We start from the raw sequence: 72,089 nt of genomic DNA on the forward strand, positions 1-72,089 counted from the left end.
GGGAAGGGGAATTCACCGTGTTGGGGAAAAGAGGGGGAAAAAAAATAAGTAAGACGCTATGCTACTCCAAGACCGGTTTCACCGATATGGTCGATGACGAACAATCGATGCCAGCGTGTCGATAAGATATCGCGCCACGAGTATCTTCCGCAATGTCAACCACCAGCTTCCGCCTGCAAGCTATCAGCACTTCTCGCTTCTTCAGTCTTGCACTCGACTGCCCCATTACATGCGCTTGGTTACATTTCTCACTTTCTAGAGCCGGAACTTTCCTCCTCACCCACCTCTTCTCCATAACACGTTTTGGGGTTTACCGCATTTGCCGGAAGAGATGCATTTTGGCAAGGCACAAGAAAATTGAACCTCGAGCCTCAGCTCGATGCCTCGGGAGAGCATAAAATGCATCAATGCCTGCAGATCGAAGCAAATGCACTTAACATGCTTACATCATCGTTTGGAGCCGATGTATTCAGATCGAGTCCGGAAGCACTCGTCTCGGGCTCGTCAGGAACTGGCGGCTACCGGACAGCACAATGACCTCCCCGGGTGCAACACACACACAAGCTTCCTTACAGATTTACGTAACACTGAAATTACTGAAATTTAATGTACCTAGTTGAATTTCCCGACATTCAAATAACATTTATGACACATTTAATGGTAGAATTTAGCTTTTTTGCTGGTGATTTTTTTCTGATCGATTTTAGAATAAACCGGGGTCGACTGAAGGAACCAATCAACCTCCAATTTTGCAAAACCTGAAGTAAAAGGATCTCGGTATAGATTCAGCCGGTTTGGAGATAGTTCACAGCCGGGGACGGTAAATGGATTTCTTACAAAACCCGTCCCAAACCCAACCAACCAATCCCAAAACCTCTGCCATCAGTCTGGTGTGCATTGGTGGAAAAAAGGCCAACCAAGCCTACAAGAATCTCACCTCAAAATCGAACCCGTGCGTCAGACTAAAAACCCGTTCGTGAGTTCGTGGGCCTGGCGCACGATTAGGTAATTGTGAACCTTTCTTTGGTTGGCTTTTGCCGTTTTGCTTTGAAGACCCCACCAGATGTTTGGGAGCGAAGCGCGGAGGGGTAAGGTGACTGTTTTCCCAACCCCCGCAATCGGTTGTCTCGTGAGTTGACGCCTTCCGTGGGCTTGTGGACTTAATGCTGCCCAAAAGGTCGTTCAACTTGTTCAAAGTTCAACTTTACAGTATCGAATATTTCCTTGTTCGAAGAAATCATATTTAAAAAATCCAATGTTTTGTGTTCAGTAAAGTTAGATTTTTGGTAAAATTCGTTTTGAGTAAATCAGCATTACTCCGAGTTTAGGTGACAGTTTTTGAATGTCCACGAATTAATCAATATTTTCATTTAAAAAATCAGTTCCAGAATATGATTCTTATTGAAAATAAATGAAATCATGTTAAGTTCTTATTGATGATTGAATCCAGTTCCACACAACATCATTACATTACATTACATCATTTTTCCAATTATTAACTTATTAATAGTTTGCAGTTACGAATCGTGGAGACAAAATTTTCTTCTGCAACAGAGCAAAATGTGGCTCTGCACCACTTCATTACTTTGTGATAGTTCTATCGTAGGAAGCCATGTAAATTGTTGAAATAAATGTTCATCCACTCACAAAACAAAAAGAAAACTGACACAAAAAAAATTACATAGCGGGTGATTAGTGATTCTTCTATTAAAAAAATATTGGAAAATATTTGTAAAATAACGGTCCGACAACTCTATATGCATACAGACGTCTATCTGCATACAGATCAGCTCAGTATACTGAGCCGACTTGGTGAATTTAATAAACTAACCAAAAAATTTGAAGCAAACTTTTCTGTTTAGCGTTAGTAATGGCCTGCTTTGCGAGCACTTTTCTGGTTTCATCCCCGAGGGTTTAAAATGCTATTATTCTAGAGTGCTGAAGATGGCAAGCGAATGTTGAATGATAAATATTTGATTTGTACAAGGGTTTATTAAAAATATAAAATTTAGGATGTGCTAGGGTTTTTCTGCAAGAATGCCCATTCGGCCCATTTCGTAAGAAACGGAGGGTGGTAAAAGTCAAGACTGATTTCAAAATCTGTGTGGCTGCCGTTTTACATCAGGTGGAACACTGTATTGTCCACTGCTTGGCCCCAAAGTCACCGTCGAAAGGCTGCTTGGTCGCATTGGTCCCTCTTCCCTTCCTACCGTGGCGTGTCGCTTCTGACGGCACGCAAGGAGCCTTTCGCAATCACGTCGAAACCGACCACACGAGACTACAGAAGACATCGTGGTTCAAGTGGTTTCCGCCTGCCTGCCAAGACGTTCTAAATTGGTTCCACATGATCGCGCTTGCCGATCACGGTTGGCGGTGGAAATCTCTTGGTCCCTCTATGCCACTGCCACCCACTAATGCGGGTGGAGGGTGGTGTTGCTGATCCCGAGTTCGAGTGCGACTTCACTTTTATTGCTTCTTATTGCAGGGTGATTTTCTTCGGTCCCTTCCCTTTCAACTTACTGGAAGGAAAAGGAGTTAGCAAAAACTTGAGTAGGCCAGATTTGAGTCGTTAACCACGGTGCACTTTGTTGCAGAATAGTCGAAAGAGTAAAATGGTCGAGGGCGTGGAATAGGGAAACAATACACCCCTTATCTCATAAATTTTTTTTCCATCCATATTTTGTAATGACAACTTAATCTGTGATTTACAAATTGTGTTAAAATCTTTTAAAAGCATACCTACGACAACGAAAATGAAATATTATTTCATTGGATTAAAACAAGTTTAAATTAATTTTACTTCCGTCTGGGAACTAATATAACCTAACCTTAAAAAGTTAGGTGGTATAAAAATTATCCCCAATACTTCAGAAAGAGAAAGGTTGTAAAATACTATTTGGTTTGAGGAAATGTGAAAATGAATAATATTCCTTGTTTATAGATAAACTTTTTCAGGGAACAAAATCGGATGATTTTGGAACTATCGCTTAAAATAGACCCGGGTATTTTGAGAAAATATTTAAAAAATCTAACATTATCGAAATTTCGAAAATTTTAACAGACAGAAACAGGAAATATGTAGAAAATGTATATTTGCAAAATGAAAGGTGAAGAGATTAATTTTTAATAGTCCAATCAAATCAAAAAGGCATTTTAGTCAATTGTACTGTTGAGAAAATCGCACGCATCGTACTTTGTTGCGAATTATGATAGCTATTTGTCGATCGCAAATCCTGTACACTATGAGTTATTGTTAAACCCCTATTATCGCACTTAAAATGGTGCACTTGACAATAAAGATAAACAGACTTTGAAGATATAGGAACAAAAATAGGAATCCCACAACAATTTAGCAGCCAGCAGGGTTTATCAGCAAACGGCCGATTGATAGGGGTGTTATTCTGCTGGCGTATGATCCTCACGTGAAAAAAGGCCAAGTTGAGCCATTGGACCGTGGCAAGGCGGACGAATTCAACGAGCCGTGGAAGCAATTCAAATGTTAGCCACTCCATCGGAGCCCCGCACAATCCGCGGAATAGTGGACCGGGTAGTGGTTGTCGTCGTCGGATCCGTTGGATTTTTATGATTCCATCCGTGTTTGGGTACCGCCGCGAGTGTGCGCCCGTGTTGGTGTTTGCAAGCAGGAAGGGAAAGGAGGAAAAAAAAATGTCAAGGCCAGCGAGATAAAAGTGAAAAGTTGTGCCCTGGGCGCGACTATGGCAGCGAATACGGCGACCACAATCACAATCGGATCGGATCGAACGCTTTGCCAACCTCGGTGTCCTCGAAGTCCTCGACTCGCCCCGAACGAAAGCCGTCACTTACCGGGAGCGGGGTTGGGGTTGGCCAGTGAAGGATGGGGATGGTCGCACATACGTGTGGAAATTTTAGTGTCACGATCTTCCAGCCAGACGACCACATCCCAACGAAATCGAAACTGAAAACCTGTCCTCGACGGTTTCGACAAGCGGAACGGGTTTCACGTGGAGGTTCACGTCTGAGCTTCTGATACACTACTTCTTCTTCGTGGTCGTGTTGCTTCCTGAACCAAGCACAGCCCTGAGTAGAACAGGTTCCTCTTTGTCCCGTAGGGGCTCCTTCGAGACGGTTTTAAAGGTCAGCAGGAAGATCCTGGAAGGAGGATTACTTTCGATTGCCAACGGTAGACGCCACGTCAGCTCCTGGACAACGTGGAACGGACTGGCGGTGCGTTGTCCGATCTTCCGACATTTAATTAGATGCAAATAGCTTGATTATGTGACAGAAATAGAAGATGTTTGGTTTGAAATTTGTCACCTAAAAAAACTCAAAATTACCATGTTCAAATTTTAAATTAGCATAAATTCATTTCATAAAAGAAGCATGAAGCTGACATATGTATGTTTTTAGTTTTTCTCATTTTTGTTTTCTTCAATCTCACTTAAAATTGTTATAGATGTAAGAATTTTGTAAAAAAAAGACATCATTGTTATCTGTTTTTCTGTCTGCATTTTCCACACTATCTCCTAATGCCACCCAAACGTGTGTTTCTTGTAAAACCGTAAAACATATCGGCCCGTTTGTTGTTTTTCGTTTCAGCAGGTCAAGGTGTCTTTGGCACATTTCGATGCACTCAAACCTCCCCCCTCCCGTCGTTGTTTACTAACAAAAGGAAGGTTCATACGCACACGAAACGGAGAGCTGGCTGTTCAAACAAAGCGACGAACCGACAAACAACACAGAGCTTCTATTGGTTTTTCACCAAGCTCAATTTTGGCGCAACTTGGGAGGTTTCTTTAAACTAACGCAAAGATGAACATTTAACATATTTTTGTTTAAAAAAAAAATCATATTTATGACACAGTGATCAAAAGTGAATAAAAAAAAAATAGCAGATAAAAAAATTTATAATAAAATTAAAAAATAACTTTCACTTGATTGATCTCAGTACTATGTTTTTTCATATGCACTGGGTTTATTCTTTTTGTGTTTTTATTAATTTTAATTTCTTTTTTAAGTTTTAAATATATTTGACAAACCAAGATAGTGACTTTTCAGCTAAAATTGGTGCCGTTCGGTTGATGTAAAAATAGTAATTGATAAAAAAAATCTATCAGGAAACTTCTCAGAAATGACTCCCAACTCAATTTAGTAGAATAGTAACAATTAACGAGATGACTCCAATAAAATCGACACATCTCCAAAGGAATCTCACAGACCGAACGTATCGGAAAACGTTATTCAAAACCCCGTAATTGAAATTGCTCAAATTTCCATTAGAATGGAGAATGAATATATTATCCTCTAACTGCGTACCACCCGCTAATGTGCTGTTGGTTGTTGTTTAGTCATAAGTACTCGACAGAAATTACCGTGCCACGATCGTCCAATTTCTAAACACGCACACCTTTTCACCGGAGCGCTTCTACGTGACCGAAACTCGCCGTAGTTTCAACGGGCCGATAGAGTACCCAATACGTCACACACGCTGAACGCCATCGGCATGGGGCCAACAACACGCGCACGTGGAAAGTGCGGCGCGAAACCGCGCGGTTATGTGGAAAGCATGAAACGCTGCCTCGGTGGGACGAGGAAATGGAAGACACGCTGCTGGTGACGGGGCCCTGAGCAGCAGAAGAAGAAAAAAAAACCCGGTAGTGGGTGAAACCGGAGGAAGGCGGCCATTAAAGTTACCGTTAGTTTACAGTTGAGGAACCAGAAGCGCGCGGATGCAGGGAGCCAAAGACGGCGGTAGAAAGCATCGCCGTGGAGGTGTGTAATGCACTCGGATGCATTGCACATCCACCATTAAATGGGAGACGTTGTCGCGATCCATCGAGGGACCATTTTTGGTTCTGGAATGTTGTTTCGCTTTTTGGTCATTCGGGTTTAATAATCTTACCTTACGACGCAGTCAAATTGGAATTCAAAATCATTTTTAACCTTAAAACCTTTTTTGCTATTATGTATGAGTCTTACCATATTAGTGCCTCTTGTTTGTTCCATTTTAATATTCGTTAGAAATGCCTTTTTTTAAATTCAAATTAAAAAGTCGATTTAACAGTGCCACAAAATATGGTATAACATTTAAAAAACTATGATGAAATATCGGGATGCACCATGTTATTTTTCACCTATTCATACCACAGAGATTATTCAACCCAATGAGATGTGGTTGCATCGGAAGAGTTTTATTAATAACGACCTTGAAAAGCGAAACAAAAAGCGAAACACTGGCCACATCCGTGCAGTCCGAATTCACGCGGTTAGGTAACAATTTTCACCTGCTTTCATGCCGGAAGAAAAACCTGCTCCAACAACCCATTACCCGGGTTGCCTAACCGAATCGTAATGCAGTTCGATGAAGTAGGCGGCTGAAGTGAAAACCAAATAAAGGGGTAGAAGAAACCAAAACTGAAAACACGAACCACATCCAGGAGAAAGTTCAACCCAATAGTTCCAAAATATGTGCGAAAGTGAACCACAATCAACGACGACGACGTCATCCAATAATTCCGTTTGCACAGCTTCGACGTAAACTCGCTGCATCCATTTCGAAGGCCATTCCGTTGCCGATGAGGTAATAGAAAACGATGTTCAAAAGATTGCGAGGAACTCCATCTCAGCATAATCCAATGGTGCGAGGAAAGCTGCCGGTGAATATTATCCATGTGAGGGATCTAAAAAATTACACTAAAGAAAACGTGTTTATACATGTGTTTTTTTTATCAATAAAAAGAAAGCACTAATACTTTATTCACATACACATTCGCTCCTGATTTTACAGGTTTTTTTAATGTTACTGCTTGTTTCTCCGTCTCTGCGATTTACAACTACGAAGTGTGGCTCCGTACCGAGTACAAGGGATAAAGGACTTGCCCACCTTAAGTCCGTTTACTATCTAGTCTAAAAGGTTTCCTAAACTGAACATCTTGAGACGTCCTTCGACGAGGAATAAAGCCGAAACTCAAACAATTTTTAAGACGAGAGTGTAAACTCGCTTGATTACAAATTTTACAGTTTATTTTTGGCTTAAATTTAGAGATAGTAATAACTACGCCGAATCGAATCGAAACGTCTAACGTAACCGAAATGGTGCGCGTTCTGCAGAGAACCTGCCCCTTGGCAGCTGTGTAAATCAACCTGCTACTAACACCTGCGTTTGGCGTTATAATTAATAAGTGTTCTCCCGTTAAAAAACAAAAACGACACAAAATGCCACCAACTCCAGTGGTACACAAAATTACCTAATACTCCCGCGGCGGCGGGAGCGCACCGCTTCAAACCTGGTCACGTTCGGACCGGCTGTTTCGCCAATCGGAGCCCACATTTATTTAACAGCATTCTAATCACTCGCCTTGTCAACCGTCCGCTAATGCCGGGTGTCGGTGTCGGCGGCCCGTGCACTATCTGTCCACCGCGCGGGTCAGAGACTCAGAAACAATGGCCTTTCTATCTTCGTCGGCGTCGTGCGTCTAAATCGACGCGCACGACCCGCACAATACACGGCAAAATCGAATCGAATCGAATGTATCGAATGTCAGATCTTCGAGATACTGAATTTATTGCACACTACAAAGATGGTCACCAAGAGGCTGGCTGGCTGGCTCGCGGGCCGGCGCGTGGAGAGCGAGGCGTGTGGGAGAAAAATTAGGCCAAACGGCGATAAACGATTTTGCACAAACAAAAAAACAAGTGTCCAATTCGCCGATAAGCCGGCGAAGCAACACTTCCTAGTGTTGCAAAATATAGTCCAAACGACCGATAGGTAGGCCGTAGGTAGCTAAAATTGAAAATGTAAAATGCGATTATGTCAAAGCGTTCCCAGTCTCGCTCGGGTGGCTGCTGCTGCTGATGATGATGTTGATCACAGGCGGGTGTGCTTATCATCGGCAAGAAACAGAGAGATACAGCCCGGGCCAGCGCACACACGCCCAAGGTGCCTGGAACAAACAAAACCCGTGTGTAATCGTATGCCGCAATATGCCTGGGGTAGCCTCCTGTACGTACACACTTCAATCAAGCGGCCGCGAAGAGCGGCAGAACAGAGCACCGAATGGGTTGTTGTTGCTGACGCTATTTTTGCGGACGTGGACGCTGACAGCCCAGCTGTGCTCGAAGGAAAATGTCATAAGTAGTGATTAATCGTAGTGCGATCGATGCGATTTGCAACCGCACCGTCCCATCGACTACTATGATGTTTCGTGTGTGATGCTTTGCTAGTGGTTCGATGCCATGCCGTTGCCCACGCAACCAGCGTGCCATCTTTGTTTTAGTTTCGGGATCTCCAAAAAGCAGGGGCCTACTGCATCCAGTAGTATAGTGTTCCTTCGCGCTTACGCTGACTTATTCTACTCACGCATTGCGTTTAAATTGATACGCGTGATAAAGTTGCATACAAATTAATATTTAAAAAGAAGACAGCAACGTGCCATGGACCGTAACGCCGGGTACACGATCGGGCGCGTTCGAATGGATATAAAAAGGGTAGCGGGGGATTGGGGAAAACATAAAATGTAGATATAGTTCTTCCTCCTCTAGTGACACACGATAACGGACACGCACAATCACATGACACTGGACTGGACAACACCCTTTCGGCAGGTAGTGCACATTCCTACTCGACCGTAACCGATTTGGCGAGATTTCGCGGACAGTCCACGTTGCAGCCGCGCAGGACGGCAATGTGGTAGGAGAGCAGCTGCATCGGGATGACGGTGAGGACGCCCTGCAGGCAGTCGACGGTGCGCGGGATCTCGAGCGCCTTCGACGCGAACGCCATCGTCTCGCTGTCGCCCTCCTCGCAGATGATGATCGGGCGACCCTCGCGGGCCGTCACCTGCTGCAGCGCGTTCATGCACTTCATGTGGACCGGGTCGCGCATGATGATCATCACGATCGGCATGGTGTCGTCGACCAGCGCGAGCGGGCCGTGCTTCAGCTCACCCGCCATGATGCCCTCGCTGTGCATGTACGTCAGCTCCTTCACCTTCAGCGCACCCTCCATGCAGGTGGCAAAGTTGAACCCGCGGCCCATGATCAGCAGCGACTTCTGCTGGTACAGGTCCTGCGCGATCTCCAGCACCTTCTGGTCGAGCTGCAGAACCTGCTTGATGTGCGCGTCCAGATTGCGCAGGCCCTCGATGATCTCCAGCCGGCGGGACTGAAGCGACAGCCGGTCCTCACTCATCACCAGCGCGAACATGACCAGCGAGATGAACTGCGAGGTGTACGCCTTGGTGGACGCGACGCCAATCTCGGGCCCGGCGTTCACGTGCACACCGCAGTGCGACTCGCGACAGATCGAACTACCGACCGTGTTGGTGATTCCGACGATCAGGGCGCCTCGTTGCTTGCAGTACCGCAGCGCCATCAGCGTGTCGGCCGTTTCGCCCGACTGCGAGATGAAGAAGCACACGTCGTCCCGGTAAATGGGTGTGTTGCGATCGAGAAAGTCGGACGCCAGCTCCACCATCACCGGCAGCTCGGTCAGCTCCTCGAGCAGCTGGCGGGTGGCCACCGCACTGTGGTAGGAGGTACCGCACGCGATCAGCATCAGCCGCCGGCAGCGCTTGATCTCCGGGATGTAGTCCTTGATGCCACCCAGCGTCACCTTCATGCTGTCGAAGTTCACGCGCCCCCGCATGGTGTTGACCACCGACTCGGGTTGCTCGAAGATTTCCTTCTGCATGAAGTACCGATAGTTGCCCTTCATGATCTGCTGGATCTCCATCTTGAGCGTGGTGATTTCACGCGCGTGCGGATCGTCCAGGCTCTTCTTCAGCCGATGGATGCCGAGTGCGCCATCCTTCACGGCGGCCACATCGTCATCCTCCAGGTAGATGACGCGGTTCGTGTGCTCGATCACGGCCGACGCGTCCGACGCGAAGAAGTACTCCACCTCCTCGCCCGGGTTGATGAAGTCGGCCGTGTTGTCCGGGGTCGGTTCGACCTGCACATTGCCGAGCGAGCCGTGGCGCGGCCCCTTCCCGTACAGGATCGGCACATGGTTCGTGGCCAGGCTGGTCTTCGCCTTGATGCCGACTAGAAGCGGAGAACCGCGACGGGTCACCACGCACTCGCCCGGGAAGTGCTTCGACTTGAAGGCGAGCGCAAACGCACCCTCCAGCTGCTGGATCACCTGCTCGACCAGCTCGCGGAACGAGTAGTTCGGATGCTGCTTCCACAGGTGGTGGACGAGCTTCGCGATCGTCTCCGTGTCGGTGTCCGACTCGAACGAGTAGCCACGCAGCTCGAGGAACTTCTTGATGTCCTTATAGTTGGTCACGATGCCGTTGTGCACCACGACGAACGCGTTCGCGTCGTCCGACCGCTGCGGGTGCGAGTTCAGCTCACTCGGCGCACCGTGCGTGGCCCAACGGGTGTGCGCAATGCCGACGTGCGTGTCGCACGACTCGCTGAAGTCGATCTCTTTGGCCGCCTCGCGGATCGCGTCCTCCAGCACCTTCACCTTGCCGGTGCGCTTGAACAGCAGGATGCCGGCGTCGGCCGCAATCCCGTCCACGGCGACACCGGCCGAATCGTAGCCACGGTACTCGAGCCGCTTCAGTCCGTTGAGCAGCAGCTCCAGCACCTCGCGGCGCGACTTCGGCGTGAGGAAGTTGAGGTACGCGAAAATTCCACACATTTTCACAAAACTCTAGACAAACAGTCCAACAAAACACACGCAACCTTGCACCACCAACTAACAATTTACCCCCCAACTACAGTGTACAGTCCCTTTGTGGAGAGGAATTAGACTGTGGCGCGTCTTGCTCCCTGGAGGCAGTGTCCTCGTTTTCTTTCTTTCTTTCCCAACAGGCAACAGGTAAGCGCACCAGCGATGATGGCGTTGAATCCGCAAGTGGTTGTTGAGTGGGGTCCGACCGACCGGATTGCGCTATCTGTGTGTACTTTCCTTTCCTCGCGACACGTTCGCGAACGGTAGATCTTTCCGCGGGCGCGATACACTGAAGACTGAACCGTCCGCTCGCTGGTCGGCACTAGTTTATTGTTGGCGGCGGCGGCGTCGTCGCACGTAACCGCGAGCTGCGCGCACACGTACACCTATGTGTGGCCTGTTTGACTGGTTCTTCGGCGAGTGAGCGGGCGCGGGCCCGGGGGAGCGGATTCCAACTGTATCTGTTGCGCTCCACCTCCACCCAAAATCAAACGGTGCAACGTGGGGGACGACTCCGGCCGAAGGATGCCAATGCCTGGCTGCACGTATTCACCCTTCGTTCTCAACTGTCACTCTCTAGCAGCAGGACCGATGGAGGACTGGGTGGGCGCTTTGGAAAAAATAACAACTCGGTAATTATTGTGTGCTGCTCCACCACCCCTCGGGTTTGGTACGAAATAATGCAGAGAATCAAGGCAGGCAAAAGGGTTGTGCGCGAAACCAGACTGCTCCTCCTAGAAGCAACTTTCACTCCACGGTGGGGCGCCGATCCGATTCAAATGACTTCCTCGATCAATTGTTGCGCGCCGTCGAATCGAAACTCCTTCTGAAGTTTAGTGTTCCACGGCGAACGGTGTTCGGTGGATGACGTCGACGCGCAACGTGATTATCTTCTATGTACACTGAATTCGGGGAAATTTCTTTTTTAATCTGAGGGATGAAAAACACTTCCCCGTATTTGTTGATGTTTTACGTTGCTGATTTGGTGGAGTCTGGATGATGTTTATTTTGGAAACGTTAACACCACGGGGAACACGTTGAGTATTTGCACAAGCTATCAGTGATTTTATGCGCCACTTATTGCCAGCGGAAATAGTGAGTAATGTTACTCCAAATCAGACCGGATATAGCAACGTCGCTTACTGACCGGGCACCACTTCCAAACAAGCACACGCCTACTACCGTTCGGCATCAATTGTGGCGAGAAACACCCGAAAACACAACACACCCCACATGCACCTGCCAAACGCAAACCGAGCGCAATCCCACTACTGTTGATGGCTCGTTAGCCGGACAATTTGATGTAAGCAATTTGTGCCCGATGTTACCACACTGGTCGTTACTTTTGGTTCTGCAAACGGTGCCAGTGGTGCATCCGCTTCGTGCGCCACAATCACAAACCGATTGTTTTTTTTGTTTCCTCACGTTTCGTGACGATAAATGTGCCTACTACCGCTCGCAACGCCACTCAACAAACTCCACATCTAGTTTGCCAACTCTTGTCAGCTGACTGTCAAAGTGGGAGCTTTCTTGAGGTGGCGTTTGTCCCATATTCACCACTAGAGAAATCATCTTCGAGCCGTCAAAAGCATTTATAGTGCAGGATTCAATTTACGATTTCAAATTTTTCCTCGCTTGCCCAAAAATATGTTTGTACATACCAATTCAATAAAGGAAAACATACAGCAATATATGAAATATTCAACACGTGCGTTCACCACACCATATTAAAAAGACTTGCACTTTATATAACCCAAGAAATTTAAAAAGTCCTGTTTAAGAAACCCCTGCTTTTGTGCATATGTTTACGTTATTTTAATGTCTTTGGTAAAACAAAAATGTCGGTATCAATTTTCTCGGCACAAAGCAAATACACATTCTGTTTTCTTGCTTAACGGCAATGGATGATTTTATTTTCGTGTTTATTGAAGTTTTACATTTCATGCTCACGAAGACATATGTACGTCGAGTGCGTGCTTGACTACACTCAATCTAATTTCCCATCTATCACTAAACAGATCTACCGGACGATTGACTAATATCAAGTTGGGGTGTCTAGCACACGTCACTGGAGGTTACGGGTTAGATTGTTCTTCAGTGATTTGTTGGAGGGCTGAACTGAAATATACACTGGACGAATAAACGGAACGGCTACGATTCCATCCTGTCTTAAATTATACACTTCTGGCCATTCAACCGAACAACATGCGGAATAATCTTATGGAAAGTTGCATTATACACGGTCTTCTATGTGAGTTGTTTTATTCCTGCTACCGCACCTAACATTAGATCTGAGATTCATCGTTCGTATCGCCTTTCGAAACCATCCGGCACAGCACCGCACTTACTAATTTTCGATGAGAAACATTGATTGTTTTGGCACAGTTTATCAACCGATGACTATTGTTTCACTTACGCCAATGAACTCTCACTACCCACGCGCCTTTACTGCAGAAGAGTTCAGATTGTATTTAACAAGCAAAACATAATCCATTATTTTTCTTTAAAACAATTTACAAAAGTTAATTCTCACGAATGAATGTATAAAACACAACTAGGATATCAAACAACCTGCAAGCTCTGTTGGCAACATATAACGCAACGAAAACTGATAACATAAATCAACAACCAAAACCGGAGTTTTCCCGCATATATCATTTTGTCGCATGCGATGGTGCACTTTCCCCCGTCCGCATTTCCATGCTGGATTCTTACACCGAGTACACGCGCTCTATTCCCCGAATCGTATATTCTTTGGCCACAGTTTCTGAATTAGGATCGAGTAATGGTTTGTTTTAGCAGATATTCGCCCCTTTCGGTTCAGTCTATACGGATACTAAAGTAAAAAAAAACTGGTAAAACTATTTACGATGAGTGTTATCCACAGTGAGTAAAAAAATATTAACCACCTTACATATTATAAGCAGCTCTTGGAAGATAGATGGTTCTGTCGAACTGAACTAAAGCCATGGGAATTATTACTCAGTGGAGTTATTTATCACGACGTACAATCAACTAATGTAATGATGAGGTTAATAATAGCGTTCCATTGAGGAGAGCATTACAAGTTTATGAGAAGGAATTCACACCTTATTATAAATCGATCATCGACTTGCGGGCGTTCTCGCCTTTGCCTTTCCCTTGAACACCAAAAGTATATTCTACGTATTTCAAAGAGTTTCATACGTCTTCTTTTTCAAGCTTTTCTTCTGTTTCACTGAGCCGGCAGTTCAGAGTGTTTTTCGATCACTTTAGGAAAATAGACAATTAGATGGAATATTTATAACGAAAAAACCCATACCATCCCCGAAAATCTTTACGAAAGAAACCTTAAAACAAAATGAATATGATCGACAGAATCGATTGGATGATCTCCGGAACGCGACGAAAAGTGTGTCACTAAAGTATTGTGATTTGAGTGCCATGGGAGTGCACCGAATAGGGTTTAAAAAAAGACTTATCCCTGTTGTCTTGCGTCGGTCACCGTTCGAAATCGAAAATAGACCCTATCCAGCCACTTAACAGTGTGATCCGATTCCTTGCGTGATCGAATTTTCGAGCACGATGTGAAACTCGTCCAGCGGTTCCAGGATTTGGCGCAAGAACGTCAGCAGCCCTTTCTTGCGCATGAAGCTCTGCTCCTCGTACATCTCCGCCGTTACGCGGGTAAACGCCATCGGCACCAACATCCGGTGAAGCAGATGTTCCCTGTGTGGGGGATAGAACAAATGGTATTTGGTTTTAATGCTATCAACTCTAGTGAAGATCGAATATTCACACTGCACACTGCAAACAAAAGCCCATTTTTCCCTTTCGTACCTCAAGCTCAAACAGATAAACAACTGGAAGCGACCGTCCTTGCCCAACGTTTGCTTCACGTTATTAATTTCGTCCATCAGATGGCAGTAGCAGTGCCACACGGCGGACAGCTCTTGGCGAGCGACGGGAGACAGGGCGCCGGCCCCACCACCAGCAAGATAATGTTGCCCACCGCTCGTTGTGCCTTGCGGGGGCGACTCCGGACTCGATCCACTAGTCGGCGGTGAACTCGACGACCCGCCACCACTACCACCACCACCACCACCGCGCACCGTTTCAACCGACTCCTCGACCAGACAGATCTCGAACTGCTCCTTCACCCGCACGAAGTAATCCCAGAGGTACAGGTTGCGGCCGAACAGGCGGGACGAACGGAAACCGCACAGGAAGGCCTGCTCGAGGCACTTCACCAGCCCGTTCTCACCGCACAGCAGGTTCGTTAGCGAGCTGGCGTCCCGGTCCCTGCTCGGCCGGTAGTGCCACTTCACGATCGCGTTCACACAATCGCCCAGCATGTGCTGGATATCGGACGGGCGTACCTCGGGCCGCTGGATGCTGGGGCTGCGGGTGCGCGGGGGCGTCCGGCATGCTTCCACCAGCTCCTCGCTGTCGACCGTCCGCGGCACCAGCTGCCCGATCAGCAGTCGCTCGATCGAACCGTCATCGATACCCCTTCCGAGCCATCGTCCACAGGGGAATCTGTTGGAAACGATTTGGAATTAGGTCACCTTGTTACAAACATAACCGGACGCACTCCACTTACTTGTAGGTATGGCCAGTAACTTCATTCCTGACAACGACATGCTCCACCAGCCACTTGGACGACATTCCCGTGTCATCGTGTCCGACACGCAGCGATGTTAGAATACCGAGAGTTTTGTGCTGCGTAACAACAACGTATAAGAAGTGTAAAAACACTGTTCTACATTGGAGAACAATAAAAACAAGAGCATAAAACATACGTGAAAGACAAACTCCAGCGAATGGCGTGGCACGTTGATGATCTGCGTCTCGCCCAGACTGCCCGAAATCGCTATCCATACGTTGGCCGACGTCGTGGCGGCACTGGACTTTTTCGACGGGAAGATCACCACCCGGTAGGGCAGCTTCGTCGTCGGGTAGGTGTTGGTGAAGCAAAAGTAGTCAACGGCATTCAGCGTCAGTAGATGGTAGAGAAATTGTTCCACCTCATCGTCGCAGCGCACGAACGCGGACCGCTTGTAGAGTTGGCGGAGCAGGGCAGCATCGGACAGCAGGGTACGCAAGTGACGCGACAGGACCTTCTTCTCGAGCGCCAGTCGAACCCAGGCACGCGCATATCCGATGTGAGTTTTAATGTCCGTCATGGCCAAAATGTTGCTGAAATATATACAGAAAGAATCGATGTTACAAGAGTGAAAAACTGAGCCAAACAGTTTTCTATACATACCGTATATCAAATTCGAGCGACTCAGGTAAGGGTCGTAGCTGCTCTGGACCCAAACTTTTACGTTCCCGAGACTTGGACCGTCCTCGGGTCGGTGACGGTGGTGGAAGCTGTGGTTCGATGGCTAACGATGACAAATCTGAAACAATATATCATAGTATAATTGAAACAAAACGAATGTACGACCAAAAGTAAAAAGAAAATCAAACAAATCGAGCACACTAAAAACAAAAGTAAAGTAAAACTACGATAAATAAGTTTATTAATACTGTACACAAACAGACATATGCAGACTAAATCATTCCTCAACTAAAGTGTTAGAAAATAGCGTAAATACAAGTTTGTTGAAGTTAAAGATTAACGGAGGGCGGTATAAAATTTGTAGATGTAAGCAAACAAAAAAGGTCCGAACCCATAGTTAACAATAATTCATCAGTCAAGAAGTGTCTCAAACAATAGAAAAGTTGCTATACTCTATAAAAGCCCGTAGGTATATTTTCACAAACACATTTGTTTATACACAACTGTGTTTTTACTATTTGTACATGAAATATTTAGCCATTAAATTAATGCATAGTAGCTCTCCCCCGGGCAAACACACGCACTCACACGAAACCCGTAAATTACACTCTGGCCTATTCTACGCTGGCAACCGGAAAAGGGATCAGCCTCTTGATCGGACGCGGCCCGCCCGCCAGCAGCACACATTACTCACCGCCCTGGCTGTGGTGTGCGGAAAACAGGTTAGCTACCGACCCGTGGCGCATCCCGACAAAGGAAGCAACGACATCGGACAACATAAAGTTAGTAAAGCGCCCCGGCGAAGTCGTTGGCATCGTTTCCGCCGATGCTGCCGGGCGGACGATGTCGGCGATGCTGCCACCGTTATTGCCCTGGAGGCGGCGTATTTTGTGCGCAATGGTTGTGTGATACTTGAAGCCACCGACCAACGGCCCACCACCCCCTTTCGGGAGTTTCAGTGTGTGACACAGGCGCGTCTCGGAGTTGCTACGTGCTTTCCCTGGACGAGGTTATCGTGGGCCGTGTTAAATATTGTAACCCAAAGAGCGTAACAGAGTGGATGATTGCGAGAGCAGACAACACGGAACCACACGGAACCACGTGGCGGCAAACAAAAGAAACGAAAAGGAAACAACGGAAAATTAACTTGAACAAAGAGACAAACAAGGACGTTAAAGTGCAGCGAAAAAACGAAGGACAAGTAAAACGAATTGAGCGGAAAAAAGGAACACTGTCATTCCATCACACTACGGATGCATGCAAAAGTGTATTAACCGGTAACGTACAATCCATCCGTTTCCTCATGACTGTCCACGCTAAGGCTGTATCGGAAGAAAATTGTATGTCAATGAAGATAAAGACGCATCGGGTACGGTTTCACAGGAAATGAGCAACGTTAGGGGACAATGTATGGGACAACGTGTATTGTCCTCTAGTAACCTTTCAACGGAGGTTTCGAAACCAAATCCTTACCTGGTGTAAGGTAGCTGTTCTCCATCTGATGCTTGCCCGGATTCTGACAATCCTTGATCTCCAGGTACGCGGCCAGGTGCGTCCAGAGGGCCGATTTGCCCTGCTTGTTGATCAGCCCGTGGGACCACACTTTCTCCAGCAGGTCGCACAACGAAGCGATCATTGTGTTCTCCTCCACGCCGGTAACGGACGCTTCCCCGCTGAGTCCGAGCTCAATCGCTTCGGTGCCCATCTTCTCGAGCAGCATCCGTTTGGTTTTACTTTTGATGTCCTAATATCGAAGAAAAAAGATCAGACAGATTCCACTTTTTCCAAATTGTAGTCACTCACTTTTAACAGCTTTTCTACGAACGTCCAGTTTGCTTGGGCCAGCAAAGCGGGACTGATTTCGGTGCCGGTCAGATTGGCCGAGTTACGGTTAGATTTGTTACCGTCGGTGTCTTTTGATAGAGCGGAGGTGGTGTTAGCTGTCGGTTGGCCTCCACCGTCTAGCGAAATTTCTTTCAGCTTCCATTTGGTACTGCCATTTTTCACGCGCCGTAAACTATTTCCCCTGTGATGGAGATAAGGGAGAGAAAAACAGTGAATGTCGAATTAGAGATGGCATGTTCGTAAAAGTCCCAGATATGATTGTACAAATGAGTAAAGCCCCTTTGATTAGTATTTCCACAAGCCAAAAGACAAACCGGTTAGTGAGAGAGAACAACATGTAGCAGGAAAGCGGATAGAGGAAAATCACATTCACCAAAGTCCAAAGTAAAAGTGTATGATACAAACCGAGTAGAACAGTAGAACATAACATAAAAATCCTTACCTGAACATAACAAACACTTGGTCTATGGTTTTACTATTTCCTAAATAAACATAACAAAGTAATAACTCCAAGAAGCAAAAGTAAAGGAAAGAAAAAAAAACATACTCAAACAACACTTCTTTTAAAGGAAACAAAACAACGAAAAACTCACAAAATAAAATCGATGCAATAGGTGTTCATTAATTAGACAAAAATAAGGATTTTTATTCTGTTAACTTTCTTTTCTTCTCCTATGTGACACGATGGCTGTCTCTCCGATCTGCCGCCTATTTGTGATCTTACCTCCGTTCACGGCCGGCTTATATCTACATACTAAGCATCACTACAAACAAAAACAACGGTTCATGCAGGACGTCACATTATCATGCAGATATCACTGAACACTGTCTCTTCTCCGATAGGAAGAGCTGAAATTGCCTGTCATTATAGCTTAAAAACTACGAGGAAGAGTTGCAGTACTGAGGAATTTGCGACAGTGAACGAACGTAGTAGAGGCTTGAAGTTGTCTAAAAAAGTGCACTGAAAAGGATAGCATCGGAGCAACAAATCGTGTGTATGCCTTGAAACATTTCAGTGAAGGAGTTAGATTAAAAATTTATGGTTTCGTAAAGGGGGTGTCTCGATTAACAGTGATTTCAAAACAGTAATATACCAAACTAAACTATCGAAATTATCATAAGCATTGGATTCGAGGTTCATCCAAATGGTATCCATATTTGATGACCGTTAAACGTTAAAACAACAATTAAAATGCTCTAATAGCGAGCTAAACAACCACAGGTCGTACTGTTACGTGAGAACAGAAATTCGTTGGCTATAATAGTGGAACACAGGATCACATAAAATCGTTTGCACGAGGAGTGTACAATATGCCTTATGAGGAGCCTTGATACTGCAATGATACTGCTCTAAATCTACTGTATGTTTTTACCAAGGAAAACTAAAACAATACATTAACATTAACAAGAGATGATGAATTTTCTTCTTACGCGTACATTACACAAGCGAAAACTTACTAAACGGTATGGTAAAATAACTGTTACAAAAGAAAGGAAAAATTTAATGTTATCATAAAACAAATGTACACCAGTTGTATATAGCATTCAAAATCTTATCTATCTAAACAACTGTAGCAATATCACAAGAATTTACACTCGATAACAAAGCTGAGCTCTAGGTTATCCCCAATCGTTCGTTCTTGAGCCGCTCCGCATCGGGACTATGCGGAAGTATAGTTCCCTGTAGATTTCGTATAGCGTCGTGTCTCGGAGCAAACCATAGAAAATTCAGTAAAAGTAAACAAAAAGCATCACACCCTCATTTTAGAACCGGAACCGAAAAGCTTAACCACACTAGCTAACCATCGACAGAGCACCATCGTTTCGGGTATTCGCTGTTTGTGTATTCTTTTACCAGTGACCTCCCGCAATTAACCTGCGTGGTATGTTGCTCTTCATTGTTGTTGCTCTCTTGGCATTCTGTTGACCCATCTCCGATCCGCCACAAACTTCACACCAACCACTACACACATGTATCCCTTTCGAATGGCAAATGCAACTCGAGCAGAGCTAAAAAAAGGAACATCAACTCAAAACCACCTCCTCCTCATGCCACCCGCACACATCCAGCATAAGAATCGGGCACAACTGATGCCAGCTCAAAGAAAGGGCCCAAACGCAAATTGGCCAAACGCTAGACGAAAGCATGTGTATGCGTGTTTTATGTGTATGTGTGTGCTATTCGTACCTCGAGACGCATTCGTGATTGAGGGCGGACTTTTCCAGTAGCGGGAAGCTCCGATAGTACGGTGGCCGTTTGTCCAGTATCTCGCTCGGTGGGGCCACCTCCATGTCCACCGCTTGCAGGCGTTTGTCGAGCAGCTTCTGCGTTTCCCGGGCCAGTATGCACGGCTCGTAGTTGGCGGTCCGGATCATGCTCTCTCCGCCGTACCGTTTACTGGTGGGTAGATCGAACGGGAATGGAAAAGTAAGTTCATGTGACCCACACAACGCGTTGGCCATACACCATCCGTTGGCTTACCGTAGAATTTTGATCCGCGAGTCGAACAACTTTAAGCAATACTCCATATCTCCGTTTAGGCTATCGATCAGCTGGCAACCGTTCACCTCGTCGCCCCACGATAGCATGATCTTGTTGTCGATGAGCGTGGCGAACATTTGACTCTCCAGAAAGCGGGACAGGAACGGACGATGGTGCTGCGGTTGATCGGAAAGAAACGACGCCTTGTCGAAGTTGTGCAGCGACTCGCGGTTGGTCAGCCATTCGTCTTTGCTCTGTAAGGAAAAACAAGAGATGATGTAAGCATGCCAGTTGCCTAGTATCGATATTCTTTATTTGGACAAGAACGGTGTCAGGTAAATAGAGAATAGGGGGGTAAATACTATTTGCTGTCTGCTTTATTTATTGGTAAAAAAATGGAGTACGTTAGCCAACACCCACCAGGAAGCGAAGACTGGTTGAAAACTTTCTTCTAAATAAATATAATAAATATTGCTATATACAACATGAACTAAATACATGGCCTAATATTTTCAATATAAGAATGTTTTAAAAATCCGAAAACAAACCAAACTGAAACAAAATCAAGAGCTAGTAATTGTGTTTATATGAAATTTCCACGTTCAAAATAGTTTTTCATTTATGCACCGGTTTTTCATCTACCACCGAACGAATCGAACGAAGAGTTCACATTTTCTATATTTAACTTCAATTACTTTACAATTAACAGATTCAGAAGATAGGGCAAATTAACATTAAATTTCTACAATCTTGGTTAGATCTTTCCTACTCTTTTTCAGACATTTCTAGTTGTGTCACTTTGTTTATTTGCAATTCTATTCCATCGCACTTCTGGTGAAGTAGAGACTGTCTGTTTGTCTTTTTAGCATATTTAGGAATTGCTTATCGCCATTCGGAATTACATTTGAGTTGATTATCTATTGAATTTCATGAGGACAACGTTTACTGATGATCAGCTGGGAGAGATCCACAGTAAACGATCGAACTGTGCGGTGTTTGCTGTCACTTACCTGATTTGGTAGTATAACAAAGTGTTCGTAGGCGGCAAACATCTGCACGAAGCGGTTGAGGAAGATTTCGCGCAGCGCGTTGTTCAGTCTCAGGTCTTCGTAGTACTGCTCGAGCGTGGACAGTGGCTGCTTCTGCTTGGCGCTGGGCATGACCTCGTTCGGTCCGCCACTGTCGACCTCGTCGCCTCCGCTGCGACGCACAATGTCCACGATCCGTTGCCGCACGTCCGGGCGTGCCGGCACGGCCGTCGGCGGCAGTGGAAGATCGGGTGAGTTCGGCCGGTCCCAGTCGAGCATGTCGTGCAGCGAGTGCTTCCGGCGGACGTGCATCCCCGACGGTAGCGTGCAGCTGGCCGTCATCATGTCATGGTCCTTGAGGAGATTCTTTGGGCTGAGTATGCTGGGCGGATCGAACGAGCGGTCGCGCGGCACCGCGTACTTGTCGAGCACGGCCGTAATCTCCGAGATGAAGTCGTGCCGGTGCGGAAACGAGGGCAGCTCCTCCGGCAGCTGCACCGACTTCTTGTCGATGTCGACGTAGCACAGGTTGGCCTCACTGCCGATGCGCACGGTGCTGTCGCAGTCTGCGTGCAGCCCCATTACGAACGGTACCGGCGCGTCGAGAAAGTGGTGCAACGAGGCGGGCAGAATCGGGGCGTACACGTGCGGCCACTGGAAGGGAAACAGCAGCGAGGTGATGCACTCGGCCACGATCGTCAGCTTCTGGTAGTCGGTCGACCGCAGCAGCACCTGGCTCTCGAGCAGCACGCAGGTGAACAGCTGGATGACGCACTCGACGCCGAGGAACGTAAACAGCAACCGGAGCGGGAAGTCCATGAATGGCAGCTCATCCTTTGGGGCCGGCCGCTGCAGGATGGTCGCTATCGGAGGTAGGTGCGGCTCTTCCGGCGGAATGTATATCCGGATCGATTTGCCCGGCGGTGGTGTCGACACTTCGTAGAGGATGTTGTACACGTAGCTTTCCAGGCTGAGTCGCGACCCGGGATGCCGAGGAAGACAACTAAAACGGAAAAATGTAAGTTTGGATTTCGTGGTATCAGTATCTAACAGTAACTCAGAACTCGTTTGTTTGTGAATTGACGGGTCCCTATCGCGGTTGTAAACGTCCACAAGTTCTGTTGTTTACTTTTTGTTCGGGACTTTGACGTCGAGGAAGCCTTCGTTATCTTGAAATGACCTCAACGATCAGTTTAAAATATAAATAACAAGCAATAAAAATATATAGTAAGCAATAAAAGTGGTTCCTCGTTTTTTAAAAGGGGGTTTTTGTATTAATGCATTGTTAATGCGATACGCCTCACAGGGAAGGCTATTAGGGAAGTTAATAAAAGTTATTTTCGTGAAACCCCGTTAACAACCTAAGAATCCCCTTACTAGCACCAAGCTCCAAGGTGGCCGACAATAAAATAAACCACAGGTTATGTCACACAAGATCGTAAATAGAGCTCTCTGTTATGTGCTTGTGTATGCAGTTCGGTTATAATTAACAGGACTGAAGGAGGACCAAGTGCTTCAAAACAGACACTTCTTACCGGTAGAGATTCTGCAGAAATAGCTCAGCCACGTGCGCATACGGCACCTGGCACACGAGCGACAGGCTCTTGGCGACGTACAGCTTGTCCTTCGTGATGTCATAGTAGCTCAGGGCGGAGGCCGGCGCTTGGGCGGCAATTTTAAAGTGCCTCGGTAGCGACCGACTGACCGGGCTGTCTTTCACGCGCCGCAGCGTCCCCGGCGGCGGCTGCTGGGAGCTGGAGATCTCCGTGATGAACATCGACTGGAGCGTGTGCATGGCGCTGCAGATCTGACGGTTGCGCACCTCCTCGTAGAACACCAGGCTGAAGCCGTAGCACCGCTTGCCGTCCTCGCGCGTCGTAGCGAACGCGTGGAACCGGGGCTCGATGTTGTGCTTCTGGGTGCGAAAGCGCAACCCTTGCGGCAGGGACAGCATGCAGATGCCGTGCGCGTCGAACGGATTCCACGCGACATGCTCCGGATAGTGGGCCAGCGGTTTGCTTTTGTAGGCGCTATCCAGCGGCGAGCAGTGTAGGCTGTCACCTGAAACGGTGGAAGAGAAAAGAAAGTGATTAGATTAAATACAAATTAATGGGCAAAAGCTCACAACACATGTTAGATATAAGGAATTGCGGAATTTGTTATGTATGACTTTTGTGATCAAAACCTACATTGGAGTCATTTTTCCACCTCCCCGAGTTCAGTTTACTGTCTAAAACCTAGCTAGGCAATGAAGAAAAAGGAACAAACGCAGCATTCCATGACCTATGAGTTTATGCATGACCTACTGCGCACCGAACAGTAGTCAACAGAAGCCCAAGTGTGCGATTAAAACGGTATTTTGCAGTTGCTGTTTCAGCCGCCTTACACACAAGACTTTGCTCCAAATAAGCTACTGAACAATTCCGCTTGTTTTGTGTTGCGTAAATTCTGTTCATTGACCAAGAAAACCAAAACATCCCCAAGCGTCTCAAAACTTGCTCGGACTCAAGAGGTTGTAATTGAAACACTGGGTCGGGGTGTGGAATATCGGCAGTAGATAGCGCCAGTCCGCTTCAAACCTACGCTCTAAAAATAGATACAATTGCACAAAGTGTAAAGAATGTTGATGGTTTGTCTAGCCGGACAGTGTTGCAGCGGGAGGGTGGAAAATTATTTTAAATAACCGAGCAGCTTAAACATCCAGTTAAGAGGAGGAGTTTGCTGTTCCGTCGACAATGTGCGTAGTTTAAATTGGAAAATTTTGCAAACTTAGTCTTGATGATGAGATTACTTTTTTGTTTATTTTTTTAATTTTTATTTTTTGCTACTTTAGTACAGTCTCAATTTTGCAAACTTAGTCTTGATGAGGACATGACTTGTTTGTTTATTTCCATTTTTATTTTTTACCTTTTTAGTACAGCCTCAACACGTGTTGTTTTACAATGTCGTATTTTCAACGCAAGCAAAGTCAAAGGGCAATAAATTTAATAGTTATGCATGACCCAACGTAGCAATGAACGAACAGTCGGTCTACGTGCCCCGACTTCTACAGGAAGCGCACGCAAAACTTGTTAAACGAAGTTTTATAAATGAAAACATGATGAAATACACGTAGGTGGAATGGTTCGATGATTTGGATGTTTGCTTATTAAACTGATACGTAAGCTATGGGAAAATAAAATAAAATATTCCTCAGAGGTTTAATCTTTCATAGGTTCATAGGTTGAAGGAGGTAGATTTACCAAATCAAAATCAGAACAACAACAGCCCCAAGCAACGGCATTAAATTACCAGCTTCTCTCATCAACAGGCACTTTTTAGCACACAACCTTTCAACGGCCAAACTTTCTCCGGGCGTTCGCAACGTCGAGAAGGATGCCTCGAAACGCCCACAAAAAAGCCGTCGTCGGACGACGGTGGAGGCAACAGGTTGGTTCGCTAATCAACCCAACGCCATCGCCACCGGGAGGCGGCGTTGATTGAAGAGAGATGATGCTGATGCCGATGATTCAATTAGCAACGGCTCATTACGGCCGAAAACAATAGTGTTTCCACCGCCCGGCACCGGCGTGGAGAACTTGGGTGAGAAAAACGCGAGCCGAGATAGGAAAAGTGTGCATTACACACTCATGCTTCCTGGCGCAAGGTTTGAAGAAAGTGAAAACGGTCGTTTAGTGAAAGAAGTAAAAAACAGAAAAAAGGCTATCGAGCCTACGTTCGCTTCGCACTAAACTAATCAATGGGAAAACGCACATTTTAGGATAGTATAAAGTAGCACAACACAAATCAGGCTACTCTGGTCGAGCTTAGGAACTTTCGGTCGATGGTGGATTGTTTCTGGCAAATGCAGAATAAAAACGCTCGCTTCCGATTTCACTTTCCAAGGTGGTCAGTAGAGCGGGAACCCTTTCCTTGTGCGACTGCTTCCTCCTCGCCACCGGACGATGGCTGGGCAACCGATCGAACAGACTACTTTCATTGTCGGAACGGCCATCGTCGGAACTATGGGCTCACTTTCGATAAAATATAATGATGCGTTACAAAAATATAACTGAAGAATAATGGAAAATTAAATAAGTTGTAAAACCTCTATTTTAAAATATCAAACACAATTAGTAATTTTGTATCAAGATTAGTAAAAACGGATAAGAAAATATAACTACAACTGTTGCTTCGTTTGAGATGAAAATGTTTTAAACTTGAGGTTTAGACTTAAATTGCAATACTGAAGGAGTTCTACGTAGTAAAACATAAAAAAAACTATCAGCTACTTTCACCATCGATGGTATCATAGTCCACACACACAAAAATGCAAAATGCCGAAGTGAAAAAAACACCTCTTCCTTCCGTATCTTAGTTGTGTGTTCGAACCAAGCTACAAATTAAAACCGATCAGCAGTACTAAACGGCATCCATTACAGGCGTAAAAAAGTGCAGCCAGCACCGGGGTTTGGCTTCCGCAGGAAAAAACTTCCTTCCGTGCCATGTTCGACTGCGCATTGCATTACCTTTTCTTGTTTCCGGCGCGGAAGACAAACGCTTTTACTAATGGGCGGTTGTAGGGGTTTCTAATTAAAAGCGAAAACACGGAATTCACTTTCGAGCGTTTATATTTTGTACACTAACGTAACTTTACTGGGACTTAGGGTGGAAAACGTTAAAAAAAGGAACCGTGAAGGGCAATCATTTGAATTGTTCGTAGGGCAATTATTGACACAAGCAGTATTATTTATTGACATCAATAACAATCATTGGGCGTAATATATTTTACAGGACACAACAATTACTCATAGAAAAGAAAAGAAGAAAAATCTATGATTAACGAACGATTGAACAAATTTTCTATTACTTTTCTATAACAAAAGTCAACCCGTTTGGGATGGTCCGCAATCGTTATGGTGGGAAAGCGCGGACTGCGCTTCCCCTCCCGGGAAGGTGTTTTTCTTTTTGGGGCAAGCACCAGACCACGGACGTGACCGTAATTGGTCCTTGACATGTCAGGAATCCTTCTTCCAGCACGCCATGGCCGTGAGGTGGATGAACTTGAACCTACCCCGGTTCAATCATCAATTTATTCCGGCCTTCAGTCGCGTTCTTGGCGAAACTAGACACAATTCGGAGTGGACAAAAAAATATAAGCTGATCCATTATTTGATTAATTTTCGAAAATGGTATACGATATCATAAGCATCGGACGCGACTGTGTCGCAATGTAAACTAATTTCCGTATTATTTATTTAGTATTTGAAACCCCAAACCATCAAAAAGTAACAAAAAAGAAGTGTGTCTGGACTCAAATATCTACTAAATAAATACTCGGCTAAATGTGCTTCACAACATCAACTGTGTTCATCACATTTCAAACGTGGCCACCAAGCAAACAGACGCCACCAAACCTTGAGGCACATACATTGAGATCCGCACCCGACCCGACCCAGGTGGTGTTTGAAAATTGGCTTTCGATTCCTACCACTTCTCACGGTCTCGGAGAACGTTACGCACCACTTCTCGGCCCCAAATCAACCGTGATGAAGTTCACAGTCAAGCGGGCAATCGAAAACTAAATCGAAACATGGTGGTGAAATCACCTTTAACCGTAACGTAAACATTACCGACGTCTTCATGAGCAGAGGCGACTCCTATCTATGAAGGGAGTTGGTTGCAGGGATTCTGATAGTTGTTTACATAATAGGACTTATGTAGTTTTAAGCACAATTTATGGCATACGAATATTTATAAAGTTGCATGTTTGGTACAGCTCGTCCATTTGGACTGATCAAAAGAATGAAATGTGTTGCTTGTTATGATTTCAAGGAGAGGATTTTGTATATTTATTTGTTTTCCTTACTAACTTATTCGCTTTACAAATCAACAACTCAATGATTTAAAAGGGAAATTGTGTTTGTATAATAAACATCGGGGATCGTTTCAAATTCACGCTTCGGAAGAAATTGATTTGCGCCAAGAAATCAATGGAAACTTCATCGCATTGGAACGAACTGGCAAAATAAACAACATGGAAAAGAACTTGATCAACTGTGAAATCTGTAATAGCCGTTTCGGTAAATATTTTTGTGGCCAGGATTGCAAACACTTATTAGAACGGCATAAATGAAACATAAATGCGACACATTTTTCCAACGACGAAAGCAACACCGATTTCAAGTGCACCTTCGAATGATATACGATTTCTTCGCCAATGTCTGGGAAAAGCCGAAACTGGCGCCCAAGACGCACGTACAGCGAAATTGGATAAATATCTATTTCACGCGCGCGCCTCGCGAAACCGTGTGTGCTCCAGTTCGCGTCCGTGTGCGGAAACTTCGTTTTTCCTGTCGCTGGCCTTTTTCTTTCGTTTATCGCATCTCCTCCACCTTCCCCTTCCTCCTCGATGCGCATCGGGAGCAGACATGTGAATTTTCATGTGCTGAAAAAGTCGGTCACACTAACTGCCGGTCGCCGAAACCGTACCGAGGCACGGAAGATGCCACACACCGAATCATGGGAACTGGGTGAGAGAAGCGAACCATGGCCCGATGCTTGCGCATCGTTTCACACGTGATGCTGAGGAACTCGACTCCGCCGGGGGGAAGGCACGCGCAGATGATAAGCAATTGGACAGCATTATTTTAATATCGAATGGGTGATCCTATTTTTGGGGAAAGTTTTTCTTCCTCAACGAAGTGAAGGTCAAATTAAACGATGCCGAAATATCGCAGAGATAACTATTTATTTTAGAAAATATTGACAATTAAGTACTTTGCGAAGTTAAGGTTCACCAAATCAGGCCCCAAACACAGACGATTCACCTTCTTCAAAATTAAATCAAAAATGTCTTTTTCATTTACATAATTTTCCAATCGATGGAGTTCTTTACAGTAAAGTGGAGGAAATGGTTTGAGGTATCCGAAGAAAAAGTATCACACATGAAGCTGGAAAATTTGATGCACATTTCACCGTGTTTCATCCGAATCGCCTCGAGAGAATCGTCTTTAGGGCTCAAAATGATCTCCGATAGAACTTAAAAGAGTAGACCAGGGTGCAGGATTAGAAAAAAGGTTAACAAAGTCCGGCCCGTCGTAAAATGAAAGTAGAACATACAAAAACATAATGTTTACAAAATAAAAAATAAATAAATAACTTCCACTACTATAAACGTATAAAGTAATGGTATCTATCACAAAGCATTCATTTTAAAGCTGCAAAGGAAACAGTGCTAATACTTAACCATGCTCGGATGTTAAATCCTATCACTAAAAATTTCCATTGCTCACAATAAACATTGCAACGATTTGATTTGAATGTGTGGAGAGCAAAAAATTAAGTTCAAAAATAACATACGTGCCCTTTAAATACAATTTTGAGTCCGTGTTAAGCAGTGGTTGTAAACGAAAACAATCTCGTTATGATAAAATAATTTCAAAAGCGAGTTCTGTATCAAAATTTTGAAAAAAAGTCAAAAAGAAGAATACATATTGTTATAATTAAATGGAAAAAGGCAATTGAAATATTACACCATACATTATTGTTGCTTATTGCTTTCCAAATATTATAGAAAAATAAAAGAGATAATCTTCAATAGGTTTAAAACATAGTTTGGGATATCAAACTCACAGTCTCGATATGTTTTTTATGTCTCAAACACCTGTTTACGTAATACTTTTGTCCTTAACCAACGTTAATAGTAAAGCTTCGCTTTTACCTAATGAGGAGTAATTCCGCGGTTGAAATTGTAATTTTCTTAGCGTTGCGGCATAAAAACACTGCTATTACCGATCGGAAAACGACCAGAAGTACGAACCGTTTCAGTTGCATTCGTCCGCCCTCCGGACCGATGACTGCCGGCAGAGTCGCAGAAAACAAGTAGTTCGTCATGCGTGCAGAGGAAGTTCATTAGCTTTGACTTTCTCCCGACTGCAATGAGCATCACCCCGTCGTCGTGGCTGAGTGTATGTCGGGCTTGTCATTTGATGAACCATTGCACCAAAGCGTTTTCAATGACTTCCTCCTGGCGGGAGGGGGGTTCGTGCAGTCCACAAACCCCTGCCGATTGCCTCGTTCCGTGCAAAAACCCCCCTGGTCTCGCAAGGGAGAAGAGTCAGTACACGCACGTACACCACACTTACGCGTCCGTCGTTTGACGAATTGGAAGCGTCTAGGCCAAGTGGTGTGAAATTGTGGAAAATTTCTCCCAAATTGCCACCCAATTGGACATGCCGTGAGCTTATTTTTTCGTCAACAGTTTTTTGTCGTTTTATATTTTTTATTTTTAACATTATAAAGACCTGGTCGTGCCTTTCCACTTAGGATGATGGTGAGATCGGGAGTGAATTCGCTTTGGTTTGGGTCAGACTAAGCATGGCATCGAGCGAAAAATTGGAATAAAGTGGTACCAATCATGTTGAAGATTATTTCACATGTGATTTCCCACCGTCAATCATCACACGGCGAAAAATTGACGTCATAGAAAGGGAAAGAAAATATAAAAAAGAGCTCGTTAAAACAGCACGAGCGACCTAACGAATATTGCATTACAATTGCACTCATGCACCACCGTCCCACAACCTGTGACCTACATGGAAATATAATCCTTAAGCACCTTTTGCTTGCCGCATAGCATTCCGAAGGGCAGTTACAGTTGGAGGGTAAGCCCGGTGAGGTTTGTTTGCTCGAAGATTCGACTTCGGTGAAAGTTGTAACGGTAAAGACGGCGGGCGGGGAGGAGCCGGCGAAGTCGCCAGATGAAGGTAAAAGTGAAATCGAAAACCTCGCCAAAAGGCAAACGGCGGACAGTGGCTTCCAAAAAGGGAAACGCCATGGGACGGAGGGGGGTGCTGTGCAAATATTTCAAGGCCGTTACCACACATTTTCCAGGGACCTTTCCAGATGGAGCTTTTTGCCAGCCCAAAAGATCGGTGCCATGCGCAGTGGAAAACCAGGTACAATGGGTTTTCCACGGAGGTGTGAAGGTTATAAAATAATCATTAATTGGTTAGATAAACCGATAGATTCCACTGAGGGTCATTAACGGAAAGATCGATTGTGCTATCCTGGAATACTCTAATGTTTGAAATTTTATTCATTCGAATGATTGAAAACACTAACATAAAAGATTTAATGTTTGCACTCTAATTTAAGATACTTATCATCAACGATCCTAGGTCTTATCACTGCGTCCTAGACAATAAGCAGATCATGGATGTGGTAAAAGCAAACCTAATCAAAACCTACACTATTATGCACGAAGCAGTAAGTAATCCCGAATAATCCAATTATCGTACCTGGTTTACTGATAACTGCTATCTCAACAGAGATAACATGTGCTTTACCATTATGTCATTAACGAGGAAAGTTTGGGCGTTTTCGGGCAGTAATTGTCTGTTCAGCAGCATAACGATCGTTATCACCGAAAAAAAGATCGGTTATATGCTTCATGATTATTCGATTTACCGAACGCACGAAAATTAACACACGATCCACACACCGTGATTATTTCTTCAGCAATTAAAAGGAAATAAAAATCCAATTGCATCTCACGATAAGCCATCTACGAATGATTTGCGACGCCCTACCGAATAGTTTGTTTTCCCAATCTGATGGTATCGAAGTGGAATTTTCGGATCAACCTTTAGCACTCGTTCCAGCATCGAAAAAAAAATGGTTGCATTTCCCAACACCGAGATGTGGCGGCCAGCGTAACGTCTTACATCAACAAACCCGGCCCGTCGTGACTCGGTGTGTATTAAAGCTACCGAATCTGTTCAATTTTTATGAGCGGCAAAGCGCCGCCGACATGCCTGAAATTGTGCACCAATAATAATGTTGCACCATGACTCGCTATGGAAAACGACAGTTGCGCCCCCAGAGCGGGCGCGGGTAAGATTGGGGGGGAGGGTGCTGCGGCAACATTGCCTTGGGAAAACGCGCCGCTTTGGCCATACATTTATGACCGGCGAGAGTCGTGCCGGACGGTGCTTGCAGCATATCAAAACCCGATCGGTTTGCGTTCGCCGATACGATAAAAGGGGTTTCCAAAGATTCAAGATCCGGTCCCGCAGGAGAGACCCGCCCGGTCGTCCGCCAGTAAACAGAAAACGGGTTCGCTGGGTGTGCATTTCAAAGTTTTGCTATTTCGGGTTCCACACGCACTCGCGCGCTCGACAAACATCCGTCAGTCCGCTGGCATCGGCGGAAGCAAAATGCTGGGAATCAAATACCATAGCGAAAGAATGTTGTGATCGTGAAGATTTCGGTCTTGGCGGAAGGGAAGGGAACGTTGAATAATGTATGTTTGCACACCGCTTGCGTAGCAACAACAAGGGTCCGGAACCAATTTTACGGGCAACCAGATGTAAACAGTTGGGCGTGGGGGCGGAACCTATTGCGTTGGTCATTTTTTATTTACCGCTGGGTTTTGGGGAAACTAGTTACTCAACGGAATGGCCGGGATACGACAGGGATTTATGGGCATCACCCTGCATCCAGCGGAAACATGCGGACAAAGTCATTCTACATGAGTAGAGTAGCGAGCAAGCATGTGTAAAAGGTGAACAGGCTCCATTTAATACCATTAACCGACATTAGCTCGCTTATAGCATATATTATCGTGACATTAATCGAAGCCTTTTATTTTCTTTTCCTGGTCCATTTTAGGATACCCACCTCTAAAGGGAGGTACAGGAAGACCTTCAAATGATTAACAAAATTAATTATTTTAAAATAGTTGTAAGATTGAAGCTTCTATAAATTCAAATACATAAATTATTGAAGTACGGTACAACAGCAATTATGTACAGTTTTCGGGAATTCAGGAGCCGGAACACGTAATTTCACACAAAGAAACCAAAAATATGATATTGGATTTATTTGACTCAGATATCAATTATAATAGATAGATAATAGCAAATCAGACTCTAGTACGAAGGATGGAACAAGTGGGATTAAAAAAAATCAGTAAAACACATAAAGTGCAATCCAAAAATGTTTCACAACATCAAAGGTAATATTTTCCACCAAAACACACGCCAAAGCATGTGACAATTATTCTAACTGCACAAAAACAATCATCGATCGATTAAATTATTTCGTCTCTGGTAATTTATCAAAAACCCACCAACCATCATTGTTGTTGGCACGATATCACCACCCACAGGATAAAAGTCCTGGCGGATTAAACTGAAGCCATTGAAAAAAGCACATCATCGTACGAAAACAAAGCTAGCAAGTCTGGCCGGTTTCGTATTCCGTGCTGAAAACCACAATGGTGTCTGGAAAAGTTCTCCTCGGAGCGAAACGATAAAAAATCGATACTTGGCAACCAGCTGCTTCGGGTGGCGTTCCTTCCGGAAAGTTCTACGTGCTGCGAAAGGCAAGCAGTGTGGAGAGCAACGCTAGATCTCGTGGTGGTCGAATGCATCCTTCATCCCAATGTACGTGGCATGAGGCGCCATTAGGTCTGTTTTCACTCACACCCACCCCACCCCTTTGGTTGATCCTAGGTGGTTCTTCAGGGCTGGCCCGAAGCCTTCCGGTGCCATCGGTGTTTTTTTTTTTCTTGCAGTTTCAGCAAGGATCTGGAAATAAACGTCGTGCAACACAGAGAGAGAGATCCGCTAAACGTTCACTGCGTCGTTCTATGTCCCCTTTAGGGGGTTGCTCCTTTCCTTTCCTTCCGTTGTTTGCGGAGAATAAATGCGAACGACTAACCTTGTGAGCAAAACTCATTTAGAAAGTGCAGAATGAAGCCTTGCTTGTGACTAATGCTACCTCCTAACGTCGGTTAGGTGTGGACATCTTCACTCCTTCGGGGCGTCATATAATGTGTATTTATTTTACGATAGTGTTGGCGGATGTGTGTCTAGGAAGGCACTGAACCCGACTGCGTTTGTTCTTACCGCCCGCCCACGTGGACTTCCATCATTCTACCGATAATGGTTACCATAAACAACCAAACGACATGGATATCAGAGCGGATTCTTTATGTTGTTATAACTGTAAAAGTTTATAAAAATAATATAGTCGCACGAGAAACCCCAAGAATGAAGAGCAGATATTAGAACCATCGAATAATGCATAAAAATACTTGAAAATTCATTTTGATTTGATACTACTACATCTTAAACGATGATTTAATGTTTTCAAAGTAGTATCCTTTTAAATGGAGGATCCACTTTCTAAACAGTATAGTTACATAAAAAGATGGAAAAGGATAAAATATTTGAAATTTTATCGTTATTCTTTTTTCAACATTCTCATATTTATTTTCGTTGAATTTTGATTTTGTTTTCAACATGTAACAGGAACACCTCGTTCAACAATTCTAATCTTAATTTTTGGAAAAAAACAAACCTGACGTAGTGAACAAATCCGATAAAAATGGACATCGGTATTTTGTATGAAGTTCTAAAATGTTCATTGATAAAATCAGTTGTCGGGCCGGACTTTGCCGACCCTTGCATTAAATAATCCCCAAATTATTGCTATATTTTATGGACGACAGTAAACTATTCAACATTGTTTGCAGAAAGAATTCAGCATAAAATATGGCCTGAATGATTTAATTTAGTTTTAAGTATTTTTCAGCGTTTCATGTCGATCTCTGAAATAGGACTATCAAAAAAAGACGAGTCAAAATCGAATTTATTTCAGTGCGCATCGAACCTACCATTTTTTTGCATTTTTGCATTTTGTCACTTGGAGATATCCCTTTTGTAAGTGTGATACCTGGATAGACTTTTTTATGCAACTGACATAATATTTCGACGGACTTAATTAATGACGAAAGCATGCGTCATCGGGATGCTACTTGAATGCGCGATGCCATGTGGTTAGATAAGAAGTACCGAAGCGAGCTTCGCTATTTTGGTACTCCGACACATCAACACGACTTGTTATTCATTATGCCATGTTCATTATCGGCGTTGACAATTTCCGTCAATCATTTCCTATGACACAAACAGCAACAATCGTCCCAGGCCGAGTATGATGTGTGTGACTGCTGCAAGCGGTTTCACTTTTTAACGAAGGCGCTAGACAGACATCAACCATTCCACAGCAGCGAATAAAAATGACAATTCAACGCTTTATGCCACGCACAAGCGAGCGATTATATTTCGCTTATGAGGAACGAGATTTTTTCGCCCCAAGACACCGCAAAAAAATCCAAGACGATGGCATGTACAAGAAAGGTAGTATATTTCAATAACCTTTCGGTACGAAATTGCAACAGCTTCTTCCATCCACCCATCCATCCGGCCTCGGCGTCGTGAGGTGGGTGTTGATGCTGTAATGCCCCACGGCCTATGATCAGTCTAAACGGTGAGCATATGCTACATGCGGCTTGGAATTACTAGCATAAACAACTATGTCACTCCATCTAACGTGCCGAACCGAAGGGAAATGGGCATGCACAGTCGTGCGTTACAAATGCCAAACGCGCACCACGGCGAGCCGTTACACCGTTACATCGCGGCCACCCCCCAATGGTGGGAGGGGGAGAGAGGCTAACGACCGATGGTATTTTGAACGCTCACTTGCTTTCGCCAACACCGCACCAAACAACAGCAAGCAACGCTCCGTTCCTGTCCTTCCACTGCCGACTTTGCTATTTTTGCCGTTGCACCAATCGGTACATCGCCCCATCAGCATACCGTCGTCAACAAACGGCGCCATGGCCATGGCGTACAGTGCGGTTCAAAATTTAGTATCATTTTAATATAAGATGTTCAATTAAAAGATCCACAACATAGCAATGTTGTGAATGTTTATAAAAATAAGATGCTATAGTCTTTAAAAATGGCAAACATGTTTGAACGGAAGCCAACATTCAATACGAGACGCACTGTATTTCCCAACCGTTGACGACAGACACAGAGCCCGACCGCTAAACGCCATAACCAGCAGCATTATTTCATCTCACACAGAGTTCAACAGCCGCTCGCAACTTGCGACTTCTTGCCCGGGTGCACAATTGAGGAATTAGCATCAGTGTAGAACTGTGAAGGCATCCAAACTAACCACCACCACCGCCCAAGACATGCAACCCCCTCCTTCTTACAAGTTTTTTTTTCGTTCACGTATGGGTGTGGGGTTCGTTCTGACGAGGGCTGTTGTGTCTTTTTTTCCTTACAGACTCCGCGAGCTAACTGTTGGTCAATCGGTTCGCCGTTTTTCCCACCGTTCGATGGACGCCGCAAGTGTAATTTCCATGACGGGGTGTTTTTTTCACTTCTTCACCGAAAGCGGCTTCTCTACGTCGCCATATACGTTTTTGGAGAAGAACCGTCGGGTACTTCGGGATTCAACTACGATTGTTACTTCAACTGCTTAAGACATTCAGAGAAGAAAATCGTTAACGAGTTGTATTTACTGCAGAAATAAACTTGCTATTTTAACTTATTTTTGAAATACGCTTTAAGTCAATGGGAACCAATCAATTAATACTTCAAACTTATTTTTATTTATGTTAACAATTCTTGTTTATATTCAAAATACAATTTCAAGGTGGTATGGTTTTGTCTTGACGAAAAGTCCAATCGGCCGCATTTTCTGCTACAATTTTCATCCAAAGGTAATTTATGCATGTTTGTTGCAACGAACGTCAACAACAGTTTGTTTATTTTTGGCATTTGCGCAAGTGCTTGTTGGACTAATATAGCCAGGTTGTAGAGTGGAGAGCAAATCTCAAGAGTGTAAATTTAGTTCAATTGCAACCAATTTAAGTGGAGCTTCCATCCGCCACATGTGGCGTGCTAAGAACCTCCCTGCTTCATGATGGGTTCAAGAGCGAATAGATCTCACAAAACTCTTCTGGCTCAGCAGCGGGGACCTTTGCTGACCGGAGTGGGGTCGGACCTGCATCTTCTCGACAGACACACACACACACACACCGATTCACAAGCCCCCAGGAAACGAATCGGCCATGCCAGCCAATTGATATTAATTGACAGCAATTGATATCGTCCGGGTTTGTGGAGTTGTACAAAAAGGCAGACAAAACTCTACACTACTCGAGAGCATGCAGCATAAAGAGTAGCGAAACAAGCAAACCTCAATACTGCACGCAAACTCGTCCACCCGTCGTGCGACGTCGAACAAAGCGAAGACGGAACTATATCATGAATGCATGCTTCTCAACCGCATTGCAGCGGAAATCCCCGCAAAAGCAATTTCGCAAGATGCACGTACTAAGATTTACGTTATAAGCTCGGTTAGAATAGAACAAACTTCTGTACACGTATCCTGGTTGACTTTTAACACATTCGATTGCTAAGTTAAAATGTTTTACTTTAGAGAAATTCCCATTTTTTTTCGATGGTACAAAGAAGAGTAACTCTCTTTACAATTTTGAAAGTTTTCTAATTGAATGTATCATATATGTTAGAATATTACATATCACATTTCACATTTATTGTACAAGATACTTCAACCATGAGTTTCACTTCTCATGATATTTTGAAAATAAATTTTCAATCACATTCATGAAAACAAAACAGTTTTGTTGCATTAATTATGTTATAAGTTTGAGAAATATAACAAGAAAAACATACTTTATTGGGAAAGACCCAAACAAATGACACTGAACAATTTGTTCATAAATCATAGGGCACTTAAACAGCTTCCGAAGGCTGCTCAGTTTTACTTAACTTAAACTTCAAATAAAGCTTATTTCAGTTTGCATCCAAAACGAAACTGAGTACTTTAAATTAACTTTACAGTAAGCACACAGCACTAACTTGAAGTAGTTTTAAAATATTTTCATTTTCTAAACGTCATTTAAAAACATGTTTTACGCTGTGACGAAATAATTACAATTGGCTGTAGAATTATTTCTCAGTAGAATTCAAGCAACTGTGTTTGTTATCTTAAAACCATAAGCTGTTGGTTGTTTTGTTTTCAAACATTATTGACTGATTAGTATGTAGCAAATATTTGGATTAAATTGTTTTTGAATTGTTGTTGTTCGAACATTCGGGGACTTGGTTCTGCGGTTAACATGCCCCAAGCGGAGAGGATGGAAGTAAACTGCATATTGTTATTACTTACATAAATCAGAAAAATAACTTTGTTCGATATGCTTACCCGCAAACAAATCTGGCTCGAGACCAGAATCCAAATCCAGCCCGCAGATCACGAAGTAGTCTGCAAACCGGGTGAACTGTTGTTGGACGCTGTCGTTCTGGCCGAGACGCTGCTTGGCCGGGGTAGCTGGATCGGGAACATTTCTACCGGAATCCGACGACGGGCCACCGTTGGTGCCGACGTCGCCACCGGGGGCGACATTTCGAACTCCGCCACTGCCTGAACCCTCAGAATCGGCCATTCCGCGCCCGTTTGGTTTATCGCCCATTTTCACTAAACTTTTCGTGCACCGCTAGCGTAGAAACTGAAAGATTTTGAACGGGTTTCAGTGGTTTGCAAAATTATCAGGAGATTAACACCGCGCGCCATCGAAACATTGCATGCACTTTTTTTACTGATCCAACTTTTCCCACTCAAACTTAAAAGAGTTGTGTTGTACAGTGAAAGCGAGTAAATCTAGAGGGCACAATTAACATGATGCTAATCACATTTGTTGTCAACTACAAGAATGCTGAGAACATTTCTATCGGAAAAAATGCTGCGCACATCAGTTGGCGATAGAAAAGACCATGAAAGCGTTCGTTGAATGCGTGGGAATGGACACCACAAGTACAAGTGCGCGGAAGAACACTGTCTTTTGGGGAAAAAAAAAGAAACACAAGAAAGGAACGTCGTACACATCGCGTTGACCTTCGATCAAAACACTCGCGGCACACACACACACACACAGACTGTAAATGCTTCTAACATTTTTTCCTAAACACACAAACTGCATACGTTGGTAGATTGCTACACACGGGCGTGTTACGGGACGAGCATGTGGCAGCACAAATTCTACACTTATCAGCTACACGTGGCCGCAGGAGGACAATGAGTAATGCTGAAGGGCAAAAGGATTATCGGAAGGGGCAGCAGTGTTGCCGTGGTTTCTTCTGACGCCATTCGAAGAATTTGTTTACATGCGAGCGAAGCGCGCGCGCACACCAAGATTCACCGTCGTGGCCCCAAAAAACCAACGCAAAACACGAGGAGGGGGACTTGCTGGTGCCACACGACGCTGCTTTCACCTAGACCCTGGGCTGGGAAAGGAGGAGGAATTTTCATCGGGAAGAAGTGTCACGCGGAAGCGAATTAAATACTACGTCGCGATACACACGCGCGGTCCGTGTGCGTACAAACGCCAACCCAACAGGGCTCCAGTCCCCGGGGGAGAAGACTTAAAACAATCGCCCATTTTCGTTAGGATCGTCGTATCGATTCGTGCGTGTTTTTCTATTGATTTTGTTTTCTTCCTTTGACATGGTTCCTTTGACTTCACAGCATCTTCGACGTTTGGCCTTCACCTCCCGGGGCAACGAAAAGACAGTGACGGAGCGATGAAAAAAAGGAAGCGGAACAAAGACAGGGAACGGGAGCAAGAGGATCCGAACACTGGGAAAACACTCGAGCTCGCGTTTGCTCGCCAATGCGGAATATAACTTGAAACACTTTCACGATTTTACTTACTTTATGTACTAAACGCGATTCCGGATCAATTGGTTTCCTAATCGAATATTTCACCACGTACCACCGCGGATCGATTGCAATCGCCAAGCGGCGGGCAGAGGTTGAGATTTTTTCCTTCTTTTTTTCTACAAGCTAATGCCTGAAAAGCATCACCATTATAAATCACTGCAGGCCATGGTCGATCGAAAACTTCCCACAGCACTTCGCATCTTCTTTCCAACACTTCATCGATTAAGCAGCACTTTTGGAGGTACTGCCATCGTCACAGAAGAGGAGTTATTCTCCGTGCGAACGAAGACGCGTCTTCTATGGTGTACTGTGGTACGATTAGATTATCTTTTCTGTTTATTAATGCACCATCAGCGAATTAAAGATTGCACCACGGAGACCGTCCCTCGAGCTGCAGCACAACCTGCACCAAGAAAAGACAAAGAAGGACTGGTGAAACCACCGAACAACGCACGAAAACATCACACGAACGAGTCGAAGACGGCAGACGTGCGTTTAGAGTGCACAGTTTACTACTAAAGAGGCACGATGCCCGCTTATCTTTTCGTACCAATTGTTGAAGCGCCGATGTAAACAAACCCAGCACAGGGTGGACATTTGTTTGAAAGCCTAAATTAGATTTTGGAAACATATTATCGGTTGTTCCAATAGGACATTTTGAGAAATATTTAAAAGAATTGCTTTTAAATTCCATATTCTTTTTCTTTTTTCATTCCTGCATCCATGACATTGAGCTTGACATTGCATAATGTCAGATTTGTTTCATAGCATTTCGACTGCCGGGGTTTCCTTACGAGACTGTTTATTTTATCCCTAGTTAATTGTGTTATTGTATGAATTTTGTGCGATCGTAAGTATAGAAACTCTGCGCTGGTTTCCTACTGTTCGGTGTTAACAGAATACTTTCCTTCTTTGGATATTACAGCTTAACCAAGATGTCCAAGTACACCGGTAAGAACCTGGCAACACTTTCTGAAGTAGAAATTAAACAATGGATCGATTCTTTCGACACGGTCCTGACGGATTGCGATGGGGTGATCTGGGTGGACAATAATCCGTTGCCGGGAGCGCCGGAAGTCGTCAATAAGTTCATCGAGAACGGCAAGAAGCTATTTTTCGTCACTAACAACTCCACTAAAACCCGACCCGAGTTCGTGGAGAAAGCGGTTCGATTGGGGTTCAACGTGACTATTGTAAGTGGAGGACACGGTGATTCATATTGTCTAATGTTTAACAAATGTTTTGGTTACTTGTTTTTATTTTCAGGATAACATAATCTCAACCGCTTACCTTGCAGCACAGTACCTGAAGAATGTAGGATTCTCAAAAACTGTCTACACTATCGGTTCAACGGGTATCACGAAAGAACTGGATGCCGTGGGTATACGGCATATTGGCGTTGGGCCGGATACGCTACGGGACACCTTGGCGGACACCGTTGCCGACTTCATTCCTGATCCGGACGTTGGAGCAGTTATCGTTGGTTTTGACGAGCATTTCAGTTTTGTGAAAATGATGAAAGCTGCCTCGTACCTCAACCTTCCCGGCGTTATCTTTCTTGCAACGAACACGGACGAAAGATTCCCTATGCCGGATCGTGTTATCCCGGGAACGGGAGCAATCGTTAACGCCGTCCTAACGTCTGCCGAAAGGAAACCGATCGTGATGGGCAAACCTAACCCTCACATTTGTGAAATCATTCGCAAGCAGTACAACGTCGACCCGGCACGCACGTTGATGATAGGTGACCGGTGCAATACGGATATTCTGTTGGGCAAAAACTGTGACTTCCAAACCCTGCTAGTTGAAACGGGTATCCATAAAGCAACCGATATTGAACAGTATGCAGCATCAGACGATCCGGAAACTAAAAAACTTGTTCCGGACGTATACTTAGCTAAGCTTGGGGATTTGTTGCCGTTCATGTAAAAACCATTATAATGGAAAAAATTTCACATAAGTTCGAGTGATTTTTATATACCCAGTGAATCAATTGTCAAACAATTACTTCACAATTTAAATAAAAAAGACCATAACCAGATATTTAAAAAGTGAAGAGTGCAGGTTATTATTTTATGTCCACTTACTTCTCCTGGTTCTCTCCTTTTTTACTTTGTTATTTGCCGCCTACAAGAGAATATAATACTTACACTCACAACAACTTAATGTTCGGATACCGAAACAAACAAAGTTTAACTTACAGATAATTTATTTCACTACTGCCGACACACATCCAACATCGTTTACTGTTTGACTATGATAATCATACGTTAATCTGCGTTAAATCTCTGCTAGTGGTAACATTTTGTCTGCTAACAACTTGTGATGCGGTTATCCGCGACTACAGGAGCGACTGCCGGAAATTGACCAGAAATCTCACCACTCTGCAGGTGCCCCACCACACACCTGGCACACCGCACCTGGAAGGAATGCGTCATCGACTCGCCACACTAAGCCAATTCGTTCGTTTTCAATTCATCCTAGTAAGCGCATCTGGTCCCACGCGACTGCTAACTGACAGTGGTAGTGTTTAGTGGTTGGTTCGTTCCTTTTTCTGCTCCATTGCCGTCGTTGGCTCCGTGTATGTTCCGAGGAACAGGATTCTTCTTCTCATTTTGCTTTATTTTGGCACATGTATTTTTGGCAATTTTACAAGCACTACACTACGCAACGATCCTTTTAATTTAAAAAAGTTACTACTATGCTTGCTGCATCGTATGTTTTCTGTTCCCAACTACAACATAATCAATTGAAGACTTTGAGCGCCCTTTTTAAAAGGGGTAAACTGATTAATACACTACATTCCGTTCGTTCCGTTCGACCGACTTAGTTTAAAAATTGAGTAAATCGCAGCTGGCCTGGAAGGGTGCATTTTTCGTTTACAAGCTTCTCTACAGGTTTCGCGGTAGTAAGCTTTCGATTTACGTTAAATTTGATACACCCACAGCCCCATTAGTCTAGCAGTTGCCATTTGTTGAAAATGGCGATTTCACCCGGTTCGATCTTATCCCGTCTTGTGGTGTTGCTGTGGCAGCCGCTCGCTGCGCGACAAGTACAGAAACCAGTAGAACACATTGATGGCCAGGAACAGCAGTGGAAAGAAGATGCGCGAAGCACGGTCGATCTTCGACACCGAGTTGAAGCGGGGCTCCCGTTTCCTGCGCCGTCGCGTCCGGTGTCCGGTTGAACCGACCGTTTCGGTGCTCGGTGTTGTTGGTGCGTCGATGGTAAGGTGCTGCACCGTTCGGAGCCGATGTGAAGGACCGGAAGTGCTGGATCGCCGCCGAGGCTTGCCACCGAACGACGTCGTAGCCGTCGGTGTGGACGTAAACGAGGACGAGGTAGTAGTGATGGTGGTGGTACTGTACGTGCCCACCCGATCCCCCAGTGAGGAGCTCCCGGCCGGTGGCGATGGATCTCCGTTGGAGTCTTCCGGGCCCCCACAGGCACCGCCCCCGAAGCACGTCACGTCCGTCCACGAGGACTTTGGTGTCTTCCGCATCGGAGTCATCGGAAAGGAGCACATGGACAGCGGTATGACCTCTACGATGCGCGAGTCTGTACCAGCACCGCCCGCCCCCTGTCGGCCGCTGATTGAGGTTATGGCGGAGCATCGCTTTCCCGCGCAGGTTCCCGACGAGGACGGACCGATGTTGATGGAGTGATGATGCTGGGATGACTGTGCCGTACCGTTGGTGTCTTCCCGCTCGCTATCCTCTTCGTCCGAGCTGGAGTTCAGCTCGTCCACGCTGAAGTAACACTCCCCGGAACCGTACTTGGTGAAGTAGTGCACGATCGCGAACTGAATGATCGTCGCGAAGATGAACGCGAACGAGAGGAACACGAAAAAATCGAGCGCCGTCGGGTAGGGCACCTTCGGAAGGTCCGTGCGCGCTTCCAGTCCAAGGAACGTCATCGTCAGCACGGTTGTGATGCCAAGCGAAACACTGGAGGATGAAGAAGTAAGTGATGGCGTAATCGATTAACTGGGGTGGGTCGAGTACAAACAGGACGAGCACACTTACCGATCGGCCGTTGCCTCGCGATTTAGCCAGAACGACACCCAGGATAGAACGACGAGCAGCACGCACGGGCCGTACACTTGGATCAGGAAGTTCCCCATGTGGCGCTGGAGGTGGAAGCTTACCAGTAGCATCGAATATTCGGCTGGAACGATGCAAATCTCAATCAACTCCTCTTATCATCTATGCATACACACCAGAGCCCGGCCTCACCCATCCCGAATTTCCCATTAATTCTGTAACAATCTTTACTCTTTCCAGTGCGATACACCCTCTCCTCTAGTGCGTGCTGCTCGGCTCGGAGTGGAAACATGAATAACAATATGGTCCCCCTTTTGCGTTCGAAGACTTCAAAACGTCAAACCACAGCGTTTGCGGGCAGGAAAAGCGTATCAGGATGTTCGTTCGTTCGCTCCGATATGAAAAAGGACGATGGAAAGCATGCTAGGTGGACGAGTTAGGTTATTGGCCTGTTCAGGCGCCTTATTTGAATAGATGATTCCCTATTTATCACAGTATTAATGTATTCTATATCGACAATAGCAAAGGGGTAGTAGCTGCGGGATGGGCTTGGGAGTACATCGAGGACAGACTTTCCAAAATTGATGGAGCATTGAAGGATGTTTGTTGATGCCTTTCAATGTGTTTAAAAATAAAAAAGTAACCGAAAGTAACATGAAACAAACAAAACACAGTTTAACAAAAATCCCAAATCATGTCGTAACCATATTGAAAGTATTTTAGGAAAAACTGAGGAAAACTAGAAGTAAAACATTTTTGAAGATAAAGTGGAAAAGATAAGGTTTTCAAGTAGGAAACTGTTTCATTGACATTAAACAGGAAGTATAAACGGCATGTGTAAATTCAATCTGTTTCTTAAAATTTAACAAATGGTTACGCTTGGCGTCAATTTCACACCGGGATTGGCTCACATCCGGACGGAAACGAAATTTAGCCCTCGGCGGCAGCAAGAAGTAGCACATCCTGTCGGGCTTTGCAACGCCAAAACGGAGTGTTGGAACGTCTTCATTGTGTCCTGTGCGTGTGTTGGTTATAATTTGAGGTTTTGTTTGCCCTGGTGTTGATTCGTACCATTCGGAGTTTTCCGCTTCTCGAACGACGGAGGGAGGATTCTTGAAGCGTGACGCCTTTCTGATGAACTTCTTGTGCATATGTCGGAATGGGTGTACCGAATGCTTGTCACGATAACGGCCCATCATATCGATTGGTGGTGATGGTGATCATGACGATGAAAAATGCTTTGACACCATGATTCATAATTCAACAACTGTTGCCGTTACAAATACTTTTTGAATTTAAAGTTGGTCTTTTTATCGATTAACGTTCCTGCAGTTGAGGTTAAAAAACGATAATTGAGGCACATTATTTTTTGCTTCTCTTTTACACTTTGAACAACTTTGTTTGCCAAAGCGATCTCACTGATGATATGCGGGCACATTTTTGGTCATAAATGGTTTAATAGACTAAATCCGTATTTTCTCAATTCCGATACAATCCTCACGTTTTGGCTACGCATTTACCATACAAGTGTTCAGGACCCGCAGGATTTAGACATTTTCCGCCTATCGCAAAAAAACAGGTTTCCCGGCTCGTTCCGCTACCACTTGTTGTGTTATCAATTTCAACGTTTGTATAGCTGATGTGATTGTTGCTTGCCGTGCGTCTGCTGCTGATGAGGATTTCCTGCGAATAGCGTGCCAAATTTCACGCACGTTTTCGCTTTCCTCTTTTCCTTTTTACTTTTTGTTAGAATTGCCACCCCAGCGAAATGTGGGGTGGTGAAAAACAACCGATGGGCTCTGGTCTGTATGGACATCATCCACATCAAATCGGCTCAACAATGTGTCACTCTGTGTTGAGGTAAAACTAAGTACTTTTGAAGCATGTGAGTGTTGGTGACAGTTTATGGAGAACTAACTAACCAGCATCATGGAGTTGCTAAAAAGTTTTGATTTCACGAATCCTTTTTCCTTTATTTGTCATAAAAATTGTCACGCCGCTTCCGGCTACGATAAAAAAGTTTGTGAGTCCACATGGTTGTGAGACTCTTTATGTGATGTGGAATAAGTACAGCAAATGATGAAAAATGTAAGGTACGGAAAATTTAAATAATTCATTTTATCCACTTTTAGCGACCGTTTCTTAAGGATCATGTTTCACTGGAATCAAATAAGAACTATACAAAGTAGCTGCAGTTCACAAAAGATGCAAGTAACAAAGTAACGTCAAAAGGTTTATGCTGCTTATCGGCGAAACCATTGCCGCAGATTTATATTACTTTTTTCCTGAATGAAAAAATAAATTAACTTCCGGCTGCCAGGGAAATTTAACCATTATTTTGTTTTCCACCTGAGATGGGAAGCTTCCGTCTGTTTTTGTTTTCACAAGCGTAAACGAGCGCTAGAGCTGGAATTTTTTAACAGCAGAAATGGTATACGAGGGATGTGGTCCTTTTCGTCAAGAAAGACAAGATTTAAAAAGTGACGACTTGGGAAGCGGACATCATTTGTATCGCAAAACAGATTTTGTTTAGCTTCGCAAAGCTAAGTTGTTTTTTTTTTTAACTAGAATTCATCCTTTTGCACAGTATAATTGATTAAGGATTTTCTCTTCATTCACCTCAGCTGATTTTTTGCAGTTTAAGTCCCGTTTGATTTTTGTTCTGATTCAGTCAAATGTCCGATAAAAATGAGATAAACAAGCCACAAAAAGAACCCGCAAATTGAGAAAGCATACATTCGAAGAATTCAATGCAATTACAGCACCGAAGGCTTTGTGGCATCACCCTTTTCAAACACCCACTTTCTAGTAGATTAAAGTTCAATTATTCTGCTACGCAACTACTGCCCCAGACTACGCAGATTTTCGGAACTGAAACTATCAGAGAGCAATCTTCAGCTACACAAGTTTTATGCGGATTAGTGACTAATGGTTAGGGCCGGTTTTACATCTATAAGAACTCTCATCAGCAATCATATTCATGGTCTGATAGGTTTACATTGGCCCCTTTTGGCGTGGGTTGGGAAAATGCCACACGTGCCATTATTATGCACGGGCAGCACTTTTCAAATTGAATGCAGAACGCCACTATTGGGTGTATATGTGGGCCTTGCCGTTTTAGCTGATTATTTCTTCACTAAATTGACCATTTTTCTTCAATTTTATAGCAATTACTGAGTCTACATTCCGTTATAGACTATTGAAATATGTTTTTAATTGTCACTAAAATCTGTTATTTGAATGTCAATTGTCGCTCTTACTAGCTTCAACTTACTGTTAAGATTAAAAAAAAACAATGGAAAACTGTTTCCACATGGTACACTATGAGACCACTTGGAGTGCATGTCGTAGCAATTTCCTCTTTATACGTTGGCCATCTCTTTTTTTTTAGTGACTGGATGAAGTTATAAAAGCACAAGTTATGCAGTTCTGAGGGGTTTTCGCACTGGAAAAATTATTAACGGAAGCGTTTTTATGGGTACAAACATGATGAATATGAATGAGCAATCCCAAGTGGAACTTCCGGCTATAGAAATTCTAGAGTGAAAAAGGATTACGACTCCACCATTGGTAAGATGGATGGATAACAGGGTGATAACATATTCAGCCTAAGACCTAATTTTCCTTATAATTTTCATCTCTTAGTTAAACTATTCATAGCGTCGTTCAAAATGGCATTAAATAATATCACCTAACCAGAAGCTCATGCGAAGTAGAAGAAATGTTGGAATTAACTTTTAATTTCCAATCAAAACCTAAATTGCTGATAATCTCTTTTTCACGACATTCTACGAAAAGGACTCCACTGACTACCCGCCCCTCTCCAATACTTACAGACATACAGCTTGCCGTTGCCTCCGTTACCCGACGCACCCGTTGCCCGGCCAGTGCCCCCGTCCAGTCCAAGTCCCAGCTCCAGGTCGACGTTGTTCACCCCGTTCAGGACGGTAGCACCGGCGCTGGCCGTGTTGTGCACCACCCGGTCGGTCACGTTTCCGGCCGGGCAATCGACCAGATCGAACTGGGACAGCTTCATGTCCTCGGCGATGGCCACGGCTGAGCGGCCACTGTTCCAGCGGTAAAGCACGTCGTTCGTGGTGTATCCAACTGCGAAGGAAAGGAAAAAGGCCGCAAGGAAGCGAACCGACAAAACCGATGAGTGTCGGAAGATTATTCGCGAGGCTTGTGGCTTCGGTCGCCCGTGGAAATGGCTCGACGGACGGCACTGATGTAATTAGTCTTTCCCCATTCGCTGGCGGATAATTCTGTCGTAATCGCCACGATGAAACTACTCATTAGGCCGCCCATCTTTAATGTAATTAACAGGATACGACACAAGAAAAAGGACTACAGATACATTGTTGCAGAGGAGGTTTCGAAGTGAAGAAGGGAAAGAAAGATGCAATTCTATTCGGGTAAAGATGATTTGAAGCAGAGAAGTATAAAATTTAGAACATTTCATACAACATCTTCACAAACTAGAACAAGTAAAGCAGAACCAAATTTTGAAAGCATCAATCAATGAGATTCATAAAATATTATTAATATTTTTCAAATGTAGGGGAAAAGCTGACGGGGAAATTGCACAAAGCACAACATCAAATAAGTGCATCCTGCATCGGACACAGCTCACCCCCATCTCGGGAAGCAATTTCAGTGCAATCGTTGGTTCTTCCTCCCTTTTCTTGAAAACATTTCCTTTTCGCTGTCATTCATGCCGGGAAAGATTTGCTTTCATTCTCAGATTTGCGTCAGTTCCGATGCGTTCTTGTAATCCATTTCTTTTCTGTTGTCAGTCAGTGCGCGCTTCATCCTTACGATGTACTCCATGAATATTCATCGTTTCCCTCGCTGCCTTTTGATTGTCAAGCCTGTCTCGGACCGGCATCGGGAACTGCTTCTGACGCCACCACTGGAAAACCCGCTCCGACTTCCGCTAGCGAAGTGGTTTCCGTAAACGCACTGTACTTGCAATTGATATGCTTTTGCAAAAGTTTCACCAAACAATTTGGCGACGATATTTGTTGTTGCACCAGTTGCCCCACGCCTCGCCCGAACTGCGGCCGTTTTGAGGTTGCGCAAAATTGCCCACGACCTCCGGGCAGCAGCTCCGTTGCCCGAGATTAATTTATGCGCTTTCAGCGTCAAACGGTTTGCCCCCCAAACTATGGCCAGACATTTCCAGTTAGGGAGCTTTTGTGTTCAACTTTGTTTTGTGTCCACGATTTAAACTTCCACCTTCGCTCCGTTGGCTTACTTTGCCCACGCGTTCGATTGCTCAACGGCGAATCGGAAAGCGCAGTGTGAAGTTGGTGATTAGATCTTTAAGTGAATTTGCATACAAATGACAAGCGCTGAGGTTGATTATGGGCCCGACGTCTTTCACGGTTTGCACGACCGTTTGCGATCGAGCGGCCAGTTCTCGCCATGATTAGATTTTCATAAAACACATCGAGCAGGCGAAGATGGAATTGCCTCGTCGGCCTCGGTGGACGCTAAACGCCATGAAGGATTGAGTTAATTTAATCAAGCACTACGCGTGCCACAAGAATTCCACTAATCCGTAGACAGTCCGGCAAGGCATTGCCATAAGATGAGATTTGCAACAGATAGAGTTGTTGATAAACCGTGAGAAAACGTTGAAAATATGTATATAAGAGAATTTATTCCATGTTATTTGATGATGCACGGAATTATAAACGAAGTACACAAATATGAATGTGATAAAAATATTTTCAAATATGGTCCATCCTTTCCATGACGATTTTAAATTAGAAAATTAATTATTTATAACATATTATATGTAAGAAAAAATAAACAAATTCTATGGTGTAATTACAATATATCGTACAGGTTTAAAAAAAATTGACCCAAAGAAGATGTTAAATTAGTGATGAAACTATCATAGGGATAGCCTCTCCGAGAAATATCTTTACAACTTATGGGGATTTACTACGATACGCTACAAGCTCCGTCCATAGACACTGACGTTTATTGGTTTGCATCCTGGGAGATCCTGGTTTACCACACAGTTGATAGAGTTATTCAAATTAATGCCGCCATTACTTATGCTCCTCCAAAACAAAACCACCAAGCCGAGCAAAGTGTTTTCTGACAGGACTAAGTGAACACGTGAAACCGAATTGCATTGCACGGAATAAACAATTCGAAGCGTAGGCAAATAAAAAAAACTACACACACATGTATGAGTGTGGCAATCTACCGACATAGGATTTCTTCTTGGTTGCATTCACCATGGAGTAGTTTTCGAGGCGTGAGTTGCGGAAAGTTTGACCCTGTTTGTGCACTTTCATGCACCTCAAACCGAGCGAACGCTCTCTCATGCAAACACGGAGGTAAAACAACAATTTTATTGGCGTACGAATTCACCCCGTTCCGGTACGCTGCAATCGACTTCCGGGCGGTGTGCATCGTTGGTCCTTAGTTTTTTTCTTCTTTTTATTCCATTTCTTTACCTTTCCCCCCTTTCCAATCACAGTGACGCCAACATTTTGTGCTTGATGTAGCAAAAGTTTGCAAAGCAGGAAAGATCGCACCACATCCGATAGATGGGAGGGAGTGACGCCGTTGAAGGAGTGATTTACTGGTTTCCTGTTTCCCGGAATACACGTTTTCTTTAAACGTTACGAGACGTAGACCTCATGCATTCGTTTCAACTTCAAAGTGCGTCTAAAGTACAACTGGAAAGGAATGCCAGTCAAACAAACAGATGGCAGCGTCATAACATAAACAAAATCCAGATCAAGCATTTTCTTTTCAGTATGGGATGTGGTTTTGATTTTAAGCGCCATATTTTTCGGATTGGGAAATTTTACGGTCTGCTAGAATAAATACTTAACACCGGTTAAGTTAAAAACCCTTAGAACTGCACCAACAATCGTTACAAAAGAAATTCAGGAATCTTGAACTTCAAGCTCTGTTGCATCGAATTCAAATCTTGAAAGGAAATGGCAGAACGTTCGGTGTAGACAGGAGTATATTAAATCGAACTGTGCTGTCTTAATTCGAACACCGAAAAGGATTATTGTGACGCTCAAGTACAGACCATCGTTGACAATAGGGAGCTGGTAACCATTACTTACACGAACCGAATTTCAGTGGACATCGCTGTGTGTCCATCGGGAAGTCCTCGAGGTTCATCGGGCAGCCAGCTTTAATGGTAAGTCTGTGGAAGAGAAAAGTAAAAAAGGCTTACAAATTCATAACAAGGAGAATATAGCCAACAACATCTATTTACATCGCAAGAAACACAATATAACGTTAGAAAGTATCAAATAAAGGAACCTCTTGTCGGTAGTAGATAACATGCACTGAATTTTCCAAGGACCTGCACGCTGGACATGAAGCAGAAACACTAATGGAACGATAATTGGCAATTTGCTACAATGAGGGCTGGCAACGTCGGGTAATAAGAAACCCATCTAAGCCTACGGTAATCGGCATTATTCAATCATCGAATGCACTGACAGTTTTTCCAGTTTTGGCTGGGTGCACTCAATTTTCATAAAAAAAATCGGTTTTTACTCATTTTGAAACATTTTTCATGAAATCGTGTTCAATAATTTTATTTATATTTAAGGAAGAGAATTTGAAGAGTAATACATTCATACAAAGAACAACACCTTACGATGAAATAATTCAATGATTCCATTTTACCATAAAAGAAAAATTAGAACGAATCTAGACTATTGACCAAATTTTATTTAAAAATGTGCCACAATTTATTTGTTTTGCAAAGAAGTTCAATACTTAAGAATTGAAATATTTATCCACGATGTTAATAGATACAAATATTGTTATTTTCTTTTCTGTTAAACCAGATAGACTTTTACCAGCCTTTTTAAAGTGGCTCCATCATTCATCTGGTTATGTTGAGCTTTTCCTAGTGACTTTTCTGAAGTCCAATCACAGTATAGAGTAGTGAAGCAACTCTTTCGAGCAAAATTTAATTTACTTCTCCATCGTCCAATTAATCCCTGGAGTAAGGCCCAGGAGGAGTCGCTTCATTTCAACGAAACATTCTCTTTCGAATATCTGATTGAGCAATTCACTACATTCACTTTATGGAAATCAATGGATATTCGATAAAACTGTACTTCTGAAGAGAGTAATACAGATTTGTTTTATTAAATGAGCAGGAATTTTTCTTAGTAAATCCATAAAATTTGTAGTTTAGTATTCCAAACTTACTATATAATGCAACTAAAATCATACAAAAACAGTATATCGGTACCGTTTTCAAGATATTGTGCAGAAGAATTCATTTTCCTTGTGTAGTTTAAATTTATTGAAAACTTTATATTACAAGAAATAATTGAAAAATTAGCAGTGTCATATAATAAAACAGTTCCCTGTTGAAAATTAGTTCTCGTTTGAAATGAAAACCAACGCGTTCTGTATAGTTGGATTAGCTTTGAAATAAAATTAAATTAACCATATAAAAGACTATCGTGTCAAATGAACCAAAGCTCGTTTGAACCGACGTCTCTCCGTGCCCATCTCATTAGCAATATCCATGTCGACCGGAAACACGTTCCGTCGTTGCATCGTTAAGGGATCGCTCGGTAAATGCACTTCAAGTGCTGTCCTTCCGGCAAATGTCGCTTGTAAAGCCCAACCAGCTCGGGCTCTGTGGCTTAAAGTTACCCGGTTGAAAGTAGTTTCCACGTCCATAAAGCAGCGGTATTCGGTGCGTTCCAGCGGAACTGTGCCCGTAAGCCGCAACTAGGCCACCATTTAAGAGCGCGGAAGTATCCTTTGGTGCTGCAGAATACTTTCATAAACAATCGATTCATTCGGCGTTCGCCGGGATTTCATCGATATTCCGACCGCCGGAGGGAATCAAGCGTCAAAAGTAAGCAAAACACCGTGATCCTCCGAGGCGCGGAGACAACCACCACCGCCAACCAATCGTGGGGCTCCCACGATGGCCATTCACGGCTTTGGCCTTTGGCGGCCAGTGCTCGGATTGAACGTTCAGTTGGCGTGGCTCGTACTCAAACAACCCGACATCCGACCGCCAACCAACAATTCCAGCAGAAACTTTTCCCGATTATTGATGAATTCCGATCCGCACTTCGACAGCGCGAGCAAACAAACGCCCGAAGTGAGGTTGATTGAGTTTGCCGATCGGCGATGGCCATTTTGCAGCACTCTGTCTCCCATTTCTATGCGCTACGTGATAAGGTCGCCGGATTTGTTCAACCAGTGGCTGGTAAGCACGCGCTAGACTTAATGGGAAGTGAGAAAATCGTGGCTTTTGATGAAGTGTTGAAAATAGTTTAAAACAGAGAGATCAATTATTAGTTATTCAAAGAGAAAACTAGTAATTTTCAAAACAATACATAAAATGATGCGTATTCTTGACTCCTATGACGAAAAGCGAAAGCTAAATATTATTTGTCGTGCAAGAAGCAGAGGATTTATTTTCTCAGTAGCAACAACACACTTCAGCTGGTCAAATATTGTCCTACTATTTGCCCTGACCGCCAGCAAATAACCAACGGCATACCGAGCTAACCGAGGGTGTTTCTTTACTCGGACCGTACGGTTAGAGCGGCGTTGAAACATCAAATAAGCTCTCGTGCGGATAGGGCAAAAAAACCCCGACTCTTATTTCTCCTGTTTTTTTTTCTAGTTCCCTAAGTGAGTGCCCAATTTGCCATTTTTGGGCCTTTTTCTGTCGGTTGCGTCAACGCCGTTTTCGCGCCACGTCGGTTCCGGTGAATGCTTTAATAGAAATTCGAAACGAATGCCGTGCCGTCTGTTGCGCGCCATTCTCGGTCGCTTCAAAGGACTGGACTGTAAGCGATAGGCGGGCCGGGAAAATGGATCCCTAAAACGGACGCGAGTCAATTAATGGAAAACTGATGGGTTTCGGTTGACACTTCAGCCACTGTGCGCGGCTATCTCCGATTTAAGCGGGGGGGAAAAAAAGTAAACGAACACTGGTTTTTGTTCGCAAAATGCGTGCGGGAAAAAGTGCACTAGTACCCTAAAAGAGCATCATGGAGCTTTTTTTTACAAAACATATTGAAAGAACGACTTTTTACTTAACCCGTCGAGTGCATGATAACTTAATCCAAGAAGAAAGAAAATATATTTGCTCGTGTTAATCGGAGGAAAGTCGATTCTAAACTAAACAAACTAAATCGCTAAGTGACAGAGAAACATCCTTATAACATTGAAATCGATATTCTTAATATTATATTCTTCGTATTCTGATACAGAAATGTAGTAAACGTGTTCGTAATTTCATATTTATTTTGGTAATTTTTTTTATTTTAAATTTAAAATATTATTAAATTATTAAAACGTCACTAACAATAATAACTGGTTCATGTTTTAACGGTGCAAACAAATCAAACTATCAAATAAGAGTACATATTTTAAGTAAAGTCGATTAGCATTGGATGTTATGCTCATCAAGGATTACATTCAAGCTTCTTTGAATGACTACAAATGTGTACCACACACACACATACACACACATGAGACAATGAATGCGCTCAAGTAAAACGGAAGTGAAGAATGTGCAGTTCCATTAGCAGCTTCGAAACAATGTTTCCAGTCGTCAGGATGATCGATACCGATGTGCTTTATGTATGACCAGGTACGGGCCAAGTAATTGGCGGCAGGCAAGCAAAAAGGAATCCAACACTAAATCGATTAGTACAACACATTCAACAGCTGCTTCGGCAAGCTTTAACAGCTTCCCACGTTCTGCCGTGTGTGATTAGGCGAAACCGGGCTACCGGGAAGCTAAATTAATAGCGATTCATTTACCGTCCAGTCGCCGCCGAGGTGTGCGAGTGTGTTTTTACCGAACCCCGTTTCCGTTTTCACTTACCGGCTGGAGTAGAGCACCCGGCCGTCCTGGTAGAGCCGGACGAACTTGTTCGGCGTCGTGATGGTGTGCAGGTAGCTCTGCTTGCCGTTGTAGAAGTACGTATCCGGCTTCCAGATGCGCCCGAGCATGGAGATGCTGAGGGCGAGCGTGTCCTGGGCGCCGCTGAACTCTAACCGCCGGTCGACCCACGACTGCCGGAAGTAGCAATCCATCGAGTAGGTCTGCCGGGAGAACAATGGGCAAATGGGGGAAATTATTAGAATAAAAATAAAAGACCACTCAAGATGCTCTTGATGGTGAAAATGAACAAATGAAAGGCAAATCGGATTTCAACAAACCATAGCGAAGGGTTGATGGAAATAAAACAAAATTGCTCACCGTTTACCTGGTAAGAATCTCTTCAGGAAACAAAGGTCCGTAGTCGGAATATCAAGCATCTTTCAAATATTTCAAGCAATTAAAATTTGAAGCTCAGGTGTCGTAATGGCAAAAGTCGTTTCCCCGTTATATCAACATGTTTTTGAGTGTTTATCAATTCGTACCACCACGGAAGAAAGATTCAATTAAGTGCACATGCACAGTCCAACTCCTTTAGGCTTAAAGAGGATTTTTTGGTGATTTATGTTGTCACTCAAAATGGTACCCGTCTTTCCACCGACTATGCTTTTTATTTTACCTTCTCTTGATTATGTTTATGTTGAAGCATCCAATACATCCATTCCCAATAAGGTCCAACTTCTATGTGCCAGTCCCTTCAAAACGTTTTGCTAGAGGCTTTATAAACAGTTTTTAGCACAATGACAAAGTTATCTCCTCCTACTGTTGTCTGTCTCTATACAATCGAACAGATTTCCAAAGCAATCGCTTAAATGTAAACATAAAAGTTCACCTGTCCCTGTGTAAAGTACCCCGGGGCAACAGACACAATCGGAAGTATGTCGGACGGTATACAACACAGTCACAAAAAGAAATAATCAATAACTCAGACCACAACACTTTTATCCTTTTTGTCCCCCTTATCCCGTTTCGTTCCCATGTAAGCGTATATTCCGAATGGCAAGAAGTCTCCATCGTAACTTTCTACTAAACTCCGTTCTCCTTCATCCTGGCCGTATTAATAATCTTCATCGCTATTTTGTTTGCACCGACAAAAGCCACTGCCTTTCATTCATGTATTTTCTTTTCATTGCCACTTTCTTACTCCTATTGGGGCAGGGTAACAAAAAGTGAACGATCGGTTGGGAGAAGATCTCGAACCTAAACTCGTTACTAGTTCCAAAGGAGCTCCAAGCAAGGACGCTCCGGTTCTTGCTTTCCCATCCTTTTCCCATCGGTGTTTACCGGTCGAAGGCGAATACATGTAACGAAGAAATGGGAACGCGAAAAAAAAGAAAGCAAAACGCAACCCTAAGGAATATCAATGTTACCACAAAAACTCCTGTGTGGCGAACGTACCCATGAAGAAACTTTCGGAGACCCAACTATGGCGGCAAGTATGCAGATGAAGGTGCACTTTTTATACTCTTCCTCTGTTTGATCTTCCTTTCTTCTCTTGTGTAGTGCGGTCAAAAGGTTGTGTAAAAGCCGTCGTTGGGGGCTGACTTGGTGCAAGTACTATGCTATCCAAACAAAGCACTTTAGGCAGAAGGGGGAAGTTAAAGGAACTGGCCGAGAAATGGCCAGGTAGGTAGACAAAAAAACTGGTGCAAACTGATGTGAAGCACGTCGAGAAGCGAAAAGGGGTGAAAATGCTCCAACGAAGAGGAAGGCAAACAAACAAATGAAATGTGAAATAAATCACAACACTTGAGTGAAATTAATCAAATAAAGATTCGTCCTGCGAACGCACTGGCGTAACCTTTTCCCGGAGCGGAAGGATCGGCCGTTGCTTGGCTGACCACGAACTCGCTCCGTCGACGGGGCTACGCTCTCCAAACCGGCCCTTTTTCACCTTTGGTTGGGTCAAAGTTTTTGGCAAGCCCTTTTTTCGGCCAACACTGTGCGGTCTCATTCCATCACAACACTTTCATGTGGTTTTCCACTTTTCCGAACCTTTGCGTCTATATTCCTTTCCCTGTTACTATCTGTATCTGGCTATTTTTCTCCAACAAGCTCTATCATAGTTATTTCTGTCTGGAAGGCCTGTTTTATTTACCGACTCTTTCCATTTCTAATGACACTTTTGATAAGATTTGTGTTTTTAATTTCAAACAAGAATAAAAATTCACTGATTGGGGATGTTGTTTGTTAGCAAGGCATGTACGCTTAGTTTTAGTACATGTACTAAGAAATATGTGATAAAAAATACCGCTTTGAATGGGGATCTAATCAAAAGCGGAGTTGATTTGCTACATTGGAAGCTCTTCGCAGCAGTTTCATGCTCAACTTATTCTATCCCCCTGTTTACTTAAAATTACTTCTTGACTCTAGGAGTTATTACTTACCATATCCACTTCGGAGATTGGCCCCATGCTGCGCACCATTATATCCACTTCGATCACCGCGGGAGGTCCTGTGATCGACAATCATTCAAGTTCCAATGAATTGTGTGCAGAATAAAGATGGTAAAAGAAGTTAGATATTATTAAAGGGTATGCCGTTTGTTACGAGAAAAGAGCGATTCATTAATTTTCTTTTAATATAAAATATTATTTTGTAATTTTAACATCCTTTTGGATTATTTTTGGATTAACAAACACTTGTGATCCCTGTCTTCGGGCTCAACCCAAATCCAGAAGAAGCAACAATGTTTAGGAGATTGTAGTTGTTAATACATTTGCAAATCTCGTACTGATGTTTTCGCAAGGTCTATTAATGCAATGCAATGGTTCCGTTTGGATCATTTGCATTTGAATGTCCAGATTCTAGTTCTACGCTTCGATTGCTTTTTGATTTGTGCCATCGTTTTCATACCATTAAATCCAATGGGATTCGCGAAAGCAACTACTTCATCTCGTTTGGCCTTGGCGCAGCGAAGGGCTAAGCGTTTCGAGCGTCGAAGCTTCCGAGGCCACCGCAAATGACATTCATCTGTCAAACCGTAAAAACCGACCGGGGTTAGCAGGGGCATCGGTCTCCATTGACGATAATGAATATTGATGGACAACAAGTGGAACAAACCGACGAAAAATAGTGCCGGAACAGGGGCATCCCACTGTATAGCATTAGGAACTAGCGTTTTCACCGTCTGTCACCGGACCTTGATGGCTTTCCGCAATCACAATCGCTTTCTTCGTTCAACCGGAAACCATCGAGTGTAGGGGCGGGGAAGGAGGTTTTTGTACGATTAACATTTTGATAGCCTTTCATCCATTTTTCGGCCGACCCTTTCGAAGCGGACGCGCTCCTCAAAAGACAACAAACAGAGTCCAGGCTTACCTCCAAAGTCCGGCCGAATGCTGTTGTCGTAGCCGCGCAGCAAATTGTCCAGCAGCTCCGATATGTTGGCATGGTTGTTGCGCTGCGTGAGCCGTATGGCTGCGTACACTGGGCCGGTCGGGGCGAGGAAGTAGCACGTCCCGATGCCGATCGCGATGTTGCTGAAGGACCCGAGGATGATGCGATTGATGGTGATGAATAAATTTGCGCCCACTAAACTGACGGCGGTACGGGTCACGGCCATCCCGGCTGCGGCCCCCTTTCGGGAAGTTCGGGAGCTGCGCCGTTCAACTGCCACTACTGATGCGCCCCCGAGTCCCGGTGACGATTCTTCTGGCCTCACGATCCGGGCAGCTTAGGAACACCAGGACGCAATCTGCCCACAGAAGGATAGTTTTTGGAAGACTCTTTCGTAAACGTCGCTCTCAGTTCATCGCTGGACGCAATCTGCTTCCTCAGCATACGCGAGAAAATTATGGATTATCCTAGCAACTTCCACAATGTGCCCGACATCAGTCGAGCCGACTCCTGACGGTTCGGTGTCGTTTTGCCAAAGAACAAACATGATTCCACTGCATTCTGCTGCGTTTGAGTGCAAGTATCCAACCTTAAAATGGAAACCAAAGCGAGAAAGTACATCAGTAAACAATTAATGTGAACAAGAAGAGTGAATGTTTAAATTTAACTCTCCGATTTTTCCTTTATTCTGAAATCAAATCAATGTACTTTGCATCAACTTGTGTTCGTAAGCGATCATCAGGTAAGTTCGCTCTAAAGTTGAAAGGATTGTTAGTGGTTTTGGGGACCACCGGAATAGTCCTCGGCCAAGCAACGTTTTTTTCGTACTCTATGCGAATAAAATATGCAGTTCTTGTTTCCACTGTCTTTGGACGAGATGTGTACAGGTTCAGTGCTTCATCATTTACCCGGTAATGGCATGACTTTTACGACAGTAGACGGAACTTTTCACCTGGAATGCTGCCCTCTGCTGAAGTTAGAACGGAAACGAATTTGAAAACGAAAAAAAAACTCCCTTCCAACAAGGACACACAGAGTTAGTATTGGGGCGAAAACACCTGAAGCTACCGCCTGTTTTGCACTAACTTTTGTTTGTAACCTACAGAGAGAAAGTACGACTTGGCAAAAACACGGTTCTGTAACCATGGGGGAGACTTATTCATGAGCCAGCGCATTTCTATCTCATCGCCAAAACGGATGCTTCTTTTGATAGTCCGTCGGTGCATAGCTAATCCGATTAAACACGGTGGAAGCTGAACGGCCGACTCAAGTGGAAGATTTTTTATCATCATTTTACGTGATAGTCACGGCTCTACCAAAAGTTATAATAATTCAATCATGCTTTTCACATTTAACATTTGACAAGTTTCTACTACGTTATTTTTTTAATTGGTAATTAGTTTTCAGGGAGTGATCCTCATAGGTTTTTATCCACCTGTAATTGAGTTTCTAAAAATTCTATGCCCGAATTTGACCGGTTTAGTTACTACCTCCTCCTAGAAGGGAGCTACAAAATTTAAAATAATTGACGAATACAACATCTAAAAAAACGAAAAACGTTGCCGAAAAAGGGCCCTACCTCGCAAACGACAGGTTTTTATTATTTTTCATCGGTGGTTTTAACGCGGATTAATTCAGTTGAAGCAGACGATTTGGTCACGCTTGACAAACTTTGCCCAAGGGCACGCCGGTTGGACATTATTTTCCTCCGAGCTGGTCATAATATCTTTACCACCGATTTAGTAACACCACAGTCACACCGTCCACACGTACACGTTAATGTTGCCCTCTAGCTGATGAATTGGATTCGGCGGGCAGCGTTAATCCTCTTGATTTAAGGCTTAATTGTCTGGACAAAGCGGAACTGAATAGCTGAAGGCGAAGTAATATTTATGTTTGCTATTACGGATTAATTTGATAGGTGTTACAAACATTTCAACTACACCCTAAGGTCTATGGTAGATGGTAAAAATATATTGAGTATTTTGCAATAAAAATATATTACAAGTAATCTATCCAAATTGATGATAGATATTTTTCTCTTGTCCAATAAAGAAAACATCCTACACAGTCTATAAAAATTATACATGTTTGCCTTCCATGAGATGATTGGTTTTAAAACGTGTTGGTACTAGACGAGGTTGATTTAAAACGTGCAATATTTAACCCTTTCAGGACTATAAGCTATTCAAGACTGAGTGTAAAATAAGAGAATATCACCAGAAAACCCTAGCAGTATATGTAAGTTTTTTTTAAATTTCATGGGAAATATTTTCCCCTATGAACCATAAAAGTAAATAAATGACGAGTATAGTTTTGATGTCTGAGTTTCTTTTATTTGCTTTCCAATACAAATTGCATATTGAAAATTCCAAAACAAAATCTTAGCCATTTCTATAAAAAAATAATAAATTCATCAAGTCTAATAAACTAACTTAGTATGTTGTTGTTGGTTGAACGCACGAATGGTTTGTTTTTGTAGCAATTAATTTTGATAGTTCTTTTTTGTTTATTCGTTCAGAAAAACATTTGCGCCTTTGACATAATGTTTTCATTGATGTTTCGTTGCAAAAGTATCGTTTTGATAATAGTTGAACATACAGTAACGAGTTTTGTAGATGGGAAAAATATTTTGTTGGTCGTGAAAGGGACTATTATCACTGGACAAATATCTAGTATCAAACACACATTCCAGACAGTGTTTACTGTGTGTTTTCTGTTTTGTTTAGAAAAAATCCAATAACAGCCTCATTATTTATGATTTATCACGTGTGATAAAATTCATTACATAAAATTACACTCCACCATGCTAGATCGTTAAGCTTTCCTACGGAAGACAAAGAACAATCGCTCAAAATCTTCCACACCACAACCACGACGCTTCTTGCGGTGACTTTCATATGCTATTTTCCATGCTATTGCTTCAGCCCAACGTCTGCAAAGGAAGGCACGGTATCTTGGTTTTAAATCACATTTACTGCAAAAACCGAAATGTAGGTGAAGTGGCGGCATAATTGAGCGTGGCATTAAAAATCACCACAGCGCCATAAAACTCGGTAGTCCCTTTCGATCTTTGCATTCCTTTTTTCCCCATTTTCACCCTTTTTCTTTTTCCAACCCATCTTAGTCAAATGGTGTTGGTGGCAACCTCTCCCAGCTCCGGGGTTCCCCCAAAAAAACGGGGTGCATCAGAATTCAATTACATATCTAGTGTTTGCCACCCCGTACCTCATCGGGGCGGAGCGGACTATAACAGAATTATGATCCTTTATTGTTTCCAGACGGTGGGAATAAAGCGGACCGTTCTTGAACTTTTTCCCGACTTAACGAATTTAGTCCTCCGCGACCTCCGACTGACAGAGGCGGTCCTCTATGTTTTAAAGGACCGAAGATTTCATTCACGCATGGTGACGCAATCGTGCGTAAATCGTTGCGATCCTTTTCAGGGTGGTTTACTAAATGCTACTTAAAAATATTTTCTAGTCTCCGGCAAACCCGAAACAATAGAAGAAGCAACCCTTCACTTCGCCGGCAAACCGATTAGGTTATGGCAAGCAATGAGGAGGAACCATAAAAAAATAGTACAGATTGCGGTGAGATTAGAGCTGGTTGGTTTCCTATCGCGTAATAAGATGGGCTGTAATCAAAGACAATGTTGAGATGAGTTGAAAAGCGCTGTTCCTTGTCGTCGTTCGCTGGGCTGGAAGAGGAAATGAACCGTTGCTCGGAGCACTCGAAATAGTTTCCAACTTCCGCTGACGGTAAAGTCGAGGGAGGCCACGTGCCGACTAATTTATCGGAACCTTAGCAACGGCGCACAGTGGGTATTTTTAAACCGAACTAAAAGAACAATTCTAAGAAATCTAAGAAAAGATGAAAAAGTGTTTTTGAAGCTGAAATATGACGATCGAATGATATAAGCAAAGTTTTGAGGAATCTAAACTATACCGCATATTTAAAAAAGAAACGGAGGGAATATCATTAATTTCATATAACATCTTCTCTTGCTTGCTTGCTGAAAATGAAAAAAAAGTCTTGTAGTATACCATCTGATTTCATGTCTACAAATCTATCTCATTTATTTTGCTACAGAGGTTGTTCTTTTCATAATGATTTTCCGAAGAGTCACAATAAATGTAAAATTGTTTTAGTTTTCGGTAGACCACTGTGCGAGGGCTTCAAAAGATGACGATTGTGCCAATATGATAGATCCTATGACGTAGTTGACGTTCTGTTAGAAGGAGCCAAAACTTTTACTTTCGCCAAACTATTTCCTTGCCATGTATTTGATCGAATAGTAGGTTGAAAGAGCTTCTCAAGCGTGACCTCGAAGACGTTGGTCGTTGCTACTAGAACCACTTACACACACATCCATACATATATTCATGTCCACGGCTGTTAACATCAATCCGTTGTCGGAGGAAAAGGATGTCGCGGTAAATTCCCTGGCGAGCGTTTAGTTCTGTTTGTCCTGGAAGCTTCAGCGCTGGATGCCGCTGAAGGATGTCGAGCTGCTGAAAGAATCGTTCGCCACGGTTCAGCGAGTTGATGGAACCGAAAGACACCTCCCGCACCGGTTTAGAGTAAGGCGATGTGACGGCTCACCGTACGGTCAGTGATGGAAACTACTTTTCCGAAAATTCACCAAATACTCATCGGAGTTTCTGCTTAGGGAAGGTGCAAAAAAAAACCCACAAAATAGCTCAGAAAGTCGAGTGTCTACTCGCAGAACGGTAAACACGGCAAAAGGAAATGATCTCTAGCTAAAGTTTATCGTAGCCAGCAAGGAAGCTCAAGGATACGCTCACGAAAGGGATACAGTATTCCGCGAAATCGGATATCTCTATCCACCGATGAGTCGAATAGTAATGTAGCTAGAGGTTTTTTACGCATGTTGGAATGAAATTTTCCTCCAATTTTAGTAAAACGTCCATGACAAATCTTTCATTATTCATTAACTGAACTGGTAATTTTTTTTGGTCAACAGTAGGTTGATGTTTGTCCTCGATTATCGTATTGTTTTGAAAAACGGACTTAAATACAATTAAACAACTGCAGGAAAGAATTGTTCTTTTGATTAATTCCTGTTGTATAAAGAACATTTTTTCATTTATTTCCATTTAGCAGTTTTATTCATCTGCATCTGAATTTCTTGTAATTGTTTCATAAAAATAATTTAACAACTAATTTCAAAATATTATAAGTTTGTCGAGCTATTTTTAAATTACCAAATCCAGGGAAAGCTGGAAACATGCTATTAGTTCTACTTATTGTACAAACATCACAATTTCTTCCATCGGATAAAGAGCTTAACAATAAACTGCACCACAGTTTTACTCGTCGACAAATTAATCACGTGATTTGTCACCGAGTTCCAGCCAGAGGCAAATAAATATTTTCTTCCACTAACGCCCCAATGATCCCGGGCGCTAGGAAGATAGATCTAAACCGAGGCATCAAAATACGGTGACACTTAATGAACTTACCCGACTTCCGATCGCCACTGAACTGTCCTATCCTGCTCAGCGCAAGGCACAAGAAGTGCTCAGTTTTCTTGGGAAAAATCCCACTCAAATCCTTTAAGGGCAATTGGGAATCGATTCCACTAATCAATCGTTTCTTCTTGCACTTTTTCTTGTCCATCGTCAGCGCAAGGCAAATGCCTTACCAGAAGCATCTTCAGCGAGTGTTTTCTTAGAATGAGGGATTTTGTTTTATTTCTCTTCCTGTCCACACTTTCCCTGCCTAGGAAGCAGTTAAGGAAATGGTCTGTCCGCTTCTTTTTCGTGGCTTTACGTTTCTATCTCTGAGGACGTAACATCATCTTCCTGATTTTCGTTCATGACATCGTGCCAAGCGGCAACTCACCAACAGACGCGCGCGTTTGTCAACGAGTTTTGATCCATCGGTCGGCTTTCCACACCCAATCCCAGAGTGCCATATCTTGCTCCGCGCAGCAAACAACAACCCAACGATGTTAACGGCGAAAAGGGGAGCTGTTTGATAGATTGTCTGCACAAATATTGACAACGCGGCAACGAGGACTCCCCTCGCGAAAGTAGACGCCGTCGTTCCGTAGCACGCTTCGCTGCACTACCGGAATTTATTGCATTCCGCTTGTAAAATCTCCGAGCCTCACCCGACGCCCTGGAGTACCAGGAAAATCCACCACACAACTCGAAGCAGGGTACAAGCAAGATGAGTAATTCGAGCACTTGCCGCTGGTTGGAAAATGCAGTGGTAAATCGTGTTATTCCTTCAAAGAAAATGAAAAGAAAAAACCAACATACGGAAATCTTAACGAATGGCCCAGACTCCACTCGCCCAACCCGGAACACACATTTTTAGACTGCGCGTGTAAGTTTAATGCTGCGAGAAGATATCCTTTCACACGATCGTTCCACAGCCGACGATGATCTGGTATTTTACATCTTATGCAATTGCTTCGAATTGTTCATCGGTGAGCGAGTGTGTGTGTGCGAGTGGTGTTTTCCCACGTTCAGTCAATCTTGCCGGAAGCTCGGGTTCCACAAGGCGAAGCGGTGTTCAAGAAAATCAATGTTTTGTAATCGAATTACGAAAGTGATTTCTAATTACGCTAACACAATCGCAACTAAATGGATTAGACGTTTTTCAAGAAAGCAGAACAAATCTGATCGATTTTATCATCAGTTGTAAAATTAATTTTCTGCTTTAAAAGAACTTATTATCATGTTAAAAAAATTTGGATAAGTATGTTAGCTTGCAAAACAAATTAACAAGAAACCATATTTAAAATACGAGAATAACAAAAATTCAAACATTCGAAAATTGAGAAAGTTGAACTAACACAGAGAAGACCAATTCAAAAAACTCAATTTCATACACATCAAATTAACACAAATCAAAAGATTCAAATCTGATTGCCAATCTCTAATAGTAAGTATGTAAGCTTGCAAAGAGCTGACTGAAAACAAATTTATAAGAAAAACTTCTTTCAAATACAAGAAAAGCAAAAATTCAAATATTCGAAAACTGAGAAAGTTGAACTAAAACAACTAAAGGAAAGACCAATTCAAAATACTCCATTTTCGCTCAAATCAAAAGATATAAATCTGATTGACAATTTGTAATAGTTCGATGACTTTTAAAACACTCTAACCAACGCAGCTTTCTATGTGATAACCATCAGCAGGACTTGTCACCTTTTCAGTTACTTGAAACACCCGTTCTACCACTTTCGACGCCAGCTGAACTCTAAAGTGACCCATTGACACCAAGATCCTGGAGGTGGCATTGGTGAAAAATCTGTTTAAAATCGGAGAATTGAGGTTAAGCGATAGCAGACGCCATTTTCCGCACCTTATCCTTATACCTCAGCTTCTCGAGTGATTCTTGCCTCCCGTTACTTCTCTCTCTCCTTCTCTTTGTGTCTACTTATCGATGTGGATGATCTCTTCATGAGGTAAAAAGGATTCTACACTTCGCCTTATCTTTACTTTACCGACAGCCCGATCTACATCTGTTGCTAGTGGTGGAGAAATAGTTCTTTTTCCAGCAATCGGCTACATCGAGGAAAATTATGGTAATCACCCAGGAAAATGAGGCGTGATTGCAGGGCACGAAGAAAAATGGGAGCGTCGAACACATTGTCCCACTAGTCTTCGAATGGTTTTAAAACGACTTGAAGAAAGCTTGAAGAGCAAAACGCTTCTAGATATTCGGTGGACAGGTGGTTGCCGACGAGGGAGGAAAAAGAGTGCGGCGACGCTCGACGATGGGACAGATTAGCCGATAGCGAGAAGGGATTCGCGATAGCGCTCGAATTGCCGCCTCGAGCAATTATCTGATCTGTTCCCGGGGGCACGCAGACCCTATAACTTTCCCTGACGTAACGTCAGCCAGTCTCGGTTCTAGTCGGGAAATCTTCTTTCTTTCCGACCCGCGGTTCCGTATTAAAGCTTTAGATATGCCACTCTTTCCATAATTTCTCCTTGAGAATAATACAAAAAATCTCCTCACGAGAATGGCGGACGGAGTGACAGTTGGAACACTTCAGTCATAACCACATCTCGGTTGAGTCCTTCCCGACGGGTCGGGAAGATGCTGATAGAACCCGTTAAAAGACAATTATGATGACGATGGTGCCAAATTGACCTTCGTCCCCCGGGCAGGCATTAGGTTTCAAGCAGCACTCGGGTTACAACCCATTATTCGATCAATAAGGTTCGACCTTTTGCACTTCACCTACATATTGTGGAGGTTGAATAATTTACGAAAATTTTGTGGATCGAAAATATTTCCTAGAACGCACAATAATTGTTATGAAATAAATGGATTAACACAAACAACATTTGTACTGTTTAGTTATTACCGTAATGAAACGAAACAATAATAATTAATGTTGTTTAGATAATTATTTTTGTAATGTTTATTCTAACTATTACTGTTTGAGAACTTCATCACATTCGGCAAGGAGCATCTCTCCTTGTTTCAACTAGGATATACACGTTGCAAATGATGTGATTTATGGTTCAAATTTAAATATTTCTATGAAAAAATTTCCACACATTTCGCTTTTGCATAAAATCTGTGATATTTTGAGAAAATGTTGTTCATATCCAAACTTGCTAGATTATATCTTACTACTGGAGTTGATTTGTTAAATGACTTTTCTCTTTCAAACCGTATCAAAGAAGCAATCAAACATGCGTAAAGAAAACTTAATGATACACGTGACGGCTTCTCCAGATATCTTACCAAAAGCATGTGAAGCTTTTCCTCCGTGTTGCCATAAACAACCGTTTAGCGATTAATTAAGCGCAACTTTCCGGAACGGGGGCCAATATGTTTACTTTTGAGGTGATCACAAACTTTCGGTGGAATTAAAAAGTTCCGACGCATAAACACTCGGAGCGATAATTTTGTTCCAAACCGTTTCGATACTAATGAGCTCGGGGTTTCTCCTACTCCTAAGATTTCATTACCTGTGTACCGTGGAAGGATTACTCTCGACCCTGGTTTCCGATTCGTCCAGGGTGGAGTTGCCAATTAAAAGTATGCAACTTTTTTTCCAGCTTCCCGGTTTTAACGATGCCATTCGTTGGTGAAAGCCTCTTAGCAAGAGCCCCGCTTGAGAGCTTTGATAAAGGTGAAAATGTGGAACATATAAATGAATTGTTACGTTATTCTCATACGTATTTGAAATTTGCAAAACGATCGCGCACAAAACATAGCAGATAAAAGCGCGTTTTAATTCAACAATTAAAACTTTTGCATACGTTTTAAATCCGGTGAAAGTTGTAATGGAATGGAAAACATTAAAAAAGTCAAAAGTGAAGTCCGGAATTGAGTCAGTAAAAAGCTGTACAAATCAAGGTTCAAACCCAAATCGAAAGAGCCAAAATGGTCAAAATTTTAAAACCACCAACTCTTTAACTCAAGTGTCTCCCACGGTGAATGGGTCGTATAGAATCCTAGAATTGGATGAAAACAAAACCAACGACATAGTCTCTCCCATCATTCAGAGTGACGACATACCTCACAATGCCGACAGAAATGAGGACGGAATGGCGACAGCGAGATGGAAATATTTACATACATGTTTTATTTATTTATGGAAGTTTATACACCACTGTTTCTGTGACATTTGATATCCCTTTTTTCGTCAAAACGGAATGACCGGAAACGGTCTGCCGGAACGGTTGGGTGCAAATGGTGACACTTTACGTGAAGGTGCCTGCACTTCAAGGATCAAAATTAAAACAAATTCGTGTGGAAACGTCCGCGAGTCTGCAAAGAGCGTTAAAAATTCTACGTTTTTCTTTAGCCTATCCTTGTTTTAAAGTAAGTGGAAAAAACGGAAAACCCCCGGTCAAAATCGGTAAAGGCTGTTTGCATTTCTGCTGGTGTTTCGTATTTTAAGATTCACCATATGTTTGCTGTCATGGCGCAAGTCCACCCAGTTTCAGTTTTTTGTCCAAAACTCCAACTCAAACAAAGTGCAAAGCGAGCAAAAATGGGGAACCAAACAGACGCAACATCCAAACTTGTAACCTAGGTTAACATGTGTAATTCGCAAACAGTCTTTAAGTGTTCCGAGGGAGAAAGACAAATTTACTTCCTTTTAAGTTTTAAATCACATTTCCAAAGATGTTTACGGAAGTTTTTCGCTTATGTTCAAATAAATATCTTCCCTATTTTTGTTGCAACAAACCTTAAGTGGCTCACTTTTTCTACTTGAAAAACCAATTACTATTCACATGATGTGCGGATCAAACCAGTCCTCTTTATTGGAAATTGCAGCCTAACGTACTTGAAGTATTTGGAACGCACGTATAGAGCGAATCAATAGTTAGCAGGCAGGAGAAGCGCCACATATGAACGACCTCAGCTACTGGTTTGTAATAAACCAGATTCTGAAGGAAATTGGGAAAGCATTTGATCCCGAACCACCACACCCTCCCCTGATGTCACATTCCTTCGTTCCACGTGTCGCGAAAGTTGATCCGCCCACGCTGAAGAAGTCGTTCCGAAAGGCGGATAAGTTGATTTATATCGCAGCTACTGCGCATTTGTTGACACTGAAGACAACTTTACGACCTCGAGGCTCAATCTCGTGGTGGTAAAGCAGTCTAGGCTAGAGGGTAAGACCTCGCCTCGATCTGAAACCGAACGAACTCGTGCTCGCAATCTCCCATCCGTCGGCCGGATGTACGGCTGGAGCAAATCAAATTCCAAAAATCTACGACAAGGTGTGAATCCGCCGTAGCTCACCAGAGCAATGCAAGGAATTTTACGGACAGAAATACCGAGCTAAGCCGTTACGGATATGGCATGAGTTTCCTTCTCAGCGACACATTTTTACATTATTATCACCGTAAGGCATTCGACATGTGTCTTGCGTTCGGAACGGTTTAGCATTGTGTGGATGCACCGGTGAGTGAAATGCGGACGTCTTTTTGGTTGGCAGCACTCGGCACGATTTTTCCGACACGATGCTCATTCAACCAAAGGGTGCGGAAAACAACTCCGGACTGGTGTTTGCTCCTTCCCCAGGGTTGCTATTTCCTTCGATGCACTAATCGAAATGTTCGACAGCTTCGTATATGGCAGTTATAACAGAATATATAACTTCTTAAAATCGAAGCTTTCGAGTTCATTGAAAACGAAAGAAAAGAATCGAATACGTTGAGTTAAAACAAGATTGTGTAATATATCTCGTAGTTCACACTAATAATCCCAACGTTAGGTGGGAAATATAAAAAAAAACTAGAACATGAAATCAATTAATGCTTTATGTGTAAAACATATAAGATCTGTCTTAATCTAATTAGCATTATTAGTTCTTAAATCCCTAAGTTAATAATTTTCTCTAACCTGGTATGGAAAACTCTGGTGTCCTGACCCCATCAATCATTGTTGAAACCTGGCATTAAAATTGCATTTTTGTGCACATTTGCGATCGAGAAACAATCAATAACGTGCTGCTCGCTTTCCTTCAAGAGCACACTGCCCTTGAGGACAATGCTTCAAAACCGGCCGAGGTTTTAGTGAAACGGGGTTAAAAATAATCTCACCCTATATCGGAGTATCGAAAAATCACATCATCCCGTCCACCGTCCCTTCGGGTTGATGGTAACCCCAGCCACGGTTTTGCGGTTGGTCAAACTTTTGGCAGTAATCCAGCGATTGCGTTCGCCATTAAAGGACGCGCGCTGACGGTTTTAAAATTATCGTTATCGTCATGCATCGGTTGGTTTCACACGAGCCTGTAATTTACTGTAGTACTGCCGTTAGGAATGGGTTTCGAGAAGGCAGACACAGGAAGCGGGGTAGCGATGCAATTGAAATTCGGTTGCGCTTATTTACTCGAGAGCGGGATTAAGCGCAGCGCACAGGAAGCGATGTCGACGTTAAAAAGGCTTGTCGCCGATCCTCCCTTTTTCTTCGATAGCACTTCTGCAGTACCAGATTAAGTTCATACTAGATTTTTTTTTTATTATTCCCGCTTTACGATAGAGCGTATCGACGATAAATCATGATGAGATTTTATCTGCACTCCCTTTTTTCGGCACTCGATAATCGAAAAGCATGCTTATGAATCGAAAATCAGATTCCAAAAGGATTTTTTCAAGATCAATTGCAAGATTTTAGAGTTTTGTTTTTTCTCTTTTTTAATCTATCGTCAATTCTGTTAGGGTTCTGATGTAAATTTTTAAATTTTTTTATTGCTTCATAATTGCAACAATATCATTAGTTATAAATTTGTTACTTACGCAATAGTTTTAAACTGATAAGCGTGATATAAAAATTTATTTTGTTCTGATTTATTGATATCCGTTACATATAACTAAATTAATATTAAGTTCCACAAATAAACAACAGAAGAACTAGTATGAATGAAAAATTATCATTTTAGTATATGTGTTGAATAAACGTTCGAGAGAAACAAACCCAGTTATTAATAATAATATTTGTTTTTTTTTCATATTTGCCAACTATATTTCAGACGAAACTGATTACAACAGTGTTAGCGCTTCTGAACAAACTTATATCAGATTGACAATTATGCATTTATGTTGCGGCCCTCTTTCATGGCACTGAAATACAGCCGACATCGGGCAATCTTCTCCCAATGAGCCAGTGATCATTAAATCTCAACGTCATAAACCACGTCCAAGTCGTGGTCATCACCAGAAGAACTTCTTGCCAGGCTGGGAGGTAGCGGTAACAAAATAATAAAGCAAATAAACTCATAAAAAAGCGATATACTCACACTATGGGAGCGAGGACATCGACGTCCAAGTGGTGAAAGTCATCGCATTTATGTTGGCTTTGCTTTTGGGCAGACGGTGGATTTGCAATAAATCACCGATTTATTGAAGCTCTCGCATGTACACATGCACATCGCCGTGGCGCAAGGACACCAGGATAAACCGCTTTTTCGGCGACATGTTTTCAATCTCCAAAGCTGCACACACACACACACATGCCCTTCCTTATGCTACGTCAGCTTCGCAACATAACACTCTCGTCGGTGCGGAGATTAACGAGCAGCGAAAACATTTGTTGCTCCCTCGAATCTCCTGGCGTGCGCCGAGTTTCGCTAACGATTGGCACGATTTATGGTGGTGGTCACGGTTTGTGGGGCACTCTGCTTAGGTCCAGGTTTTTCCTCGGCAGTTGCCCAAAAGTGGTTGTTTTAGCAAAGAAATCTTTTACCCAAAACACTGATGAGCTCGTCCGTGGTCTGTTTTCGTACAGAAAACCGCAGGCAAAAATTGAAAAGAAAACTATGTCAGGGACTCGAGGAACCCGGGGGGGAAAAGACACAAAATCACGCACAAGAATCGGAATGGAAAGGAAACAAAAATCTTCTCCACTTCCTTCTGTCTAGCTTGGCTTGGCTGCATCTTTTGGACACCGTCCAGCCGGTCTACTAACGATGAATTATCGTTCCATGCGTTCCCTTTTGCTAATTAAAAAAAGAGTTTAATTCCTGTTGAAATTGGTTACGACTTTGGGAATCAATATTTGTAAACTATTTTTCAAGTCGGTAAGACGAAGAAAGTGAGCGAAAAGAAACTTATCACACATCGAAAAAATATCACTTTTAGTGAAATCATTGCAAACGAAGCAGCATCCTGCAACATGAAGTATTTCAGAGTCAATTAAATAATCATGCCAAACAAAATTAAATAGTCGCACTTAAATCAAATCAAAACTTTAAGTGAAACAGTGATATAATCAATTGGTCTGAAATATTTGAATATGTTCGACTCAAGAGAACTCAAATTTTTGCTATTCCTACTTTATCCTTATTACCGAGTTAATCGTTTCGTTTTGGCGTTTTGGGTTTGCTACTTCGATAAAAGTGAGGCAATAATACTCGTTCATCTCCAAAGATTTAAGAATCAGAGATTCTCAAAAACGTGTGTTTTAGGTTTCTCTGTTTTAGATTGCTTTTCTACTTTATGGCTATTTTGTGGACCTTCCATACAAATTCAGAGTCGGCATTCAGCAACGTGAAAAGGAAACCAATCGGCAACCGTCCTTTGCAACATCGGTTTGCAAAAAATATAATGCCAAATAATAATGTCGGACTTATCCCGGTTGTTTCCGGTTGAGTTTCGTCAGTTCACCTGAAGCGATTTGAAGGTTTATCTGAACTCAAGGAGATTATCTCTCTCCGGCCTTTTCGAAATCCAAATGCTATGTAAAGGTTACGAATTTTACATTCAATGCTGAACTGCGCACAAAGAGTAAACGAATGGAGTAAAGAAAAACAGCATATCTTTCTAAGCCCTACCTTTGCCACCCAAGGCTAATCACGGGCAACATTTCGCTGGACTATCGCAACCCCCGGTTCAGCCCATTCGAGCGATAAATCCCGCCTGTTTTGGAGCGGAAACTGGCCTGCGAATTCCGGCCGGGCGTAGCCGTGGACAGGACACGGCTAATCGACACATTCGCGAACCTATGTTGCAACATTCACCCTTTCACCCGGCTCGCACTCATGATAACGATTCGTTCGCTTCCGCTCGAACCGACGGCCTTTATCGACTCGTTCGACGGGTTTGCACTCGCCCCGGGCTATTTGTCGGGGCGTCTTACAATCCGGTCAAAAGGTGCCATTATTTATGAACATCTTCGTTTATCCCGCCGGGCACCAGGCACGGGGAACGCTCAACAGCTGTCGCTCGGAGTTTTTCCGGCCGTTTTCCAGGGTCGAACTCAACGCCCGTATCTCGTTCAACCGAGTCGACGAACCTCATAAGAGGACTAAATTAACATGCCCTTGCTGTCGGCGAGTACGGTTATCTTCTCTCAAACCATCGGGATATCGGGTTTGCAGGAAGCACCCGCCGTGGTTTGGCGGACGGCGGTTTATCCTGCGTTGATAAAGAGTAGCTCTGACGCTTT

General features: G+C 43.5%; 4 protein-coding genes across 4 annotated transcripts; 1 reads left to right on the forward strand and 3 right to left on the reverse strand.

Annotated features, from left to right (window-relative positions):
* Positions 1-8,596: 8,596 nt before the first annotated feature.
* LOC131286582 (glutamine--fructose-6-phosphate aminotransferase [isomerizing] 2-like) lies at positions 8,597-10,627 on the reverse strand. Its single transcript, XM_058315558.1, has one exon. It carries the CDS (start codon positions 10,625-10,627, stop codon positions 8,597-8,599), a length of 2,031 nt encoding a protein of 676 aa, XP_058171541.1.
* A 2,490-nt stretch (positions 10,628-13,117) lies between these two features.
* Positions 13,118-37,659, reverse strand: LOC131288333 (DENN domain-containing protein 5B). Its single transcript, XM_058317457.1, has 16 exons — positions 37,362-37,659; positions 22,817-23,342; positions 21,264-22,284; positions 20,333-20,507; positions 20,254-20,302; positions 19,960-20,169; positions 17,885-17,952; positions 17,730-17,839; positions 17,367-17,670; positions 17,213-17,248; positions 15,909-16,044; positions 15,442-15,838; positions 15,243-15,361; positions 14,694-15,178; positions 14,480-14,591; positions 13,118-14,368 (listed from the first exon to the last, which is right to left on the reverse strand). The coding sequence occupies exons 1-16, from the start codon at positions 37,627-37,629 to the stop codon at positions 14,179-14,181; spliced, it is 4,206 nt and encodes a 1,401-aa protein (XP_058173440.1). The 5' UTR covers positions 37,630-37,659; the 3' UTR covers positions 13,118-14,178.
* Positions 37,660-39,709: 2,050 nt separating this feature from the next.
* On the forward strand, positions 39,710-40,898 carry LOC131285387 (glycerol-3-phosphate phosphatase-like). Its single transcript, XM_058314241.1, has 3 exons — positions 39,710-39,726; positions 39,802-40,069; positions 40,143-40,898. Exons 1-3 carry the CDS (start codon positions 39,710-39,712, stop codon positions 40,803-40,805), a joined length of 948 nt encoding a protein of 315 aa, XP_058170224.1. The 3' UTR covers positions 40,806-40,898.
* Positions 40,899-41,880: 982 nt separating this feature from the next.
* LOC131288335 (gamma-aminobutyric acid receptor alpha-like) lies at positions 41,881-57,411 on the reverse strand. Its single transcript, XM_058317458.1, has 7 exons — positions 57,168-57,411; positions 56,234-56,301; positions 53,790-54,010; positions 50,023-50,105; positions 46,754-47,026; positions 42,902-43,043; positions 41,881-42,823 (listed from the first exon to the last, which is right to left on the reverse strand). Exons 1-7 carry the CDS (start codon positions 57,409-57,411, stop codon positions 41,881-41,883), a joined length of 1,974 nt encoding a protein of 657 aa, XP_058173441.1.
* Positions 57,412-72,089: the final 14,678 nt, after the last annotated feature.

This window comes from Anopheles ziemanni, chromosome 3 (genome assembly GCF_943734765.1).
Source record: "Anopheles ziemanni chromosome 3, idAnoZiCoDA_A2_x.2, whole genome shotgun sequence".
Lineage (NCBI taxonomy): Eukaryota > Metazoa > Arthropoda > Insecta > Diptera > Culicidae > Anopheles > Anopheles ziemanni.

What these genes read in the sequence shown, in the direction of transcription:
- LOC131288333 (XM_058317457.1), bottom strand. Translation starts at nt 37,629, where the DNA reads ATGGGCGATAAACCAAACGGGCGCGGAATGGCCGATTCTGAGGGTTCA. An exon ending in TTGTTATACTACCAAATCAG is followed by an intron (nt 20,508 to 21,263) that starts GTAAGTGACAGC and finishes TTTTCCTTACAG; the next exon opens with AGCAAAGACGAATGGCTGAC. An exon ending in CGCTGGAGTTTGTCTTTCAC is followed by an intron (nt 15,362 to 15,441) that starts GTATGTTTTATG and finishes GTTGTTACGCAG; the next exon opens with CACAAAACTCTCGGTATTCT.
- LOC131286582 (XM_058315558.1), bottom strand. Translation starts at nt 10,627, where the DNA reads ATGTGTGGAATTTTCGCGTACCTCAACTTCCTCACGCCGAAGTCGCGC.
- LOC131288335 (XM_058317458.1), bottom strand. Translation starts at nt 57,411, where the DNA reads ATGGCCGTGACCCGTACCGCCGTCAGTTTAGTGGGCGCAAATTTATTC. An exon ending in CATTCGGCCGGACTTTGGAG is followed by an intron (nt 56,302 to 57,167) that starts GTAAGCCTGGAC and finishes TGTCGATCACAG; the next exon opens with GACCTCCCGCGGTGATCGAA. An exon ending in CAACGGCAAGCTGTATGTCT is followed by an intron (nt 43,044 to 46,753) that starts GTAAGTATTGGA and finishes GCATCGTTCCAG; the next exon opens with CCGAATATTCGATGCTACTG.
- LOC131285387 (XM_058314241.1), top strand. An exon ending in TGGGGTTCAACGTGACTATT is followed by an intron (nt 40,070 to 40,142) that starts GTAAGTGGAGGA and finishes TTTTATTTTCAG; the next exon opens with GATAACATAATCTCAACCGC.